The sequence below is a fragment of the Odocoileus virginianus genome, chromosome 12, assembly GCF_023699985.2.
Source record: "Odocoileus virginianus isolate 20LAN1187 ecotype Illinois chromosome 12, Ovbor_1.2, whole genome shotgun sequence".
Lineage (NCBI taxonomy): Eukaryota > Metazoa > Chordata > Mammalia > Artiodactyla > Cervidae > Odocoileus > Odocoileus virginianus.
The window spans coordinates 55,350,669-55,422,757 of record NC_069685.1 but is presented as its reverse complement, the minus strand read 5'-3'; the positions used below and the strand labels follow the sequence as shown (position 1 = coordinate 55,422,757).

Sequence of the window (72,089 nt, the reverse complement as noted above, 5' to 3'; positions counted from 1 at the left end):
GTTGGACAGAACACCTTATGACAAGGTGCCTCTCGTTATGGGTAGAATAATGACCACCACCCCAAATTTCATAGCTTGAAGTCCTAAGCCCCAAAACCTCAGACTGTGAACCTATTTGAAATAGGGGTGCTGCTGATATGGTAAGTTAAGATGAAATCATGCTGCAGTAGCTGGGCTTCTAATCCAGTATGCCTGGTGTCCTTATCAAAAGGGGGAATTTGGACACGGGGCATGCGCCTAAGGACAATACAACATGAAGGTGGAAGTCGTGCTGCCACAAGCTAAGAAACTACTAAATGCTAAGAGAGAGGCCTGAAATATGCCCTTCTCTGGTGCTTTCAGAGGGAGCAAAACCCTGCAGATGCCGTAATCTTCAGCTTCTAGTTCCCAGAACTATGAGAGAACACGTTTCTGCTGTTCAAGCCAACCAGTTGGTAACATCACTATACCCATTTTACAGATGGGGAAACTGAGGCAAGGAGGAAGCTGTCCCAAATCATACAGCTAGAAAGTAGCAGAGCTGGGATTTTGTGAACCCATTCAGTAAGGCTCCCACCCACCACAACAGGCGGTCTGGCTCACTGGGATATTCACAAGGTCCAGGGGATATTTTTTTTCAACTCAACCACGCAAAGACACTCTCTGAATCCGGTCCCTCCTACGCATTTCTAGTGGTTTCCACTGACACACATTTCCCCAAGGCCTTCAGAACAGCTCCTCGGCGCTCCAAAAGCCCCCAGCTGGGGCCTTCCTTCCTGTTTTAAGAAGTGAAAGCACAGAGACACCAGGCCGGGCCCAATATAGTTCCAGATCTAAATTTAACAACAATAACAGGGCTCCAGCCTGACCTGCAGAGAAAAAAGGGGAGAAGGGAAAGAGAAAAAAAACGAAAAGCAACAACTAATTCTTCACAAATTAGGACAATAATAAAAGTTCCTTTCAAGTGTCAGGGCATATTCTTAGCCATAAGGGTAACACCTAAATCAAGTCCAGGCTGTAAAAATGGCATAATAGCAGGAAGCCGGGCTACAGGCCTAACTTCCTCCGGGGAGACAGGGGACCTAGGGGGTGTCGTAGGCTGGGCGGGCAGGGAAGGAGCCAGGCGGGGCCTGACTCACTGGGAGGCACACACCTCTGTCTGGCCTCCCACCAAGTTCCATCTGGGTCGCCCACTCAGCCCCTCCTGCCTGGGCCCTCAGGGCCAGAGTTTTCAGTGGTCATCAGAATGCCTCTCGTCCACCTTCCCAGCTGGGCTCCTCAGCATAGGCCCTGTGCAAGTCTAAAATGCAAGTTGACAGCTTCCCTGGTGGCCCAGTGGTTAAGACGTCACCTTCCAATGCAGGGGGTGCAGGTTTGATCCCTGGCTGGAGAGTTAAGAGCCCACAGGCCTCATGGTCAAAAAGCCAAAACTTAAAACAGAAGCAATATTGTAACAAATTCAAAAAAGACTTTTAAACAATAAAATGTAAGTTGGAAAGGTAAGGTGAGGATACATCTCTAGACCAACAACTGCAAGGAACACAGTGAACCGAGGGCCCCAGCTGCTGGACTCTGAAGCTGCCCTGTATTTCCTGGGTGACCACATCTTCCATGGGCTGTGGTTCCTGGGGACCGCATTTCAGTAGTGTCTGAAACTGACAAGGACCCTGAGGCAGGTCTGTTCCAGGGAGACACGGAGCTCCTCTGACAGCTCCAGGCCTCCCCACGGCTTTCCTGGGTCTTCCTTAGTTTGCATGGCACCCAGGCATCCTGCTATCCGGCCTTCTCTCCCTGTCTCCTCCCTCACTCAGGATTAGACCTGCACTGAAGTTCAACAGCTCTCCCCGCCTGTTCTGGTTCTCTGTCTCTCTACTTGCTCTGAAATAGGCACTTCCCCTAATTAAATTCCTGCACATTTAATCCCATCTTGGTATTTGCTTCTTGAAAAGGCCCAGACGAATACATAGAATCACATCCCTTCCTCGCATAACACGCTTCCAGCAGCTTCTGGTGTCACTGGAAGAAAACCCAAATTCCTTTCTCTGGCCTCCACGGTCCCTGACACCTCTCTGACCTTGACCTCCAGGCTCACCACCTGGCTCAACCATCTTCTTGGAGTTCCTTGAACATCCCAAGTTGGTTTTTGCCTCAGGGTCTTTGCACCTGCTATCCTTGCTGCCTGGGTCCCTCCTCTTCAGGCCTGGAGGCTTCTCACTCCTCCTCGGGTCTCAGCTCAAATGTCACCTCCTCAGAGAGGCCTTCCTTGACCCACTGGATTGAAACAGGCTTCCTGTCTCTGCTCCCCAATCAATACCTACTTCTTAGACTGAGAAGACTCATCACTCTGCTCTTCGCTGACTTGTCTGACAGCCCTTCTTGAAAGTAAGCATCTAGAAATATCACAAGAGCAAGCATTTACTGAGGATTGACCAAGGGCCAGACGTCCTTCTAAGAGCTTCCCACGTTTAACTCATTCAATGCTTCTCACATCCCTGTGAGATATAGGTACTTGTCTATAACTGAGGAGTTAAGCTCCCATATGTATTAAATTATAGACCATATTATAGATGAGAAAACTTAGGTGTAAGGTGTTTAAATGAATTCCCTGGGATCATACAACCAGTAAGTGGAAGAGTGGGATTTGAATCAAAGATGTCTGGCTCCAGAATTGACACTCTCTTCCAGGATGCAATTTTGCCTCCTGTGAACAGAAGACACTTTTGAGTACCAACAAGGATCCCCATGCCTTTATCCTGTAACAAAACCAAATGGATTGGCCGCATGCCTCCTACAGAAGCGGTGTTTACACGAGTCACCTATTCCCTGTTCATGAGGAATGAGGACCAAGGGAGGTGGGGCTCGGTTACTCTCCACTTGCCCTCTCCCCCACTCTGCCCTTCTCTGTCCTCTGTGTCCCAGAAACTGACCCCTAGCCTTATGGACTATGCTTCCCAGAATCCCTTGTGCTCTGATTTCCTGTTGGAATCATCCAGTGGGAGGCAGTGGCCAGAGGTCAGGGGGTGAAAGGAAAGAGGCTGTGTTATCCCTTCCATGTTTTCTCCCGAGCTCAGGATCCCATCGCTGGCAAGGGTTCCGTGCCTCCCCACTGCAGCTCCTGCCAGGCGGCTCCTCCATCACCACTCAGCCTGCCGAGGGCTCCTGAAATCTCATTTCTTGCTCCTACAACCTGTAGAGGGTGAGAGCTCCCCACTGCTGCCAGACTCTGGGGGCTTTGGCATCCCTCATGTGTTCACTGAGCCCTGCCCACCCTTGGATAAGTCGCCCTGATGAAAGTCTCACAGGTTGCACCATCCCAGGTAGATTCTATTTCCTATGGGACTCGGGTACGCAGACATTAGGACTCCCCATCTTACAGATGATGAAAGAGGCACGGCCACTGGAGACTGCCAGCCCGAGGCTGCATGAGTGGCTGAAAGCAGAACGCAAGTATGCTTGCTCTCAATGTCCCTGGATCCATTCTTTCTTACCAAGGCCCACTTGAACCTAGTGGTTAAGAGCACGGACTCTGGAGTCACTTTGACCTGGGTTCAAGGCCCACCTTGGTGACCTTGGGCAAGTTATTTACACCTTCCCCCACCCACCCCAGGAGCCTCCTTTTTCCTCATCTAAAAATACATGTAATAATAATTGTTTTACCTTCTAGGGTTGTTGTTAGAATTAACTGCTACTGTATATGCAATGCTTAGAGTGTCCGGAACACAGTAAGTGAATGATAAATATAGCCAGCATCATCACCATCGTCATCATCTCTGTTACTATTGTTGTTGTTGTTGAAATTCCCTGTTCACCAATATCATTTCCAGACTCGCTACTCCCCAGAAGATAACAAGAGAACAATTCACACAAGACTTGATGAGCTAATAACCCCAAAGCTATTCACAGAGCTTATTCTCACCGACACAGGACGACAGCAGACCCCAGAGTGACTTAACTGGGTCAAAGTTACACCTGACCCCGCCTTTCCTGCCCCCCCCCACCCCCCCAGCTCTGGCACAAGGATTATCACAGCGTCCATCGCCTCTGAAGGCCATCCCTGCTGCGGGGCTTTGATAGGGAAAGTGTGAAGAACAAAGGCCATTGTTCACAGAGGCGGCTGGTGCCTCTCAGGCCCCAGGCCAGCTTCCCAGGGGTGAGGTCTGGCTCCGAAGACACAAAGACCAAAGTCATTAGGACCAGGGACAAACAATGACGGAATCACTTCTATTTACCTGAACCAGAGGGGGCTGCCAAGTGGGGAACAATGAAGTTGGGACATTCTCCCTCTGTTATTCTCTTAGTGCATTTCTTTCAAAATAACGGGAGAGTGTGTGGCCCACGCGGCTCGGGCCCGCTTCAGATTCCATTTCTGGAAAGCTGGCACGGGACAGTGCTTAAAAGACAAGCGCTGTGACATCCAACTGCCTGGATGCAAGCCTCAGTGGCATCATAACTGGCTCTGCAACTTGGGTCAAGTGACTTCATCCTGAAAGCCTCAGTTTCTTCATCTGTAAAATGGAGGTAAGAATCGCTCCACCTGCTCCTACAATGTATGTAACTGTGACCTAGTGAAGGGCTCCCTACAGAGTATCAGTTACCATTACCATTCTCCTCCTCCAACTTCTCTCTGTTGTCTTGGTCAAGTTCCCTGCCCTTTGAAGAACCTTAGTTTCCATATCTGTCCAACAAGAATGAACAACCAGTTCAAAAAATCAGGCGAGGACCAAATGAGACGAAGAAGAAAGCCATTTGGAAACTGTGATGCTGTGCCTATTTGGAAGCAAGATCCCATTAAGACTCTAGTCCTGGCTCACCTCTGCAGAGGAGCCCATGTGACCTTGGCCATGCCCTTCCTTCCCAGGTTAGTTCCGAGAGTGCCCGGAGAATTCAGAGAGGTAATGACAGGGGCAACATGTTTAGCACAATGCATAATATATATCAAGTGCCTAATACCTTAGCTGTTTTCTTACCATTAGGAGATTGAAGGTCAGGAACAGATACAGACAAGTAATTAGTGGAAATGAACATGCCGTTCTACTGGATGGCTACACTGCACATGCATACCCATCTTGTGGAAGGAAAAGCTGAGATCTGGGGAACAACATGAGGGTGGGGAGGGGAGATACACCTTCTAATGTTCAGTGGTATCTGGTGAGTTCAGCTCATTTTTCACCAGTGTCCTGACCAGGCAGTGTCATAAAACCAAAAACGAACCTTTTATCACTCGTTTTCCAGCTTCCTTGTTCCCTGCTCTCACCCAGAGAGATGTTGATGGGGGTGTGGGAGCAGACACATACTGCCTAGTCCAGACACGGAAACCAATGCAGATTAGCTTAAACCAGTCCCTATTCTCCTCCTTGTTCTGCTTGTATTGGCTTCATTTGCAGGGAGATCCATCTCTCAGGGTGGCAAGTTGCCCACCACCAGCTCCCAACAGATGTCTTACCAGTTCAGCAACTCCAATGAAAAAGAGCTCTGCTCTAGCCAGAGCTCAAGGAGTGTTGGCTCCCATTGGATTGTCTTGAGTCACATGACCATCCCTGAGTCTATCACTGGGGCCCAGGGAATGGGATGTGCTGATTGGCCGGATCTGGAACAGGAAGTAGGTCCGTTCTCCTTGGATGATTGGCTGGGGGGCCGGCGAGGGAAAAGTGGGATGTTATTTCCAGAAGAAGGCAGGGTGGGTGCTGAGTGCGCCTGAGAAAAACAGATGTCAGTCCACCCCTACACTCCGTTTCCCCAGCAGCCACTCAGGACAGGCTCCTCCCCTGCCACTGCCCAGGGTCCATCTCCAATGGCTCCCTATTCAGTAAGGTTTCAAAGAAGCAGGCAGATGCCCACGCAGGCTGAGTTGTGACCTGGCTGACTCCCTGAAATTCCAGGACCTCCATTCCTTCCTCTGCCACGTGGGGCAAAAATGTCTCGCCTCAGGGCATCAATGAGCAAAATAATACAAGAGCCCTTTGCAAAGCATAAAGACTCTTTAAGTGCAAAGTCCCACTCAGCATTGGACTGGTACCTTTTTCTTCCAAGCCAAGAATCGCAACTTGAGTTTTATTTGCAGCTCACCTGATCACTCAGTTCTCACTCACCTGGTTCCCCATAAAAACAGCTTTCTCTGATTAATTCACACACAGTGATGCACAGGCTTAGTTATTTCCTCAACCCACACACTAAAACCACAAGGACAGACACTGTTCTCGTGCCAGCGTTACAAAGGAGGAACCTATGTAAGGAGATGTTTAATCACTTACCCAAGACTACAAAGGTGTGAAATAACAGAGCTGAGACACAAGAGCTGGTCTGTGAGGTGACTGCACCCAGCTTTCTGGGCATGGGGACCACACCATACACCATGCATAGACATGCTTTTTTGGTTTGTATTCAGCTGACAAATATTAAGTGGACTTCCTAGGTGGCTCAGTGGTAAAGAATCTGCCTGCCAATGCAGGTTCAATCCCTGGGTTGGGAAGATCCCCTGGAGAAGGGAATGGCAACCCACTCCAGTATTCTTGCTTGTAAGATCCCACGGACAGTGGAGCCTGGTGGGCTACAGGCTCATGGGGTTGCAAAAGAGTCAGACAGGACTTAGCCACTAAACAGCAACAATTGCATGCCAGATACAGAGATGAAGCAAACCTTGTTCAGATCCTCAAAGAGTTCCCACTATCTCAGTCAGCAGCTCCTATCTGGGGGATGATTTTACCCTACACCCCCATCTCATTCAGGGACATTTGGCAATACCTGGAGACATTTTTGTCACGACTGGGGGTGGGGATATGACAGGCATCTAGTGATAAGACACCAGGAATGCTACTAAACACCTCCAGTACCCAGCACAAAGAATTACTGAGCCCCAAATGTGGAATGCAATAAGGTTGATAAACCCTGATTCAGGTGAAAGAAAAATACAAAATCCATTCAGTGATCGAACATCAAGTTCATCCACATATTTCTAAATAATATCTAGATTGTAATGGACAAAATATTCAAATGGGAATTGAAACAAACACCAGGTATAGAGACATCAAAACTGTCGGAACGGCACACCTAGCACTCCTGGCCTCTTATCACTGGATGCCTGTCACACCCCCATCCCCAGTGGTGACAAAAATGTCTTTCAAATGCCCCTGAATGGGCTGGGGGTGTAGGGTAAAATCGCCCCCAGATAGGAGCTGATGACTGAGATGGTGGGAGCTCTTTGAGGGTCTGAACAAGGTTTGATTCATCTCTGTATCTGGCATGCAACTCAACAGCTCTTGCAGTGACCTCTAGGAAAGTGGGCCACAAACCCAAAGCCTCAATTTCCCCATCTGTTAATGAACGTGCCTTTCCCTGTAGCAGTTGAGAAGGAAGCAGAAGCCACATAGACAGCGGTGAGGCAAGATGACAAACCAGAATTTCCTCCTAGCAACCTGGGGGCCAGATCTGTTCCCCAGACGTGTTCTGCTCACCAACATAACACTATTCTTCTTCATACAAGCTCTTAATTACAGTAAATCATACAAACAGTAAAGTGAATGCATTTTAACATCGAAACCCCTCAGTTTTGACAAAGTGGACATCCCCTTGTCACCAACATTAAAATGGAAGCATTGGTGACCTATGACCTATGACCTATGGTGACCTAGAGGGGTAGGGTGGAGGGGTAGGGGGAGAGGTCCAAGAGGGAGGGGATATATGCATACATATAGCTGCTTCGCTTCATTGTACAGCAGAAACTAACACAGCATTGCAAAACAATCATACCCCAATTTTTTTTTTAAAGTGCAAAAGTTAAAAGATGGAAGCAATAGGACAATGAAGGTGCCCCCACTGCTTCTCTCAGCCCCGCCCTCCTTGTCCTTATCCCTTCCCAAAGGTGGGCCCTACTCTGACTACCTTCCTATAGTTTTAACTTGTACCTTTGAACTTTCAATAAATGAAATCATAGAGCTTTATTCTTTTGTGTCCAGATACTTTTCCTCTATATGATGTGTGTGTGTGTGTGATCCAAGTTGATGTGGCTGCATTTCTTTTTCACTGCTACCTAGTACTTCACTAGATAGACATGATACCACTATTAATCTATTCATCATCATGCTGTTGGTGGGCATTTAAGTTGTTGCAAGTCATTTGCTGCTAAGAACATCCTAGGGTGCATCCCATGGTGCATATATGATCCCGTTTCTGTTGAGCAGAGTTGTGAGCTGGTCATGGACTCACAGTTCCTTTTTAAAATTCCACACACTTTCTACTACATTGTACTAAATTCTGAATCAAAACTGTAGCATTAAGTCCTGCCTAAGAGTTTCCAGCCTGTGGGCCTGCCCTACAGATTATACACTTCCTAGCACCCATGACTGTATGAGCCAATGCCTTAACATAAATATTTTAAAACATACACATACATATACTCTATTGGTTTATTTCACTAGAGAAATTTGGCTGAGACAGACTGAAAAGGTTCCCACTGAACCAACAGAAGAACGGAAGAACATACATTGGCCTCATTTACAACTTACTTGAGAGTGAGATTTGACAAGGAATTTAAAAAAAAAAAGATGATGGTGACATTAGAAAACTGAGGGGTGGAATGAAGAGAAACTCAAAGAAAAGCCAAAACGACACATTGTTTCCCAAGACTGTGCATATCTAATCCCTGCAGGAACTATTAGATGAGCCCTTACTCCATGCCACATTTATGCCCATTACACAGATGAAGAAAACTGAGCTCAGAAAGAGGAAGAGGACTCCCTCAAAGTTGTACAACTATTAAAAGACAAGGGTTGGATCTGTTTGTCATCAAGACTTACGCTTGTAACCAATCAGCTATGCTTCCACCTCCTTTGGATGTTTCAATTTGTAAGATCCCTCCTCACCGCCAGCTCACTGCCCCAAGGTTACTTTCACCTTTGAAGTCAGTCTTTCCTCCATGTGCCTCTAGGCAGAAATGCCCAGGCTTACACCCCCATATGCATGCAAATCATATCACTCACTGGAGGAATTGAATGATATATTTTTTCTTGAACCCAGTCTAATCCCAGACCACTGGTAAACCATCCAGCAACCACCTGACTCATGGTTACTTATTTTTATATGCAATAGCAAGAATAGACACTCAGTTACCCCAAGCCTCAGCCACACACCTGTTCCCTGGAGTTGTCTGGGATGCCATCTCGACTCATCTCTCTAGTCTTCTCCTTCCAAGCTGTCCTTTACTCAGGGTGCAGAGTGTGTTTGCCAAAACTCAAATCTGATCACATCACTTCCCTGCTCACAGTTCTTCAATGGCTCCTTATTGCCTTCAGAACAAACCTCACCATTTTGTCTAAAAGACCCTTCTTGATCTGACCCTGTTTATTGTGCTGGACACGTCTCCTGTCGTTTCCTGAACTTCCTTCCCCAGCAGTCCTGAGTTACTGGTAGTTGCCACCAACTGCACTCTTTCAAAACTCAGTGGCTTCGCATCACTGTTCCCTCTGCCTGGAACGCCCTTCCCTCCTCCCATTCTACTGGCAGCTCCTCTTGATTATTCAAAACCAAGCTTAAGCACCATTCCCTCCTCTGTCTTTGGAATCTGATTTTCTCTCTGGGGTTAATCCTATCTTCTGCTTGTCTCTCTAAAATTTCATTTTATTTATTTATTTTTAAATTTTGGCTGCTCTCAGTCTTCACTGCTGTGTGCGGGCTTCTCCAGCTGTGGCTCATGGACTTAGTTGCTCTGCAGCAGGTGGGCTCTCAGTTCCCCAACCAAGGACTGGACCCACGTCTCCTGCATTGGAAGGTGGATTCTTAACCACTGGACCACTAGGGAAGTCCCCTCTGCCTACTTGATTATTATCCAACTTTCACTGCCTCCACCTCCCACCCGGTGCTTCTACTGTGAGCACCACACCCTCTGTGCTTTTCCCATCATAGCCCTTAACACACTTCATCATGTGGCTCATTTAGTGCTCTGCCTTCCCAGCTAAGCATCAACCTCCTCAAAAACAGACCCATCCTGCCATATTCACCATCATATGCCACTGCCCAGCCCTGAGCCTTGAACATCAATAAACACTGTTGGGAAAAAAGGAAAAAAGGATAAAGGAATTAAGTGTCCTACTATTTCATGAGATTGCGAACTTTCTTATTGACCTCCATATTTTTTTTCAGCACTGCAAACATTTATTGCACATTTCCTATGTCCAGGGAGCTCTAATTCCCACGGTCCCTCATAGTCTCATCTGTATTGAGTTGTTCAGACGTTCTAGTATTGACCTCCATATTGACAGACTCAGATCTAGGTCCAGAAACACAGGAGGCCACCCATGGAGACTAAACTAAACAGCAGCTACGGAGACATCACTACAAAATCTACCATGAGCCCCCTACTTTGGCCCAGTAGTCCAGCATCTTCATGCCCCATTAGTCACAGCTCGAGAACACCCCTAAGTCTTCCTCCTCAAGGCCTCCCAACTCAAAGAGCCTTTGTTTTCCCACTCAAGGCCCCTTCAGTGGTTTTGTTTTTCATGGAAAAGCAGGGTGAGTTCATTACATTGTGTTCCTGCCTTGGAGATCATTGTCATTCATCTGACATCAAAGTCAGACACTGTGATCGGCTCACTTAAGGCTCGCCCCACCCATATTTTCTTACAACCAGGAAATGGGGAATTTCCTTCATTTTGTTAAACCATCCCAGCGAGCCTCTGCCACAGGGCTTCCTTTTACAAACTTTTCTTGAAACACAAAGATGGAATGAGGCCTCCCCCTCAGACTGCAGGGGCTATTAGGGGTCCTGGCCTTCCTCTGATCTTTATCAAACACTTACCCTGCATCTTGGAATGACAATATTTTTTGTTTATACAACACCTTTCTGTGGGGGCCAGGGTTGGGCTGAGCGTGGGTGGGAGGCAGACTAAAGCCTTATACAGGTGTTGCTCCATGTATCCTGCAGATCTGGAAAGAATAGTCTTTAATGGGGTAACCTACAAAGCTTAGAGAGGGAGGTGGTTTACCACCAGAATGAAGGAAGGTGTCAAGACTGGGACCAGATACCTGACCTTTTGACAGCTTAGTTCCACGTTGATTGTTCCTTATTTTCCCTGATTCTTAAGTCTGTAGATTTAATATTCACCGAATAGCCAGCAACCCCAGCCAACTTTTGTTATCCGCCTTCCCCGCTGGGCTCCCAGTCTTCCCTCCATCAGGATCCATGGAACCACCCTCTCCTGGATGTCCTCCAACCTCCTGCCATCAGCCTCTTTGGGGGAATCTCTTCTCCTCCTTTGGCCATATCCTCAAATTTCCTAATCCTCAGCACTCAGGCCCTTCCTCAGCTCATTATCCTGGTGACCTCAGGCCTTCTCACAACCTTGGTTGATGATAACTCCTAAGAATGTAACTCTAGCCCAGACCTATTTGAACTCCAGGTGTGAGGGGTGTATTAGGGTAGGTTAAGCTGTTATAACAAATAACCCCCAAATCTGTGTGGCTTAACACAGTAAAGGTTTATTTTGCATCCACACCCCAGTCCAGTGAGACTCAGTGGGGTGAGCTCTGCTCCACACAGTCATTCAGGGAACCAGGGAGCTTCTGTCTTCTCTTCTGGACAGTGGTTCTCAAATGGGGACACTGGGTAACATACAAATGTGGTTGTGGTTGTTGAAATAGGAGGCGGGGAAACCTGACATCTCATTGGTAGAGGCCAGGGATGCTAGTCAATACCCTACAGTATACAGGGTAGTCCATGTCAAAGAATTGTCTGGTTCACAAATCAATGGTTCAGAAAACCTGTTCCAGGGCATCCGACCCTCTACTGGGTCTTAAGCATCTGCCTCTCAGGTGAGTGAAGGAAATGCGTGGGAGATTATGTGGGAGGGTTTAGGGCTTCCCTGGCGGCTCAGTGGTAAAGAATCTGTCTGCCAATGCAAGAAACACAGTTTCGATCCTTGGTCAGGGAAGATTCCACATGCTATAGAGCAACTAAGCCCATGTGCCACAACTACTGAGCCTGTGCTCTAGAGACAGGAGCGGCAATTACTGAGCCCACATGCTAAAAATACTGAAGCCTGAGAGCCCTAGAGCCTGCGCTCCACAACAAGAGAAGCCACCGAAATGAGAAGCCCGGGCACTGCAACAAGAGTAGCCCCTGCTCCCTGCAACTAGAGAAAAGCCCATGCAGTAATGAAGACCCATCAATGACAAAAATAAAGACACAATTATTTTTTTTTAAATGCATAATTTATGTTTGAGGTTTTAGATGCCGGGCCTGGAAGGGACCCATGTCACTCTTGCCCAATTCGTACTCCCACGTAACTACAAAGAGAGGTGGTGAATATAGTCTAGCTATATGTCCAGGAGAAAAACAAATCAGGGCCAGGTGGACACACCGTGTGTCCCTGTGACAGGTGGCATCAACTAGCTCTGTCCAGCCCTGAGTGCGTCACCTGCTGTCTCCTGAACCTGCCACCCTCACGTAACTCACCTCAGCTCCCGTTAATTCCACCCTGTCCCCCATTCAGTCCCATCTCCTGTCACAGATATTCAGTTAACCGCAAAGGGACTTGTTCCCGGAATACCAAGCCTGTCCCCAGATCACCCTACACCCGCTGCTGCTGCTGCTAAGTCGCTTCGGTCGTGTCCGACTCTGTGCGACCCCATAGACGGCAGCCCACCAGGCTCCGCCGTCCCTGGGATTCTCCAGGCAAGAACACTGGAGTGGGTTGCCATTTCCTTCTCCAATGCATAAAGTGAAAAGTGAAAGTGAAGTCGCTCAGTCGTGTCCGACTCTTTGCGACCCCGTGGACTGCAGCCTACCAGGCTCCTCCATCCATGGGATTTTCCAGGCAAGAGTACTGGAGTGGGTTGCCATTGCCTTCTCCGCTAAACCCACTACTGACTCTCTAGCCATCAGCAGTCACTACTATGTTGCTTTTTATATTTCTTCTTAGCACTGAGCACTATATATATACACATATATATACATATATACATATATATACATATATACATGTGCACACACATACACATATGTACATATATACATGTACACACATGTGTATATACATACACATGTATGTACATACATGTGTGCATATACACACATATATACATATACTGAGCACTACATATATATATGCATATACATGTGTATATATATATATATATATGCACACACATACTTTCTAATTATCTGTCTTCTACACTAGATTGAGGGGCTTTCACTAGTGTCTCAGTGGTAAAGAATTCACCTGCCAATGCAGGAGATGCAGGAGAAGCAGGTTCAATTACGGGGTCAGGAGGATCCCCTGGATGAGGAAATGGCATCCAGTATTCTTCCCTGGGAAATCCCACAGACAGAGGAGCCTGGCGGGCTAGAGTCCATGGGGTCGCAAAAGAGTCAGACACGACTGAGCGCGCACACACATGCTAGATCAAACTCGACAAGGACAGGGTGTTTTTCTTGTTCACTGCTACTGCTAACACCTGAAAAGAACTACTGACTCATGGTAGCACTCAATATATACTGGTTGAATAAATAAGTAGATCTTATCCATACTAAACAGCCATACTAGTCTTTGCAAAATGCAGATCTGAGTATAGCCTCTTCCTATTCTAATCTTCTAATATAATTTGATCCAAACTGTTTAGCTTGCTATTCAAGGTCATTCATGATCTGACCTATCCTACCCTCTTACTCTCTTCTCATACACTCCCAGCCATGAACCCTACGCTTTGAGCACCCTACACTTTAGATCACAGATCACTGAATGCAATATGTTTAACATTTTTTTTATTCTCAGCTTTATACTTTTGTATGTACCCAGAGGAATTGGGTGGAGAGGGAGGTGGGTTGTATGTACTATTTCCATCACTTAGAATATCCTTATTGCTTATCTTCCTCTACCTAGCAAACTCCTACTCATCCTTCAATACCCAGTTCCATGTTACTTCCTCTGAGAAAGCTTTTCTGATAACTTAGGCTGTCACTTGCTCCCTCCGTTTCATTCCTTATGTGCTTTTGAAAAATGTACTGTAATAATTTTCTCTGTTGTTGCTTCCTCCCGTATTGGACTATGTGTTCCTCAGGAAAAAAAGGAAGACTGTCTTACTTGATGGTGTGGCTGCCTTCCACCCCAGTGCCTGGAAGAGGGCCAGGCCCTGAGCAGGTGCTCAGAACACATATGAAGAAATAGAAGATGGATAGATGGAGGCTCTCTAGCCAATCTCCCCAGATTCTCCAAGCATTTTCTTAAATAAGCCAAACAATCAACATGATGATGACATCCCTCTTGGAGTCAGAGCCACTTTATCAGCAGAGCCAATGGGTGCTCAGAAATGCTTGTGGCTGGATCCAGATCACCCAGATTGTTGTAACTGGCAATCAATTGCTGGAAGCAAAATGAGCACCAGTGTCAGGAAACAGAGAAGGCAGGGGGCAGTCCAACCCCACCCTCTCAACTGATGCTACTAATGGTAATGAGCAAAGGGGCTGGCCCCTGCCTTGCAGCTTGGGAATACCAGAAACTTCCCTGATGTCTAATTCCTGTTTATCCTTCAGATCTCAGTCTTTCCAGACCTCCAAGACTGTATTAGAGCCCCCCGGGCTCTGAACTGCCCATGCTGGGCGTAATCGTCCTATGAGTCTGCCTTCCCCATCAGAGTGTGGATCCTCATGGGGCAGGCCCATCAAATCTGGATCACTCTTCACTGCATTTCCTTTCTTTCTATAGGTCCCAGCACAGAGTCCAGGTATCAGTCAGGGAACAATGGTGGGAACAGAAGCCACTCTGAGTATTTGGAACCAAGAGATTTTAATGCAGGGAATCAGTTTCCCAAAAGATGGAAAATCTGAGAAACCAAAAGATACAGTGAGGAAAGCAGAGATTACAGACAGCAGGGGGTTACCAACACCCCTCAGCTGGAGGACAGAAAGAAGAGGTGATATTACTGCAGCCCAAGCTTGGGGTCTCCTGCTGATGGAAGCTGGAACCACAGCCAGACTTGTGGAAGGAGCTAAAGAAAAGAGAAGATGCAGCTTCTACTAGAGCTGTGACCTGAGTGAAGAATGGAGGGAAAGAAATACCTTGACCTCTCCCTTCATCCCACCCTCCAATAGGTCATAATTTCCACCAGTGGAATAGGAAAGCTGTGAACTACAGCTTGCAGACCCAGCCTCTGAGACACAGAGCAGAGCAAGGCAAGAGGAAGGAAGGGATCTGACAGCAGATGGTCCTGGTCCAACCTTGAAGGAGACCTGAATCACCTTCTGTCTTAGACTCTGTATTAGTCAGGGTGAGCTACGTTATGCCGCAACAACAAAAATGCCCCTCATGTCAGTGGCCTAAAACAACAAAAATTGAGCATAGGTAATTAAATGCTGTCACTTGAAGTCATATCTGTCACTTCCATTTCACTGGCCAAGCAAGTCATAGGCTCATAATTAATTCAGGTGAGTGGGAAAGTATAACCCCTTCATATGCTCTAAAGAGACCTGGAGGACTTCCCTGGTGGTTCAGTGGTTGGGAGTATGCCTACCAATGAACAGGACACAAGTTCAATCCCTGGTCCAGGAAGATCCCACATGCCTCGGGGCAACTGAACCCATGCGCACAACTACCAAGCCCATGCACCCTAGAGACCATGCTCTACAACAAGAGAAGCCACTGTAATGAGAAGCCCACACATTGCAACAGAGTGGCCCCCACTCACCGCAAATGGGGAAAGCCCATGCATAGTGCAGCCAGAAATAAATAAATAAATAATTTTTAAAAGAGAGAGAGACCTGAGAGCATAGGTGGGCAACATTGACCACAGCTATCTTACCAGGTCCCTACCCAATTCTGGATACTTGCCAGTTTAGGTAACAACCTAAATCACCCTCCACACATGCATACACATTAACACACATTTCCAGCTGCCCCCCCCCAAGAAGATGCTATAAAATTATATTTATTTATAGTTCAAAGATGATTATAATACACTGATTCAGAAAATGGCAAGTCACACTTAGTAACTTAACACAGTGACTGTTTTTTATCTCACAGTTTTGGGAGTCAGGAATTTGAGTGTTTCAGCTAGTCATTTTTGGCTCAGAATTTCTCATGAAGTCACTGTCAGATTTTGGAGGATTGCATTGTTATCAGAGTTTTCACTGGGGCTGGAGAATCTGCTCCAAGGTGACTCAGTCACATGGTTAGTAAGTTGCTATGTAGACTATAATGCCATCTTTCTTTTTTTTCCAGAAATAAAAAAGATATGGGTATTATACGATGATAGACAACCAGCAACATGACCCCTAGTATCCTCGCCTCATCACTTTTGTGTCGTTTTCTGCCACAGTGAATCAGGGCAGGTCTGTACGACTCTAAGAATATGGCGTAAGTGATAAAATATAACTTTGAGACTATGTCAAAAATATCATTCCCACTTTTGCTTTGTTTTTTCTTGGATCACTCACTCTGAGGAGAAACCAGCTGCCATATTGTGAGGATGGACGATCAAACAGCCTACTAAAAGAGAGTTCCATCTGGACCCCTGCCAACAGCCAGCATCAAGTAGCCAGCTAAGTGAATTCACCGTCTCAGTAGCAGGCTGTCCAGCCCCAGGCAAGCCTTCAGATGAGACCTGAAGCCCCAGCCAACATCTGGCTGCAAATTCACAAGAGATAATGACACACCTGCCCACACAAGCTGTTCTCGAATTCTTGACCCACAGAAACTGTGAGAAAATAGATTTGTGTTGCTTAAGCTGTAAAGTTTTGGGAATAATTTTTAGGATCCTTATTTAATCATATCTAGGAATATATGTGGGTTTCTCTGATGGCTCAGTGGGTAAAGAATCTGCCTGCAATGCAGGAGACACAGAAGACACAGTTTCAATCCTTGGATCGGAAAGATCCTCTGGAGGAGGAAATGGCAACCCACTCCAGTATTCTAACCTGAAAATTCCCATGGACAGAGGAGCCTAGCAGGCCATAGTCCACAAGGTCTCAGGAAATTATACATGACTGAGTGACTAAGCAGGAATGCACTTAGGTATGTATGTATATATATTTAGAGAAAATTTTTATAAGAATAAGATCATGGGATCGGGTATTTATTCTTTTCCTAGTGCTTATCCAGTTTGTAATTTTTCTACAGTGAGCACATGCTTGAAATAGAAGACAAGAAGGAAGAAGAAGGGGAGAGGAGAAACAGCAGCAGCTGTTGGGTGATGGGGGCTTTCCTGGTGGCTCAGCAGTAAAGAATCTGCCTATATGCAGGAGCTGCAGGAGATTTGCAGGCTCAATCTCTGGATGGGGAAGATCCCCTGGAGGAGGGCATGGCAACCCACTCTGGTATTCTTGCCTGGGGAATCCCCATGGACAGAGGCGCATGATGGGCTACAGTCTGTAGGGTTACAAAGAGTCGGCCACGACTGAAGCAACTGAGCAAGCACACACACAGGCTGGGTGATGAGGAACCTGTTCAAATACTGCAATAAAGCTAGACTGTGCCGGAGAGTTAGCATAGCAGCTGCCAGCATGACAACTTGTTAAGGAAGATGGCTGAGCCAAAGGAAGAACCGCCAATGTCCATCTTGGGCTTTTCCACCCAGTTAGCTCTGCTCTGAGCTGCTCAGAGGTTGTGTTTGGAAGAAACATGGCCAGAGACCGGCCGCCAGGAAGGGGCGGGGGTGTTGCCTTTGGAAAACCTCAAGGTTTCTGAGCTGGCAAGGCATGTCAGCAAAAAGCCCTTGCCTGTCTAGACAAAAGTTTGATTTTGAATCAAAAAAGGGAAGGTTTGCAAGTAGGAAAGCAGTTTAAGCATTTTTCCTCCTTTGAAAATAACCATGAATTTTTAACTATCAACCCTTAAAGAGAGACAGTGAGACTCCAGCCGTGACACCAGGGATTTTAGCATTGCCCGCTCCCCTGGATGGATTGTGAGATGGGGCCATTTCTGAGACTGGACATTGACTCCTGGAGCTGAAGAGAGAGCTTTAACAAGGCCCCAGGGCATCCACTGGGAGAGACAGGTTTCCACTGTGAATATCTGAGGCTCGGGAATTGGCATTTCTCAGGCAGCCTGAGAAAATGATCAATTTGGCTGCTGACAGAGGGAAATCACTGTGCTAGGTTTCGCTGACCTTGGGGGGAAAGAAATCCACATTGGTTCACCGGGCCCCGATGGTAAGGGCTCCTGTTGGCTGCTGTCTGAAACCACAGTTCCAGCCAAGTCTGAGAGTTAGAGAGAAGGTCTGCTCAGAAGGGATTCCCCTGGAATCGCCCCATAGACTTGACCCAGCTCTGGGCAGAGAAGTTGGGCATTTGAGACCAAGCTGAGTTATTGTAAGTGACAGAAACTGGATAGAGGTATTTTAGACAGCATATATTATAAAGGACTAAGGGAGTCACAGTGGTAAAGAACGAACCTGCCAATGCAGGTAGACATAAGAGATGCAGGTTTGATCCCTGGGTTGAGAAATTCCCCTGGAGGAGGGCATGGCAACCCACTCCAGTATTCTTGCCTGGAGAATCCCATGGACAGAGGAGCCTGGCGGGCTACAGTCCACGGGGTCACAAAAGAGTCGGACACGACTGAAGTGACTTAGCACGCACACAAGGGAGTCACAGGGGCTTCCCGGATGGCTAAGCACTGAAGAACCCGCCTGCCAAGGCAGCAGAGAGACACAGGTTCAGTCCTTGGGTGGGGAAGATCCCCTGCAGGAGGGCTTAGCAACCTACTCCAGTACCCTTGCCTGAGAAATCCCATGGACAGAGGAGCCTGGCAGGTTTTAGTCCATAGCATCACAAAAGAGTTGGATATGCCTTACTGACTGAATAACAAGTGAGTCTTAGGGAACCTTAAGAATGGAATGCAGCTGAATTTGTGGAAGGTGTAGACCTGGAAAAGAGGCCCTCAGGAGCCCAGCGCTCCCTTTTCTTCACTCCCTCTGTCTCTCTCTACAGGCTGCCTTTATCCCTCTGCTTTAACTGGAAACAGACCCCAGATTCTTCTACTGCATTGTGGCCCATCCCACAGCACCTGGCGGGGGCGGGGATGTCATTGGTTCAACCACAAAAAGAGAATGAAGCAACATGCCTGTGAGTGTGTGTGTGTGAATCTTTTTTTTTAATCTCAAATAATCTTTATTTTATATCAGGGTATAGTTGATTAGCAATATTGTGTTAGTTTCAAGTGTACAACAAAGTGATTCAGTTATACATATACATGCATTTATTCTTTTTTAATGAATTAATTTGGCTGCACCAGGTCTTAGCTGCAGCATGCAGGATTTTTTATCTTTGTTGCAGGATCTTTAGTTGCAGCATGAAAACTCTTAGTTGAGGCATGTTGGGTCTGGTTCCCTGACCAGGGATCGAACCCAGGCCCCCTGCATTGGGAGTACAAATCTTAGCCACTGGACCACCAGGGAAGTCCCTTTCAAATTTTTTTCCCATTTAGGTTGTCACATAATACTGAGCAGAGTTCCTTGTGCTGTACAGTGTATGTGTTATCTTTTCATTCCTCTCTCTCAACTCCAAATTATCAGGGAAAAAACTCCTATTGGCACATCTTGGGTAAGGTAACCACCTTGGTCTAAACAGGATGACCAATCAGTATGGACTTCCAGTAAATACACTGCAGGCTTTAAAAAGGCACCCGGGCCCTTAGCTGGGAGTGAGGGAATCATGGTGAGCTGGGAATACTTTCCACAAGGACTTGGCTACTCTACAGCAGGGACTCATGCCCTGGCATGGGTGGCTCTGAATGATCATGTCCAATCCACATATATGTGAATCTGAATCTATGTGCCAATCCTTGATAGCTCTCCCCAGCACTCAACAAGCCCCAGCACTGAAATTTATTTTTATTTTTCTGGTAATCTCTTTATTTCTTAAACCCAGCCTTATTCTAAGCAATAATACCAGTGAAACCACAAACTTTATATGGTAAGAGGCAATATTAGCCAGAGGTCTAGAGTCAAACAGACTGGGTTTCAGTTTCTGTTCTGCTATGTTCTAGCTGTGTGACCTTGGGCAAGTTGCTTAACCTCTCTGCTCCTTCATTTCTTTAATTGCTTAATACTTTCAATGGCGTAATAGCCATGTTATAGAGATGTTTCAAGAATTAAACATAGTACCTGGGACAAGATAACTCTTAGCTAATTGTAGTAGCATTGTCACCATTATCAAATATATCATATGACAAACCATTACAATGTGTTTATCATTATGTCTTATCATATAAATAAAATAAATGCAAAGGATCAGAAATTTTACAAATGATCATCTATGTGGTATACCTGGTAAGAAAAGGATTCCTAACATTAATTCTCCCTCGTAGTGTTCTCCACTGTCTAACAACAATAAAACTTTATATAAAGCAAAGGATCAAGAGCTATAAATGAGGACATGATGAAACGAAACAGTGAGAATTATATACATAACAAAGGGCATGGCAGAGTCAGATGGGAAGGCATGTCAAGGGTCATGCCTTGGGCACAGGCTTAGGAATAAGGCCAACCTAAAATCAGCAAATGTTGGCGAGGATGGGGGGAAAAGGGAACCTATGTACACCACAGGTGGGAATGTAAATTGGTGCAGCCACTGTGGAAAACAGTATGGAGGTTCCTCAAAAAGCTAAAAATATAATTATTTTATGAACCAGCAATTCCACTCCTGAGTATATATCCAAAAAGAACAAAAACACTACTTCAAAAAGACACATGCACCCCAATGTTTATAGTGGCATTATTTATGATTGACAAGATAAAGAAGCAACCTAAGTGTTACTCAATAGATAAATGGACAAAAAGATGTGGTGTGCATGCTCAGTTGTTTTAGTCATAGCCGACTCTTTGTGACCCTATGGACTGTTGCCTGCCAGGCTCCTCTGTCCATGGGGTTCCCCAGGCAAAAATTCAAGCCCTCCTACAGGGGATCTTCCCCACCCAAGGATCAAACCTGCATCTCCTTTCTCCTGTACTGGCAGGTGGGATCTTTACCACAGAGCCACCAAGGAAGCCCCATATACATACATACATATATATATATAAACACACACACACACATATATGTATAGCTATACACACACACACCTAGCATCAGCCAGGCCCTAAGGACAACAAGTGGGTGCTGGATCCTGTTATTCCTGAAGCTGGTTACTCCAAGATCGTCCAATTCCAGAAGCCAATAATAGTAGACAAGTATATAATTTGCAACTATGCCTTTTTGGCACAAGGCAACCATAACTGGGTTCTTCAGCCTTGCAACCAGAACAGTCCTAACTGCAGCTCTGATCCTCAGGAGTAAATGAGATGGTAAAACTCAGAAAATACTTAACACAGAGTAAGACTCCTCCACGCAGAGTTGTTCTATTTTCAAGGTGATTAGGAAGAAATTTTTCATTGAGTGCCATACAAAATGGCATGCTAGCCAGATCCTAAAGCCTTCCCCTCCCTTCTAAAACCAGCATTCTGCAGCCTAAGAGTCACACAGACATCAGCACACCAGCTCGGTGACCTGCTAAGCTAATTAGCCCAGCGTTACAGGCGTTATGTGGACTTGCCGGAGATGATGTTTTGCAAATTCGGGGTGAAATATTTAATTAATCAAAGCTGCTCAGCCAGTTGTCACACCGAGTCAGTGTGCGCTCGGGCGAGGGCCGGGGGTCCATGGAAGGAGGCCAGGGCAGACCTCTCCTGAGCTTTCTTCTACAGCCTTCACCACGAAAACCGATCGAACAGCATCAGCCACGCTGGTGGATTTCAAGCACTTGCTCCTGGCACCTGACATTTCACAGCTCCAGGGTGTCTGGGGTGTCCAGTGGCAGGTCATCATGTGTCCCGGGGGTTCTACAGCACCGTGCCAGAGGAGTTGCGATTACATGCTTTGGGAAGTAGACATTCCCACTGTGGGACCAGGTCAGGGAGAGAAGACCAATGTTTTATGAATGTGAGTGTGCATGCATGCGTGCGCATGTGTGTTTGGTAGTACATCCATAAAATATTTCAAGATAGACACGCATTGCCTCCAAGGAGAAAACTAGTGGCAGAGAATCCTGAAATACCTTTTTTATATTTCTAACATATTAAGTGACAAAGCCAGTTACAAAAACGTATGTCAAACATTTTTATATGATGTGTATCAGAAATAACAATGATAATATTTTACATAAAATTACATGCACTCCACGCCTATGTTTAACCATGATAATGTATATTTTAAAATGTAGCTTATTTTTTATTTTATATATTTTAAGTAGGTAACATACTTGCATGTTCCAATATTTTCAAATAAAACAATTTTAATAATAATTTTTAAGATAATAATTTTAAAAAATAATAAAAATAAAAACAAATAGAGCTATATAACTTATTGTGTCATTATAGACATATACATTTGTTAAGTCTTCACAATACCCTGTGAGTTACAGACTATTATCATATCCATTTTATTAATGAAGAAACAAAGGCACAGAGAGGTTAAGTTATATGCCCAAAGTCACACAGCCAGTGAGCAGCAAACCAGGACTGAAACTGGAGCAATGTGCCTTGGAATCTGAGCACTTAAGATCTAGGCTGGGCTGCCTATCACTGCCTCTGTGTCTTGTTTCATTTTTCAGGTTACAAAAGTAACATGTTCATTGGAGGAAAAAACTCAGAAAGTACAAAACAAGAAGTGAGGGGCTTCCCTAGTGGTTCAACGTTAAGAATCCGCCTGCAATACAGGAGCCGCAGGAGCCATGGGTTCGAAGACCCCCTGGCGGAGGGCATGGCAACCCACTCCAGAATCCCACGGACAGAGCAGCCTGGCAGGCTACATACAGTTCACAGGGTCGCAAAGAGTCAAACAGGACTAAAGCGACTTAGCACAGAACAGGGAAAAGTGATCACTTGAAATTGCAACACCTTCAGATATTAAGTTACAAATCTCTCCAGCCCCACTGTGTATGTATTTATGATTTAATGTAAAAAATAGGATAATATCTGACATACCTTTTTGTAACATGCTTTGTCACTTACTGGAAATATACTGGAAATAGAAAATAAATATTCTGGTATACTACCAGACACACACACACAGAGACACACACACATATCCCATATATATTTTTTCTGGATTTGTTAATACATAAATGGTAACCTACTATACATAATATTCCATGTTTTGCTTTTCTTTTCCTTTCTTTCCTCTCTGTTTCACTCCCCCTTTCTCTCTCTCTGTTTTACTTATTTTTTTCTTACAGCAGACTCCTTATTCATATGGACACAGCTTCTCATTCTTTTATAAAACAGTATTGTGTTCCATCATGTGCTTATACCCTAATTTATTTCACTAGTCCATGCGTGTTAGATGCTCACTCGTGTCTGACTCTTTGCGACCCCATAGACTATAGCCCACCAGGTTCCTCTGTGCATGGACTTCTCCAGGCAAGAGTACTGGACTGAAAAGGAAAGCCGTTCCTTTCTCCAGGGGATCTTCCTGACCCAGGGATCAAACCTGGGTCTCCTGCATTGCAGGTAGATTCTTTACTATCTGAGTCACCAGGGGAGCCCTCACTAGTACATACTGGTAAGTATTAAGGTTGTTTCCAATCTTTACAAAGAAGGTGACATTTGAACTGAGACCTGAAATAAGGCAGACAGGCAAAGATCAGGAGAGGAGGTAAAGAAAACAAAGTCAAGATGTAGGAAATAACACATGCAAAGGTCCTGAGGCCTATGAAGTGGAGAGGAGATATGCATGGCAGTGGCCCAGAGCAAAGCAGAGGCGCCAGATGGTATCTGAGGTGAGCAACAGAGAACAGACCCTGTTGGACCTGGCTAGTTCTGTGAAAAGTCCCATCTCCATCCTAAGAACAATGGAAGCCACCAGGCTTGTGTTTCTGGGAATTAAATAGAAAAGTCCCACTTCCCCTTCTCTAAGAAGCCCCACCTAGGCCTGAGCTCCCCATCGCCCCGATGGTGTAGATTGAATCAGAGATTCTTGACCCCACGCTCTGTCCTGGGTGGTCTGTCCACTTTCTTCCAGTTAGTTAGACAGAGTCAGAACTCAAGGAACTTCCTCCATCCTGCCCAGCCCCCTCCTTCTGCCCCAGGGCCAGAGTTCTCCGCAGTGTGTTGGGAATTTTTGTCATCTCCCACCCAGGAGTGGGTATATAAAGATACAGGAGAGGTGTTAAGCCTTCGGTAATTATCACCTCTGGGGTGGGAGGAGGGAGTCCAGATGGGGTCAAGTGGAGAGTAGGTTTATTTTCTCACTGAATTCCATGTTCTCAGTAAGTCCCAAGGCCTGGGCTCAGGGGTGTGTGCATGCATCCCTCCATCAGAAGTGAGGAGAGTTAGTGTCATCGCCACCTGGTTTCTTAAACAGAAGGGTCCACCTGGAACCCATGGAAGCAAGTCCGCTTGGGCTGGAATTACGCTGACTATATTGGAGCAACTTCACACTCTAACACGTATTTTCATTTGACTGGATAGGAATGCACCCCCCCCCCCCCCACACACACACACACACACTTTTCTGTACATCAAGAATGCTGACACTGCCCTGGTGGTCCAGAGGTTAAGAGTTCCCCTTGCACTGCAAGGGACACAGGTTCAATCCCTGGTCAGGAAACTAAGGTCCCAGAGGCCATGGGGTGGCTAAGCCTGTGCGCCACAACTAGACAGTCTGTGCACCACAGTGGAAGAAGACCCCGCCTGACACAATGAAGGTCCCGGTGTGAGACAGCCAAGAGCCAACACAGCCAAAGAAATAAATCATTTTTTTTTAAAGAATGCTTCCTCCCTAACCTAACTTCCGGGATGAGAAATGTTTACGTTTGATTACAATTTTCTCATTTTATAAGCTTCAGAGTCCCCTCGAAATCCCAGAAAAAGGACTGAAACAGAGACAGAAATGGATCCCAGATTTCAGAAGTTTTCTAAGACCTCATGAACCCTATGGGGTTCAGAGGGATTAATATTCTGGGACTAAAGCCACAGCTTTGAAAAGTCATCTCTTCTGGTCCTTGAATCTCTTTTGCTAAAATGGCCTCAACAAATGTCTAACTGGTCTACCTACCATCACTCCTGGCATTGCCCATTGATTCCATACCTTTGCCAGGTTGATGTTTTGTTTTGTTTTTTCACATAGTTATGACAATCATTGTTACTGTATGCTTTGGGCTCTTTAAGTGTATCAAATATTCAGATCTCTCAATAGTTTTATTATGTAAGCCCTATGGTTATTTCCACTTTACAAATGAGAAAATAAGCTGATGCAAAAACTTAAGCAGATTCAACAGCTAATTAGTGGTACTGCTGGAATTTGAACCTAGGTAGTCTCTCCCTAATGCTACTCTGTCTAATATGGGAAGTAGCCATGTGGAATTATACATTTGAAATATAGCAAGTCCTCATGGAGATGCTTCCCTGGTAGCTCAACTGGTAAAGAATCCGCCTGCAATGCAAGAGACCCTGGTATAATTCCTGGGTTGGGAAGATCCCCTGGAGAATGGATAGGCTACCCACTCCAGTATTCTTGCCTGTAGAATCCCATGGACAGAGGAGCCTGGCAGATTACAGTCCATGTTGTCACAAAGAGCTGGACATGACTGAGTGACTTTCACTTTCACTTGTCACATTGAGATGTGCCCTGAGTAAAATACACACTGGATTTTGAAGGCTAAGTATGAAAAAGAAAATGCAACATTTCTCATTCATTGTTTTATACTGATTGTATGTTAACATGAGAATATTTTGGACATACTGGGTTCCATACAATATGGATATATTTAATGATATATGTTAATATCATTAAAATCAACTCATCCTGTTTCTTACTTTTTTAGGTAGTTGGTAGGTTTTATTGCTAAGTTGTGTCCAACTCTTACAACCCCATGGACTGTAGCCCACCAGACTCCTCTGTCCAAGGGATTTCCCAGGCAAGAATATTGGAGAGGGTTGCCATTTCCTTCTCCAGGGGATCTTCCTGACTCAGGTATCAAACTCAGGTTTCCTGCATTGCAGGCAGACTCTTTACTGACTGAGCAACCAGGGACACCCCTACTTTTTTTTAACGTAGCTATTAGAAATTTTACAATCACATGCACAACTCACTCTAGCACTGGGCTAGAGTCTTAACCATCATGCTACATTGTCTCTCACTGCAAAACAGATTATGTCTCTATCCCTTAGGACTCAATCATTTCTTTTCCCCTAATACCAGATGACGTCTTGGCCTCACACCATCTCATTCTCTGGTTCCTGCCTCTATCCACCTACATTTCCCACTGCTCTTCTCACTGGAGAGGTGTCCCCAGCCCCTCACCAACCTTGTGCTCACCATCTGAGCCACTGACCAGTGAGGCCAGTGCCTCATTCTCTTTCTGCTCTTGTCCATGCTGTTCCTTGAGCCAGAATACTGTTCCCTGCTTTCCTCAATTAACTCCCATTTGTTCTACTTCTTCAGGGATGCTTCCCTTGAACCCTCAGCTTCCCCCAAAATGCTCTCATGGCATCCTGAGCCTTTTCTTAACGGCACAACCACTGTTTATGATGACATGTATGTGGAATTTTTTGATCACTGGATTTATCTGACAGAATTCAATTGGGAGTCTAAAATCACACCAGTTACTTTAACAGACAGAATTTAATATAAAGAACTGCTGGGCTTCCATGGTGGCTCAATGGGGAAGAATCTGCCTGCAATGCAGGAGATGTGGGTTCTATCCCTGGATCAGGAAGATCCCCTGGAGGAGGAAATGGCAACCCACTCCATTATTCTTGCCTAGGAAATTCCATGGACAGAAGAGCCTGGCAGACTACAGTCCCTGGAGGCACAAAGAGTCAAACTACAACCGAGCATGCACACACACAATTGAAATCAAGATTTGATCAGAAATGTGGAGAAGCGTGGGTGCCAGGCCTCATGGTCCTCCATTTTACCCAGTGACATGCACCTCCTGTTGTTGTTCAGTCACTAAGTTGTGTCCAATTCTTTGAGACCCCATGGACTGCAGCACATCAGGCTTCACTGTACTTCACTATCTCCTGGAATTTGCGAAAACTCATGTGCATTGAGTCAGTGATGCCATCCAACCACCTCATCCTCTGCTGCCCTCTTCTCCTCCTGCCCTCAATCTTTCTCAGCATCAGGGCCTTTTCCAATGAGTCAGCTCTTGGCATCAAGTGGCCAGACTACTGGAGTTTTGGCTTCGAAAATAGTCCTTCCAATGAGTATTCAGGATTGATTTCCTTTAGGACTGACTGGTTTGAACTCCCTGCAGTCCAAGGGACTCTCAAGAGTCTTCTCCAGCACAATTCAAAAGCATCATCCTAAGTGGCCAATAAATATTTGCTGAATAATAAATAGATTTGAGGAATGAGTGAATGGATTCATCTAGAGACACTCCAGCCTACCCACAAAATAACAGGGCTCCACGTGCAGAGAAAATCTTGGTCTGGGTTGAAAGGAATAATGGGGCTCAGCTTCAATGACTCATGGTAACAGTTTATAGACTGGGAAACTGATCCTCAAATTCCTGGGATTTGTTGGGAAATTCAGCAGGCGTGAGCTCTCATCTTTAGTATCAATATTATTATTTTTCAAATAAACTCTTCATGCCTATTACAGACTATAAAATGAGACTTTTAATAATGTAAATATTTAATTCACTGTTGCCCAGTTCAATAAATAATGTAACAGTCATTTATTTTTAACCTCAAATGTTAAAAAATTATGCTCATTGATTTTTTAACTCACTCTTTGCTTGTTTTTCAAAATAAATTATGTGTCAGAGATGCTAAGATAGATATATAAGTACACACACATACACATACATACATACAGATAGATAGATATAGATATATACATTTTCCCATCAGCTATTCACAGTAAGTGACAGTTAAGAAACTAAGAATAATCAAGGCTGGGCCTGAGCTGTTCATGTTAATGCCAGGAATTCGGGGATGAGTTTTACTTCTCTTCTCAGTGACTTTCTCCTATGGGTGAACCACAGACTTATCCTGGCCGCTCAGAATGTTTGTTATGTGTCCCTAGCATTTTTATGACCTTGGATGTGGACAAGCCATATATCCTCTCAGGGACTCAGTTGCTCAGTTTGTAAACTTCTAATCATCTCTGATGTTTCTTCCAGCCATAAAGAACCACGTAAAGAATTAGAATCCTCAGTCCCTGATTTATATTAATTCCTGGAATCTCACTGTATTCCATAGGTCTTTCTTGCTCCTAATGGTGGGGACAAAGTGATTTCAGAGGAGAAGAAATAAGATGTGGGCAGCCTACGCACACTAATAACAAAAGAATTGGACTCACACACAAAGGAAATGAGATTCCCGAGCAATGCCCCCATTTATGAAAGGGCAGAAGGAAAAGGGAGAGACTTTTCATATGACTCGAGGTTTAAACACTCGAGAACATTACCCAGGCATCGGATATCTCAGGAACCAAGGGAGCTGGCGTCCCACTAAGTTAAAACACATATGGAAAATGTTAAACAGGGAGGCGAGGCAGTGAGAGTCTACATGAGTTCAAGAGACACCTCGATTTGTTTCTGGGAAAGGAGGAAATTGTCGTACACGGCAAACAAGTCGAAAGGTTGAATTAAGCTAAATCCCAATAGAGGAAAGAGTGGATGGGCCAGAGTTTTTTTTTTTTTTTTTCTTTCTTTCTGTGTGTGTGTGTGTGTGTGTGTGTGTGTGTGTGTGTGTGTTGGAGGAGGGGGAGTATTGTTCTCATTCCTTTCCTTCATAGTCTTCTCATAGTAAAACTTCTCTGCTTAAGATATTTAACCAACACACCAAAGAAGTGGGACAAATTGGTCGATTGGGATTGACATATATACACTGCCAAGTGTAAAATAGATAGCTAGTGGGAAGTTGCTGTGTAACACAGGAAGCTCAGGTGGGACCCCACGATGGCCTGGTTGGGGGGAAGGCAGGGGGAGAAAGGTTCAAGAGGGTGCAGATGCATGTATGTGTACGGCCGATTTACTACACTGTGCAGCAGAAACTAACACAACACTGCAAAGCAACTATACTCCAATAAGAAATTAGAATAAAGTGCTCTGAGTTCTAATCCTAACCACCAACTTCTGTGACCTTCAGCAAATTTCTTAACCCAACATGGACCTCAATTTCCCCTAATGGCATCTGGTGGTGAATTTGCTTAAGTAGACTTCCTTGGGTGGAGAACAGGAAGACAGGATTCAAGACCCAAGGTATTCACTGGAGGAGACCTGAGTTATCCAAAGTTTCCATCTGCACATCCCAAAGTCTTCCTGAAATTGACTCAGTCCCTTGACGAGAAAGATGCTAGTGGAGCAGCTCTTACCCCCCACCGTCCACGGGTACAGATGGCTCCGGATTTTGGATAAAGACAAAGTTGTAGGAGTCTTTAGGATGTGTAACTAAATCTTTTTTTTTTTTTTTTCATTAGAAGGTACAGAGTACATTTTATCACAGCATTGTCCATTATAGCCAAAGAAATGGAAACAATCTCATTGCAAACCAAAAGGAATCCTGAACATGTATAAAGGAGAACAACTAACAGCCAATAAAATCCAGGTTTTCATAGATTTGGTCTCATGGGAAAATTCCTACATACACAAGTGTAGCAAGCATGATTAGAACTGTACATACATGTAGAGTCTAAATTTATCTTATGTATTATGCTCATGCATGCAAATATTAGGCACAGATTCTGGGACTGGTAAACTACCCTGGAGGCAATAGGCAATATCCAGCTCATGGTCTCCCCTCCTTTTTTTTTTCAGCCTGTGAGCTAAGAATGTTGGGTTTCTTTTTTAAGATTTTTAAGTGATTGAAAAAAAGTCAAGAGAAAAGTAATATTTCAGAACACATGAAAAGTTGTAAAATGCAAATGTCAGTGTTCAAAGATCGTGTTACCAATGGCCTTCATACTATTATGGCACCACTGAGATCATGGCATCTGGTCCCATCGCTTCATGGGAAATAGATGGGGAAACACTGGAAATAGTGTCAGACTTTATTTTTTGGGGCTCCAAAATCACTGCAGATGGTGACTGCAGCCATGAAATTAAAAGATACTTACTCCTTGGAAGGAAAGTTATGACCAACCCAGACAGCATATTAAAAAGCAGAGACATTACTTTGCCAACAAAGGTCCATCTAGTCAAGGCTATGATTTTTCCAGTGGTCATGTATGGATGTGAGAGTTGGACTATAAAGAAAGCTGAGCACCAAAGAATTGATGTTTTTGAACTGTGGTGTTGGAGAAGACTCTTGAGAGTCCCTTAGACTGCAAGGAGATCCTAGCAATCCATCCTAAAGGAGATCAGTCCTGGGTGTTCATTGGAAAGACCGATGCTGAAGCTGAAACTCCAATACTTCGGCCACCTCATGCGAAGAGCTGACTCATTGGGAAAGACCCTGATGCTGGGAGGGATTGGAGGCAGGAGGAGAAGGGGATGACAGAGGATGAGATGGCTGGATGGCATCACCAACTCGATGGACATGAGTTTGAGTAAACTCCGGGAGTTTGTGATGGACAGGGAGGCCTGGCGTGCTGAGATTCATGGGGTCACAAAGAGTCGGACACGACTGAGTGACTGAACTGAACTGAGCAATGCAACAGAGTGGAAGGTTGTAAAGCAGAAAGCATTGCTATCTGGCCCTTTACAGAAAATGTTTGCTGACCAATGCACTTAAGGACAGTGAGAAAAGATACATACCTAAGAGATCATCATGGGATGGCTGGATGGTATAGGCTTTTCATTTTAGTCTTAAAAGTTTCTCACAATTTCTACTTTTTCCAAACAATGTCTATTTGATGACTTTGATACTAAATAAAACATATCCATTTATTTAAAATCTTGCAAACAGTGAAGACCTGAATAGACATTTCTCCAAGGAAGACAGAGAGATGACCAAGAAACATATGAAAAAATGCTCAACATCACTAACTATTAAAGAAAGGCAAATCAAAACTACATTGAGGTATCACCTCACACCAGTCAAAATGGTCATCATTATAAAATATGCAAACAATAAAAGCTGAATAGGGTGTGGAGAAAAGGAAACCAACCCTCTTACACTGTTGGTGGAGAATGTAAATTTGTTGTTCACTCAGTAAGGAGGTTCCTCATAAAATGAAATATAGAGCTACCACATGATCCTGCAATCCCACTCCTGGGCATATATCTGGACAAAGTATAATTTTAAAAGATGCCTGCCCCTCAATGTTCATAGCAACACTATTCACAATAGGCAAGACAAGGAAATAACCTAAAAGTCCATCAACAGAGGAATGGATAAAAAAGATGTGGTGCATATATACAATCACTGTGGATGGAGACTGTGGCCATAAAATTAAAAGATGCTTGGTCCTTGGAAGGAAAGCTATGGCAAACCCAGACAGCATATTAAAAAGCAGAGACATCACTTTGCCAACAAAGGTCCATCTAGTCAGAGCTATGATTTTTCCAGTAGTCATGTACAGATGTGAGAGTTAGACCATAAAGAAGGTTTTTGAATTGTGGTGCTGGAGGAGACTCTTGAGAGTCCCTTTGACTGAAAGATCAAACCAGTCAACCCTAAAAGAAATCAAACTTGAAATTCATTGGAAGGATTGAGGCCAAAGCTGAATTTCCAATACTTTGGCCACCTGATGTGAACAGCCTACTCTTTGGAAAAGAACCTGATGCTAGGAAATATTGAGGGTGGGAAGAGAAGGGGGTGATAGAGGATGAGATGGTTGGATAGCATCACTAACTCAATGGACATGAATCTGAGCAAATTCCAGGAGATAGTGAAGGACAGGGAAGCCTGGCATGCTGCAGTTCATGGGGTCGCAAAGAGTCAGACACAACTTAGTGATGAAATACCAACAACATATATACAGTGGAATATCACTCAGCCATAACAAAGAGGGAAATTCCAGTTGCAGCAACATGGATGGGAAAAGAAGAGCATGGAGGCTGCATGTTAGACAAGACCCTTCTCTCCCTGGAGAAGGAAATGGCAACCTACTCCAGTATTCTTGCCCGGAGAATGCCATGGACAGATGACCCTGGCAGGCTACAGTCCATGAAGTCACAAAGAGTCAGACACAACTGGGAAACTAACACACACACACCCCCACCCCCCAGACAGCAGGATGGACTGCATTCTGCATAAGTGGAGGACAAGTTAAAGATCCTTCTGGCTGCCCTTGCCAGGGTGTCCAAGAAGGTCATGCTTCCATTTGTCACAGCTGTGTGTGCTGTTCTGTCATTTGCCTTTTAAAAATTTAACCATCAGATCACTTTTCCATGTAAGAGGGGGAAAATCCCAGCCAGAAACTGCAAACCAGGAGCTGCTGACCAGATGTGCCCGTCTTACAGTGCATGAGCTGCTGGCTTATAACAGTTAACACAGGATCCCCTAGAAAAGCCTGTAGTTAATAATATCCCCATCTCCACTCCCCAGGGACCTTTGGCTTCCTCCACTCCTGTCTTCAACACCCACAAGGTATGCTAAGCACAGAGAACCCGGAAAACAGAATGGGCAAATCCCCACAGGGACGCATGCCCATTTGGCATCGACGCTGAGGTCAGAGGAAGTCGACGTGCAGAGAGCAGCAGCAGCAGGAGCAGTTTGGGACAGAGGAGATAGCACATTGCCAAAAAGGGGCTCAGGACTCTATGGAGAGATGGAGACCAAGGAGAAACATTCTTCAGGGAGGCGGCATCCGGTGGAGTTGACGTGCTCAAGACGAAGCATCAGACACACCTGGAGCTATTCCCAGCCCGGCCATTTACAAGTCCTGAGACCCGGGTAAGTCCCTTATTCTCTCAAAACCTCAGTTTCCTCATTTAAAATAATAATGTTAATTGCCAATTCTTGGGCTGTTACAAGAATCAAATCAGAGAATGCAAGGAAAGAGCTTGGCATGAACTTTGGAACCTACTGAGCACTCAATAAATAATAGCCCTGTTATGACTGTCATTCAGATTTTTGTCATTACTATTATTATTACTATTGTAGCATTAGGCTTATTGGTTTGGAGGTAGTTTCAGTATTTAAGGTTCCTGTGATTCCAGCAACTGGATGAAAGAAATACTGGAAGTTTCTGAAATTGGAGGAGGACAGTGGTGGACTAAGTGTGGGCTTTCAGATCATAAACCCTGGTGATCAGAGCCCCAGTTCTGTCCAAAGCTAGTTAGTCTCAGCTTTCTGAATCTCAGTCACCTGCAAAATGGTGATCATGGCATTGTCTTCATTGTAGAGGTTGCAAAACAAACAAGAAAATTAAAACATCTAGGAACTTCCCTGGTGGTCCAGTAGTTAGGACTCTGTGCTTTCCCTGCAGGGGGCATTGATTCAATCCCGATCGGGGAACTAAGATCCCACATGCTGCCAAAAGACAAAAGAAAAGATAAAACAATTTCTATACATCAGTTACTTTCTCGTGACTCTGAGTGATGTGGTCTATTAAAAAGGGGAGTGAGACAGCTGTGTTGCCTGTTGCCCCACCAGCCCCCAGAACTTACCACTTCTCTTATCCAATTCCACCCTCACCACCACCCCCATGCCCAGCTGCCAAGGTCTCTAGGATCTAAAACCATCTTTCACATTCCATCCTGTCTCGTCTCTGAAAGGCCTCCATTGTACTAGAAGGGACTTAAGCTGAGTAGGTTTCTTTACAAAAGTTGCCTGGCCCCGTGAGCTGCCTGCCAGCAGCAAGGGAAGGTGTCAAGGTGCAAATGGGAACCAGATTTCTTTCCTTTAGAAGCTTCCCAAGGTTGCAGACTACTGGGTTGGTCTGCCTTTATATCCTGAATAATTGGGCCACACTTTGACCAACAAAACAATATTCTTAAAGATTATAATGAGAACATGGACAGAAAATAACTTGACTGGCTGTTGGGATTAGATGGTGTGTTTCTCTCCTGGAAGACAGCATCGCTGAGTACTCTTTGAGGTACAAGGGAAAGACTGTTAAGGTGGCTTATATGGGAGATTACTCTTCTCATGTGGCAAGAAGCCTGACCAAGGATGTTCTAGGATTGTTATAGTAGCCAATGATGGTAGGGATCAGGGGCAAAATCCATGACACTCTTGTTCATCCCCTCATGGTCACAAAATGGCTGCAGCCACTGTTGACATCAAGCCCTCACAAGATGATCCCAATGTAGAGAGTAAAGGGGCTGATTAAAAAAATGACCTTCTCCTGCCAAATCTCTCTCTCTCTCTTTTTTTTTCTTTAGGAAAGAATTTTCCTAGAGGCCTTTGTCAGAGCACCCCCTTACATCTTATTGGCTAAATTTGAGTCACTTGTCCACTCTAGATAATCATGGACCCAGGGAAACTCAGTTGTATTAACACAACTGATATGGATACAACTCAGTTGTATTAACTGGGGCTTGCTCATTGTCACCCTGATAAAACTGGGATTTGGTTAGCAAAAAAAAAAGAAAAAAGATGGTGAGTAGGTCAACTATCTTGTAGAGCTTATCTTTGAGGACAAGTTGTGATCATTGTCTTTGTTGTTCCTGCCTCATCTGGCACAAAGTCAGGGCTCCATAAATCTTTGTTAGAAGAATGAATAAACATATCCAACCTGACATTTACCATGATACCTAGTAGGTGCTCAGTAAATATTTATTGAACAAATGAATTTGTCCCAATGCTGAATAGCACTGGGGGTGTATTAAGTTGCCAATTCAACTTTAATATCCAGTTATCAGATTCCTTATTAAAAAAACTGAAGGACCTCAAGGGCAGGGAGGGCTTCCCAGGAGGCTTAGTAGTAGAGAATCCACCTGCCAATGCAGGAGACACAGATGACTCGGGTTCGATCCTTCAGTTGGGAAGACCCCGTGAAGGAGGAAATGGCAACCCACTCCTGTGTTCTTCCCTGGCAAATTCCCATGGACGGAGGAGCCTGGCAAGCTACAGTCCACGTGCTTGCAAAGAATCAGACATGATTCAGCAACTAAAGAACAACAACAAAGGGCAGAAAACATGCTATTTATCCAAACACTATCCAAACAGCCAGATATGCTGTTCTAGACCATCCACCGGCAAACTTCCTATGAAGGGCCAGATAGTAAATATTCTAGGCTTTGTGGGCCATATGGTCTCTGCGAAGGCCATTCCACTCCACTGCTGAAGCGTGGAAACAGTAATAAGCAATGCATCCATGAAAGGTTCTGGTTGTGTGTAAATAAAATATTATTTGTAAAAAGAAGCAACAAGCCGGATCTGGCCTGAGGGCGGGAGCTGCCCACCTCCTGCTCTTGACCACAAAAGCAGGATCCCAACCTGGATCAGAGCCATCAAGCTCTGGGGTGGCAGCATAGGCCAAGGATGTTTTGGCTGCTGTGTTAGATTCTCTGAGAAGTAGATTCCAAAACAGGTTTTGATGTGCAAATGATTAATGTAGGGGAAGTGCCTATGAAAGACTTCCCTGGTGGCCCAGTGGTAAAGAATCCACCTGCCAGTACAGGAGATGCAGGTTTGATCCCTCGGGTGAGAAGATCCCCCGAAAAAGGGAATAGCAACCCACTCCAGTACTCTTGCTTGGGAAATCCCATGGACAAAGGAGCCTGGCAGGCTACAGTCTGTGGGATCACAAAGAGTCCAACACGACTTAGCAACTAAGCATCAACAACAATGCCTATGAAGGATTAAGGGGAGGAGGCAGGAGAGAGAGGGCAGAGCCTTCATACCTGGATGCAACTCTGAGATGTCTGAAGGAGGGTGTGGGGAGGGAGAAGGGCTGAGAAGGAAGAAACTTACATCACAGTGCGGGTCAGAGGAAGTCTCAACCAGGCTAATAGGGAGGCATCAGGTCAACATCACCTGTTGGAGGAATCCTGTAGCCTGCAGATGTGGGCCTGAGGGACTGAACCCATTAGGTACGGTTACTGTCCGGAAGCAGCCTCGGAGAACACATCCTTACCATCAGTGCAGTAAAAGATCCAGGAAGGCGGCCAGTGAGGCTTTCAGTCAACCATGCTCCCCAGAGCAGAGATCTCATTTCCATGCCAAACTTTCCAAAGGCTACTGCTCAGGGGACTCATCAGGAATTATACCCACAGACAGCAGTGTGTGTGTGTGTGTGTGTGTGTGAGTCACTCAGTTGTGTCTGACTCTGTGGCCCCATGGACTGGAGCCCGAGAGGCTCCTCTGTCCACGGGAATTCTCCAGGCAAGAATACTGGAGTGGGTTGCCATTCCCTTCTGCAGGGGATCTTCCTGACCCAGGCATCAAACCCAGGTCTCCTGCATTGCAGATTCTTTACTATCTGAGCCACCAGGGAAAGAGGACGCATGGCAAATACTGGCTGGTATCTTCCTTTTCCGCTTGGGACCAGGGGATCAAATGCTTAAAGTCTTAGGTATACTTCTTGACACTTAGAAAGTGTTCCATATGTGGTTGCTGTTACTATTACAGCTGTTTTAAGAACACAGTTTGGAGGTGTCATATTATGGATGAAATCCATCTTCATTCTACAAGACGCTGGAAGAGCGAGAGTCCAATGCTTTCCCTGGAAGGCTTGATGTCCTTAATATTCAGATGGAGCCTTGTTTCCCAGACTGTGTTCTGTGGAACCCTGGTCCTCGGGAGGATAAGGCAATAGACAGGATGCTAAGCCAAAATGTTCGGTGCTCAGCTAAGTTTGAGAAATACTTCTTTAACTAAATTCAAAAAGTTCCCTTCCTGCAAATCTCCTCAGGATTTTGGTCCCAGATTCTGAGAACTGCCCAAACCCTGACTTACCATGGAGCTCTTTTTATCATTAGGCTCAAAAGAGTGGGCAATCCAGAGTGAAAATTGCAGGCCCACTGTGAGTCTGTGGATATAAGCCTGGTTCTCTCATCTTTAATGAATTTCTCACACTCTTGAGGAATATCCAGATAATAAGAACGACTGTGGATGCTTGAGAGTCTTCTACAGAAGCAGCATCGCATCATGCTTTAGAGCATGGGTTGGGGGACCAGGCCTACCTGCCTCAGTTTCCTCATCTGTAAAATGGGGATAACAATCGTTGCTGCTTCCTAAGGTGACTGTAAACCTCAAAGGGATGGTTACTGCATAAAGACATTGAACACAGGCATTTAGAAAGTAGCACTGGAGTGTTACGTGTGGCTGCATACTAGGCATTTTATAAACGTCACCTGTATTCCCCCAGGAGCTCTTATAAATGGGCTCAAAACGCTAAACAAAACCAAATTTAACGTGTGTGACTTTGAAAGGGTTTCAGTGAAATCTGGTACCCAAGTTGCGGCAAGATGATTTCCTGGCGGAATGATTACAGGTCACAAAACCACCAGAGTACGTGTTTGCGGCGGGTCTCCAGGTGGCGGTTTGACAATTCTCTCCCCCGGGCCAGATGCATTGGAAATTCTGCAGGGAAACATGGAGAGGCCAGACCCAAGCCACACTTGGTGACATTCCCCAGAATCTTTTCCAAGTGTCAAAGGATATTGGAACCATGCTGGGGAGTACCGCATTGTTTTAAACATTGTGAAAATTGGCCACTTTGGAGACAATTTAGTTCTACTCTGCGTATTAAATCATTTCTCTATTTCATGAGTTTTATAGAAAAATAATAATAAACTATTTCTCCCCAAGGCCCTAGGAGAAATTGTGTTGCAGTATTAGGTTATGATCTCTTATACAATTTAATAGATATTCAAGACTGTTTTGTTTTAATACACAAATATAGAGACTTAGTGAAAGGTGTGATGGGAAATACATGTTCTTGGATCATCGAGGATTTAGCATTGGGGTCCCTTCCAACTAACTCCATAAGCAAAATTATATTTCAATTATAGGCTTCGTTGGGGGATCACTGTGCCAGGTGAGTAAATTGCTCTGTGGGCATGAGCTGGCTATATAGGGAAGTTCATTGCTTGTGGCAGGGGGTATTTTAGTGAATTATAGTCCCAGGAACCTGACAGTTAGGGAAAGACCTTTTTTATAATCAACTCTTGCTTTACTCTTTTTTTAAAAAAATTTTGTCTTTTTCCTTTATGTGTTTATTTGACTTCTTCAGGGCTTTGTTGTGGCATGCTGGCCTAGCACCCTGTGTCATGTGGGATCTTAGTTCCTGGACCAGGGATCGAAACTGCATCCCCTGCAATGGAAGGTGGATTCTTAATCACTGGACCACCAGGGAAGTCCCTTGCTTGACTCTTGTAATTGAAGGAGCAACAGCAATGGGAATCCCACAGAACCCTGAGTGATCCCAAAGTTGATTCTAATGGAATCAGCAAAGTAAGTTTTATAAAAAGATTTTTGTTTCTACACTGAATTGGCCACGTAAAATGGAACGGGAAAATGAGATAAGACAGAGCAATGGCATGGAGGCAACATTGGGGATATCTACTATGTGCCAGGTGTCAAGGACTAAAAACACAGCAGTAGGGACTCTCCCAGAAGCCCAGGAGTAGTTAAGGCTTCACCTCCCAATGCAGGGGCCATGGGTTCAATCCCTGTTCGGGGAACTAAGGTCCCACATGCTGTGGGGTGCAGCCAAAAATTATAAATAAATACAGGAATGAATAAATAAATGCAGCTGTACCATCTTAAAAAAAAAAAGAAGACACAGTAGTAGACAAAACCTAGTGTCTGCCTTAATAGAAGCTCACAGGTGAAATGTAGGCGTGACCTTCAACAGATCTGACATCTATGGTTGATAGACTTCTGAGACGGCCCCCCCGAGCCCCACTTCCTGGTATCCACAACCTTGTGCAGTCCTCTCCCTTTGAATAAAATATTTCTAACAGAACAGAGCATCACCGGATCCTAAAATAGTGTGAACTTCTGAATATTTATACACACTCGGGATTCAGAGAGAAGGATGCTGGTTCTGAGATGTAAAACTGCAGATAAATAATTGTAGGTGAAATAGCTCTCATGAAGAAACAACTTTCCTCAAAGATTCTCACTTCTTAAACTCACATGCTTCATTCACATACACACAGGATCTTGGCTCCAAGGACCCAGCAAGAGAAGGAGTTCATTACAGTTCCTCTCTCTCAAATCCCTTTACTGCCTGATGTGAAATCTTACTTGATCCCGAGTATGTCACATTTTAGTGAAATCAAACTCAGCCATGACTTGGCCAATTTAAAAACTCTTTCTCTCCTCAAAGCCTGCGTCTCCTTCCAAGAGAAGTTGATCTGGACACGGACTGCCTGCCTTTAAACCCCCTCGCAACGTGTGACTTGCTTCCAGGCACCAGTACCAATAACTTAGTACCCAGGGCATCTGAGAGACACCAGTCATCCCAGCACAATGACTTCCAATTTAATCAACTGGTGGGAGATGAAGGGAAAAGTCAGAAGGAAAAGGAGGAAGGATTTGACCTGGGGAAGAGGAGGGCAGAGCCAGAATTTGGATCAAGAGAAAAAGCAGAGCTAGATGGAAAGAAACTTTCCTCGCTGGCCTCAAAACATCCTTACTGGTGTGGCTTTAGTGTGTGGACAACTAGAAGAATACTTAACACACTATTCTGGAGGCTTCCTAGAGCACAGGAGACAGTGAGAATGTATAGTCAAGTGACTGCGAGCATGAGTCCTGAGCTGGAGAAACTGGGATACAATTCTGGACGACTACCTACTGGCTATGGAATCTTGGAAGTGTTCTCTGAACTTTGGAAACCTGAGTTTCCTTATTTGTAGAATTTGTAAAACTCCCCCCACCCTGGAGAGGTTGTGTGGATCAAAGGAGGTGGTGTGTTTAAACAGCACAAGGTGGGTGTTGAGTTGGTGTTGTTAGTTGTCTTGGGGGAGGGGGAGAAGTGAAAGTGAAAGGATCAAACAGATCCTTCACTTTCGCCCCACAATTTCTGAACTTGGTTTGGAAAGTACCGTATCCACTGGTGGGGCCTCTTTGGAAGTCCTGAGATGCTCTGGGCTGGACTGAAGGTGTCTGAAGCACTTGTGACCACACTTGGAAAGGCAACACGGTGTAAGCAGCACGGAGAGCTGCAGAGTAGAAAGTGTTTCGCTCCCTCTGGCCTCTCCCGGGCTGGAGTTCAGAGAGACACAGTTGCTTTCCTTACCCAAGGCCAGGGAAATCAGAAGGCTGAGGGAGGACCTTAAGGCAAAAACTGTGCAGAAAAATCCAGGTCAAAACAGGGAAGATCCCATTGGGGTTGGAACTCAGGTTCAAATTCAGGGATTGAAACCAAGAGGAAGTAGAGGTTAAGAGAGACTGAGGAAGAAGGGGAGCAGGCTGATCACATAAGCAGGGACCCAGGTTCTTTCTGTCTTTCTGCTCTGCCTTTCTCCCAGGCTTGGCTTGTCCTCTTAGGCTGCCCAACATGGCTCAGAAAGGATGCTCAGATCCAGACATCACGGAGGATAATTTCCGGACGTAGAAAACATGCATCTGTTTCTTGTATCTCTTTGCAAGGGTGATATTAAAGACATTTCAGGAACTGCTTAGCAGATTTCCTCTAATTTTTATTGGCCACAAGCATGTCACATGACCTCATGTAAATCTATCAGTGGAAAAGCAGGAAGGAGCAACCATGACTGACATAAACCAGACATGATTCAAGGACCCAGTTTCTCCTGGGATAGGAGCTGGGGAGCCGTATAATTTCTTGCAGTGTGCATGGCTGACCAAGTGATTCATGAAAAACATTAAAGCTCTACTTCTAAGCCAGAATGGACAACGTGGCTGTTGGGTAGACAACCAAGAGCATCTTATAACTCCACCCTCTGGGTCGCCTCCCGCCTTGAATTTTGTCTTCTAACATTTATGAAGGCTTGGGTTCCAGGCACCAAAGCTAAGCATTCCAAGACATCACCTTGCTTAGTCTTCACATCAGCATTACAAGGTAGGTACCATTTTTATCCTCATTTACTGATGAGAAAATTGTGGCTCAAAACAGTGAAGTGATCTTCCTAAGTTGTGCTTAGTCACTCAGTCGTGTCTGACTCTTTGTGACCCCATGGGCTATAGCCCGCCAGGCCCCTCTGTCCATAGGGATTCTCCAGGCAAGAATACTGGAGTGTGTTGCCATGCCCTCCTCCAGGGGATCTTCCCAACCCAGGGATCAAACCCAGGTCTTCCACATTGCAGGTGGATTCTTTACCATCTGAGCCACCAGGAAAGCCTGTAATAACCTTAATTTTACTAAATCTTCCTAAGATCACACAGTTATACAGTAGTAGACTCAGGGCTCTTAAAACTGACAGATGCTATGGTAATGCTGCCCAATACAGCAGCCACTAGCCACACGTGACTTTTTAATTCTGAAGCACTTTGAATTAAAAATCCAGTCCCTGGAACTTCCCTGGTGGTCCAGTTGCTAAGACTCCAAGTGCCCAATGCAGGGCACCTGGGTTTGATCCCTGGTTAAGGGGACAAGCTCCCACATGTCACAGCTGACAATTGCATGCCACAACTAAAGATCCCATGTATCAAAGCTAAAACCCAGAGCAGGGCTTCTCTGGTGGCTCAGGGGTGAGGAATCCGTCTGCCAATGCAGGAGACACGGGCTCAATCCCTGATTTGGGAAGATCCCACATGCCATGGAGCAACTAAGCTCATGCACCACAACTCATGAGTCTGTGCTCTAGAGCCTGGGAACTGCAATTACTGAAGCCCACGTGCCCTAGGGCCCCTGCTCCACAACAAGAGAAAACATTGCAATGAGAAGCCCACGCACCACAACTAGAGAACATTCCACTCAGTAATGATGATCCAGCACAGCCAAAAATTACAAAACAAACAAACCAAAAGACCTGGTGCAGCCAGATAAATAAATATTTTTTTTTAATTTAAATAAAAAGCCAGTCTCTCAGTTGCACTATCCACAGACCAAGTTCTCACCCAGTAGTGACATGCGGGCTGGTGGCTGCCATAATATGGTAGCCATAAAACCTTTTCTTCATTACAGAAACTTCTGTTGGACAGCATTGTTCCAGAACCCAAGATCTTAACCCCTTCACCAAAACGGTTCCATGAGACTCACGCTGTCAGCTGACAGTCTCTGTGGAGGTTTCCCAGGAAACAACATTCAAGACAGGAAGATTCCTATCTCTTCCCACCACCACCCACCTTCAAGGAAAAAAAAACAAAACAAAACTCTACCACCATGTAAGATTTTTAACTGTTTTCTGAGAAACTTCTAAACCACCAACTTAATGGCGGAAGGGAGGGAGACACGGAAAGGCAGTCCTCATACCCTGGGAGTGTTTCAGCGGAGGAAGAACTAGACAAAGCAACAACTCAGTAGTACTCTTTGAACTTGGAGGCTCTTAGAATTACACTGTGGTTACCTGGTTCCTCCACACCCGGATCTAGCAAAACCCCTGCCAGCTCCACGTTCCCAAGTTCATCCCAGCTCTCACCCAAACTGCCAATCCACAGCAAACGTGTTTCCCAATTCACCACAAGAAATCATTGTGTCAATGCCGGGTGACCATGCGGTGTGAGGCAAGGCCCCGGATGGAAAACCCCAATACTCACATTGTTCCACCCTCGCAAAAATTCCTCAAGGGCCATGGCTCATGAGTCAGTTTGTGGCCTGGTTTTCCTTTGATTTTGAAACACTGATGAATTAGGGGACGAGGCATAGCTCTTTCTCCAAAGGTGTTGTAACAGCTGTGGAGATACCTAAGATAGCACAGGTGTATCTGCCTTTGCTCATCTTCCTGCATGCTCAGCTGGGTGCCAGCTTGGGGCTGCCAGGACTAAACTGTCTTCCAGAAGATGGATGGTATCCAGGAAGGAATATGTCTTTAGGAGACCCAGACCTCTACCTACCCTCCAAAAAAGAAAGGTCACTGATCTTTTAGCTCCCATCTCTATTAAAAGGGACCAATCTTTTAGGATTATCGTGAAAGTCAGAGAAAGTGATAGTTATAAAGTATCTGGCACACAGTAAGACTTCAGATAAATGCTGCTTCCTTCTTCCCTCCAACAACTGGATATTTGCTTTAAAAACTTGGGTAGAGCTGGGGGGTGCATAGTATTCTGGACAGGAAACCAGAACTATCAAACCCTGAGAGTTACCCTTTTCTAAAGGGATAATCATCAAAGAACAATACCAAACAAATGGAAGGCAAAACAGTATTGTGTTATTAACTGGGGCTTCGATGCCAAGTCCCAAGGCAGGGCAAGAGAGTCACCGGGCTGTGTCATACCACATGAAAGGCTTCTCTTCTGAGGCCAGTGCAGTCTAAATAGCCTGTGGCCAGAGACAACCTTGACTCCAGCTCTCCTTCATCCCATATCGCCTCACCTGCAAACTACACAGGACAGTTAAGGGTGGGGAACAGTCTTAAAGAGAAGAGGCTGAAGCTCTGTGTTACCCAGTCAGAGAACCAGAAAAGAGAGGAGAGGAAAAGGCAGGCAGACAGACATAGAGCTACACTGCCCTGCCCTGGAAACTCCAATCTTAGGAAATGGAACCTAATCTGTATTTCCTAATATCATCAAATCCTATGAACGGAGGAGCCTGGAAGGCTACAGTCCATGGGGTCACAAGAGTCAGAAACCACTGAGCGACTAGACCAGCAATGAGGTCAGAAGGAACCTTATTAATACTTAGAAGACTCTAACTGGACAATCCTCCTGGCATGCAGATCCTTAAAGACTGCTCTGGTAATGATTCCAGGCTGGCTTTACAAAGTCACTGGGAAGGGAGGTGGTGAAAGTTCTGATTCTGGTCCGGTCCTGAAGACAGTGGTCAGTAGGTCCAGAGCAGACCCTAAGAATCTACGTTTTGCAGGTTGATGTATCACTAGGAGGGAAAGACTCTTGTGACTGTGGTTTTATTTTCATCTAGTGTTGAATCAATCTCCTGGTGACTGGTCTACTTCTCAGGCTGTTTTCATTTCCATCCCCTTTCTGGGTCTTGCCATCGACATTTTCCTTAGTGAATTCTGCTTCTTCCTCAGATCCAAAGCCCCAACCTCCTCTGAAGAAATCTTTCCCCTCCAATCCCTTTGACCTTCAAAGCCACTGCTGTGGTCAAAGTGGGTGTTAGTCAGGAATGTGTTTTTCCAACTGACTTTTTATTTCTGCCTATATGTCTTTGAGAAGGCCCTGCATCTTAGGCAACCTGTGTTCATCTGACAATAGGAATGTTGAAAAAGTCTGGGAAGAATTTATCATGGAAAAATCTGCTATCTTCAGAGCTCGAAACTAAGTTGTAGGATCAAAGAATGACAGGTCAAATATGTGAATTCACACACGCACACACAGAAAAAAATGCCACCAAAATGTGGAATGTTCCAGGCACACATACGACCCCCACAGGGGCCATAGAAAAGTCAATACATATATTGGCCCACTTGTCTCAGGACAGCTATGCACCCCTACCCCAAATGCATCTAGTTCCCTTCCTGGGGACAGGATAAAGCAACAGACAATCAACATGCAAAGGCCACCCATATAATTGGCCTTAATCCCCATACATTACTCTCACCCAATCTTGATCCATCAGCCAATGCTGACCTTCCATTCTAAGTTCCATCTTATATCCACTCTATCCCTGACGACTTCCTCATTCTATTCCCCAACTTCTGAGCCACCCCTGATCACCTTTCAGAGTACAAGGCCAATTATGAAGTGAATCTGAGGGATGGCATGAGAATTTCTATACATCATTCAACTGATGTCATCTTCAAGGATAGATCTAGGTATAGAAACAGATCATAGGAAACACACACACACTACAGAAACTTCAAACCACAGAGGGGGACACCATTAGTTCCAGACAGGCTAAAGTCTCTTTGAAAAAGAAATCTGATTGGCCCAACTTGTTTCTTGAGCTGATGTCTGATCCAATCAGCTGCAGCCAGGGAAGGTCACATGATATCAACATGGCTGCTAAGCATCATCCAGTGAATGAGAGGGACCTTCTCAGAAATAAAGATTGATGGGATGAGCAGTCACTCTACAAGATAACCATCACTGTACTTGGGCTGCTTTTGTTTCTAAAACACTTCCATAGCACTTTTTATGTGCCAAGTACTGGTCCAAGTGTTCCCTCCATTCCTATCAACCCTTTGAGACAGACTATGTTATCAGCCTATTCTAGCGATGAGGAACCTGGGGGACAAAAATACGAAGTCATTTGTCCAAGGTCATACACCTGGTCATTAGCACAGTTGGGATTTGAAGCCACACAGTGTGACTCAAGGATACATGCCTTTAAGCACTATGTTCTACTATCTCTCAAGTTTAACTAGAAAGAAACATGGTCTCCATCGTCTGACTCCTTAAAGCCTCCAGAGATCAAAGTGCAGGAGTGCTTCACACAGCCTTAAAAAGTTGTGTGGTGAGCCCAGAGTAAATCACAAGCCTGCAAATGACAAAGGAACCTGTCCACTTCACCCCAACCCATCCCATCTCTTCCCATTCTCCTGACTTCTAGCAACAGGTTTGGAGAACAAAAATGAAAGTGAGACCAAGAAAGACAGAATTCTCAGGCTTCATCTGCAAATCATCAGTAATGGTATCATTCAGAAAACAAAGCACTGCAACAAATTAAAAAGGTAAAATAATGCCCAAGAGTCATAGAGCTTAACGCTTGACTTCTAACAGGTGATATGGTAGCCAGTCTATACAGCCTGCCAGCACTATGTCCCACTTGCTGCTCTTCCAGAGCCCCAAGCACACACAGAGCATCTTAGGCCTGTTACCTTTGAGGCAAACCAGCCTTCTCCTTGGGAGACCTCATTCAATCCCATGGGTTCAGTTACTTACCAGATGTTGGTGACTCTCCAATCTAAGCATCCTAGATCTCCCTCCTTCCCTGAAGACCAGTGAGTCAACTTCCCACTGGCCATCTCCACTTGGCCATGACATGGGTTCTTCAAATATGGCATGCCCAAAACCAAATCCAACATTTCCTTGCCCAGATCCACTCCTTTTCAGTTGGTCCTGACTTCATGGGAAGTGGTATCACCATGTATCCAACAACACAAGTTTCAGAATCCTAGAAATAGCCCTTGACCCTTTCTTCACCCTCATTTATTCTACACACATCCATTCATCAAGTCTTACTTATCTGGCTTCCTAAATACCCCTGGAATCCTTCCACTCTTCTTTATCCTCTCCACCACTTCCCCTCTTCAGGTTGCCATTTTGCTTGCTTGGATAACCAACATGGCCTTCTTGCAACAACAAATGCCTCCCTCCAATCTATTTCCCAAGTTGCATCCATCTAAAATTAAAAGTCTGGTCTTATTTCAGCTTTCCTTAAATCTCATCAAAATTTCTCCATTACTCTTGGAAAAGAAATCTCAAATCCCTTTAGAAAAAAAAAAAAGAAATTTCAAATCCTTAACATGACTGATAAAGCCTATAAAGTGCCCATCTACCTTTCCAGACTTATCTTACACTACCCTTCCATTTACTACCCTTTCTTGTGAAACTGAGAACTGAATAAATATGCCCCTGGTATATTTTAGAGGTCTCTCTAAAATGACCTCAATGACCCCTCCTGTAGTATTCAAGCACATGTATAATCCCTCTCCCTTGAGTATAACCTGGACCCAGTGACTCACTTCTAATGAAAATAATATGATAAAAGTGAAAAGATGTCCCCTCCAAGATTAGGTTACAAAAATATTCTGACATTCATTATATTCTCTCTCTTCTCTTCCTCTCCCCACTCTTGCTCTGCTCCAAGCTGTCGCAAGTAGCTCTACGGAGAGCATCAATTGGCAAGAAATAGATATATCCACCCAATAGTCATTGGGAACCTCAGGCAAAGCCATACCAGATTCCTAACCCAGAGACACTGACATAATAAATGTTTGTTGTTTTGAGCCATTATATTTTTAAGTAATTTGTTATGCAGCAGTGGATGACTAATGAAACTCTAGAGACTTTCTTATTTCTGAAAAACTGCACATGCTGTTCCCAGCTCCTGGGTTATTCCTCCTACTCCTCCTCATGCAGATCCATTTCACCTAACTCCAATATGTTCTCAAGTCTCAGGTGAGATAAGACCTCCTCCAGGAAGCCTTCCCTGACTTCCTTCACTATCACATTGATCATACCAGACAGAAAGCTCCATGAGGACGGGCACCATGGCTGTCACAATTCACTTTGGACCCTCTATATCCAAAAAAAGAACTGGCAATAGAATATGGGTTGTAAATACCTCCTGCAGAATAAAAGGCATAGAAAGGCTTCTCCTCTTCATGCCGATCTGAGTCTTCTCCTTATGCCCAGCGCATGACTCTGTATCATATACACATTAACTACATCCTGAGTTTCTAGAAGCCATGCTTTTAATTTACATGGTTATAATATTGAACTCAAATCTGATATTTCCACAGAGCTTTAACATTTCCTTTTCTCATTCGTTCTTTTTTCACTTTCACAATAACCATCGGGGACATCACTATCCTCATTTTACACATAGGAAAAATGAGACAGGAAGACCTGAGTTAAGTTTCTTTGACAACCAAGTGCAAACTGCAAGTCTCGAAATGAGTCTCCAATCTCTCAGCCTAGGACTGCTCTCAGAAGGAAGTCAGATGAACAAACACTCTAATTACTAAAAATTTTGCTTTAAAAATGCAGATTGCCTTTTATAGATGACTGATGCTTTCACTTCATCACCCAGGCATCTTGGTAAGCAAATAAACGACAATATGAAATGCTTGGTCTCTAAGGGGAAAAGATTGCAGAATCAAGGAAATAAAGTAAAATCTAATTAAATCAGATCTGGAAAAAAAAGGAAGTTATGAAAAAAAATCAGTAACAAGCGAAGCATAAAATGGAAAGAAATGAGTTTCAATGCTTTCAGATACATATTGGTAAGCTTAAAAATTGTCAGAAAAAAATACAGGAGGCAGAAGCAAAACAGGCTAATGAAGAAAGGAACCATTCACAACAGACTACTTTACAGACTATCAAATATGAGATTCCAGGCTGGGCTTTATGTCTCTAAGTAATCACAAAGCACTCATTTTTTGTTTTGTTTTGTTTTTCTAACTCCATAAGGATCTTATTTACCATGTGTGAGTAACATTTCTAAAACTATGAAGTTCTGAATTTAAAACAATACAGTGGAATAAAAATCACAATAATACCAGTTGCAGTCTGTACAGTGAGGAAAATGCTTTGTAACTGATGACTTTTGCTTCTTCGGTAATTAAATGCCTATGGGTAGCCCACAGACACACCCACCATAGGCTGAACTCTACTCAACTGTAAAGAAGATTCTAGAAAAGTTTGCACAGTGAGCTCCATGTGTGCTGGGTTGGCCTTTACTGTAGCTTTCAATTAGTTATCAAATTTTAATTGCATGCCATGTGCTCAGTTATGTCTGACTCCTCGCGATTTCTCTGTCCATGGAATTTTCCAGGCAGGAATACTGGAATGGGTTGCCATTTCCTCCTCCAGGGGATCTTCCCTGGCCCAGGGATCAAACCTACATCTCCTGTGTCTCCTGTATTGCAGGTGGATTCTTCACCCACTGAGCCATTTTAATTATTAGAGGGTTGACAAAAAGTCCAGATTTCCAGCATTTGGGTTCACATCATTAAATGACAAATATGAGTCAGAACTCAGGAAGTGTTCCCCCTTATCCAGGGCATGTGGTCTCTGTGTCTCTAGTCATCACCCCCTATTTCTTCTATTATCAGCCTGGTTCTGGCATTTACAATTTTTCTGGGCCTCTAGAAGCATGGGGTTGAGGTCCATATGCTAAAAAAAATGATGGCTGCTCTTAAAATTCCATTGGTTAAATCAGATTTACACAAGTGACCTTTGGGAAAAGGGAATTTGGGGGGAAGAAAGAAGTGTCACTAGGAATCCCTCAGGCAACTTTTCTCCTTTTGCTCTCTTTCTAGCCTCAGTCATGGCATCTCTGCTTCTCTCTGTGTCTCTCTGCCATGTTTCTCCCGTACTGAGGCCAATTTCTTCATAACATCAGTTGGTAGTAATCTAACATAGCCAGGCTGTTGTATGACAGCCTGGATGGGAGGGGAGTTTGGAGGAGAACAGACACATGTACGTGTAAGGCTGAGTCCCTTTGTCGTCCACCTGAAACCAGCACAACATTGTTAACTGGCTACTTGTTGCTGTTGTTGATCGGTCGCTCAGTCGTGTCTGACACTTTGTGACCCCATGGACTGCAGCCAGCCAGACTCTTCTGTCCATGGGATTTCCCAGGCAAGAGTACTGGAGCAGGTTGTCATTTCCTTCTCCAGGGGATGCTCCCGACCCAGGGATCAAACCCATGTCGCCTGCATTAGCAAGTGGATTCTTAACCGCTGAGCCACCAGAGAAGCCCTATTCTCTAATATAAAGTTTTCAAAAATGAAAAAAGAAACTAGTTTTATTCAGAATGTGAAGACAAACTTACTGAGCTTTTTTTCAGTGATGATTATAGTCACATGATAATTTATTACATTTCTGTTATTAATAACTTAATGATACATTTTTAGAAGTTTCTTTGGAAATTCTTACTTTAGGAGTAAAAGACCAAAAAAGCCATGAACTTTTATTTTTCCTATTTTGGTAAAACTGGTTGAAATGGTACATAGACAAATGAACAATTTTAGTTGGGTGACAAGCTGAAAAATCCATCCTTTGTTAGCAATTACTGTCAGAATGAATACTCTTCTAGGCACTGTTGAGGATTTGAAGCAATAAATATTATTAATATACCAAACTGAAAAAATAAAGAAAAATAAAACAGCCAGCCTGGTCTGGCATCCATTTCCTAGTCTCTCAACTCAGTTTTCCCAGCTCCCGGGGCCCAGCGTCTCATTTCCCCAAATCCAATTTGCCCAAACAGGAGTCAAATTGGTGGAGTTATCTATTCAAGTCAGACCCACCAATTACTGGTCACGGTTGTCGGTCATCCTATGAATCAGAGCGTCTGAGACAATACCCTGATAACAAGCAGAAAATATGGCTTCCTAGAGCATGGAAGAGTCTAGGCAAGACACACTCCCTTCCAGGGCAGGCAGGCTGTGACCTGCCACCACCTCCCCAGACACAACCCTAAGTCTAAAGCAATTTGCTTCTGTGCTCCCATGAGCTATGGCCCAGCCAGGGCCTGGCTTCCAGAGGGCAGAGCTCTGTACAAAGGGATAATGTGCTTCACTTGGAGACCGAGCCCTCAGCCACAGGCACAAATGGAAGCAGTTAGTTGCTATAATGAATTTGTAATGCTCCTTCGCTTGTTTCCTCTCTACGCCTGTTGGCCGTTCAAAACAGTGTGAATCCACTGGAGAACAGTAATTGGGCTTCTTCTAGCCAGTGTGGGGGTTCACGCCCGCTGCGTCCCCCACCCCAGACAAACCGCTGCACCTCCTCTGAAGTGGCCATAACAAATTTGCCTTTATTGGCCCGAAATTGGGAACTCCACGTTACTTGCCTTTGAGATAGAACAAAGAGAGTCTCTATTCTCTCTGGCTCCTCCCAGCCCTGAGATAGCCAAGAACAGAGTATGATTCTCAGGCTTCAGTTCACCCTGCAGAAACAAGGAAATCTTAGCAGCCCGAGAGGCACAAGGGCAGGGTGGTTAAGTACACAGGACCTGGCTCTCATCCCAGCTCTGCCAGGAAAGTGCTGTGTGATTTCCCGCAAGTTGCTTCACCTCTCTGAACCTCGTGTTCTCCATTCGTTAAATGCGGATAGTCACACCTCCCTGGTTTGTGGAGAAGACAAAGTGATAAATGAAAGCAACCCCCGGGGCTTGGGCCAATAAACAACAAATAGCGTTTCCCTTTCTCTCCTCTCAAATCCTCTCTCTCTAAATATTTGAAAGTCGCTGTCAGGATTTGAACTCACACTCAGGTGTATTCTCCTGCAAAGGTGTGCTGAGAGTTGAATCCTTCCCCTCTTGCTGGCCCATTAGGTTGTGTCCAGTCTCCACTGTAACACATGATGCTTCAAGCACATCTCGTATATATAACTTTACCTCCATGGGTGTTTTCATTGGATAAATTTCTAGTAGTGCCACCGCTGGGCCACAGGATTTTCACTCCTGCCTGCCAGGTGTCACCAGGCTTATCTTAACCCTTTTGACAGGAGGAGGCCTAGTCTTGGTTCCACCAATCACCCCATCCTCAGCCTCCTCAGCCTTAGAGGAGGCAGAGGGAAGTCCTGGCTGGCCTCAAGCAGCTTTAACACTTCCTGTCTTTCTACAGCTGGCAGAAGGCACTAAATGCTTCCACCAGAGACTGGGCTCAAATAGAGTTCCTATTTCCAAAAGAGAACCAGATATAAAGCAGGACAACCTCAGTTCACATCCTTGCCATGCTTCCTGTTGGCTGTGTTACCCTGTGTGAGTTGCTCAACATCTCTGAGCTTTTGTTTTCCCCTGTAGGTAAAAAGAGCACCAAAATGTATACATGTGAACCTGTTGAAAGGCTTAGAAACAATGAATATAAAGCCCTGAATGCAGTGCCCGATTCCCAGGCGACTATCATTTTATTCCTGGTGCCCAGTACTTACTTAAGAATGCTACAATTTCCCCTGCAGGCTTTTCTGCTTCTTTCTTTGACATTTGACCAAGAATGCTGGAACAGAGCAACGTGTTGTGGAAGGCCTGGTCCTGCCTTCCAAGGGCAAGCCTCAGGGGTCCATTCAAAACCCTTTCAAATAAGACCTTCCACTTGAGATTCAATAGCTGAGAAGGTCAACTCATGGAGAGTCAGAGACAAAGGGGACATTTGTCTGGTTTGGCCTCAGCACGGTTGTCAGGACTCTTTTTCTAACAGCAAGCCTGTTACTGTTATTGTTATCACTGTGCTGTCATCGTCATTGTTTTGACAGTTGGGCACGGAGGCAACCATTCTCACTCACGCAGATAAGGGCACAGGGGACCCAGGCTCAACTGAGAAGGCCACTGGCCCCTCTGAGACACAACCATCTGATTGGAACCCGCTGCAGAAGTCTGCACATATAAGTTCCTCCACAAAATCAGTGGCTATTTAGTGAGCACCTACTATGTGCCAGGACTTGTACAAGGTTCTAGGCCTGCGGTGAGCCACACAGCAAGATGCTTCCCTAAGGTGGCACTTAGAGTCTGGTCGGGGAGACAGACACTACAACAGGGGTGGAGTCTGGTTTTGGTTTTAAGCACATAATGGCAAACTGTGATTCCCACTATAAAGAGAACAGAGTGTAACATCTGAGGCCAACAAGGGAGGGAAATAGAAAGATTTGGGGATGCCCAAGGGATTGGACTTTCCTGATGGCTCAGAGTAAAGAATCTGCCTGCAATGCAGGAGACCCAGAGTTGGGAAGATTCCCTGTAGAAGGGAGTGGCAACCTACTCTAGTATTCTTGCCTGGGAAATCCCATGGACAGAGGAGCCTGGCAGGCTACAGTCCAAGGAGTCCCAAAGAGTCGGACACGACTGAGCGACTAACATTAAGGGATTGACGGAGGTCTTAGAAAGCTGTGTGGCACTGGGCTAAGCCCTCACCTGTCAGAACCTGTTCCCTGCAAATCAAACAAGGGGTTACATTACCTATTCCTGAGTTGCTGAGGCACAAAATATGACCTCCCACGGAAGGTACCCAGCACAAGTCCTGCCCCGCAGTAGCCTCTAAGTGGGGTTAGTTCCTCTGCATTGATTGAACCTAGGGCTAAGCCTCCAAACCATTTAGCCTTTGGAACATTCCAATTCATGCTAAATACCTGAGGAGACCAAAAAGAGCCCCAGTTGCCTGCAAGCTCAGGCAGAGGCCTTGGGAATTTAGGAACTTTCCAAGGAGCCTGTCCAGGGCACACCCTGGTTTTGAGAAGAGATCCTACCTGCCTCCTCTTCCTAAAACATTACACCCTAGTGACATGAACAAAACAGTCCTGTCTTCATTACTGTATTGTCATTGTCAAGTTTACTGTTGCTATTACTACTAGTAATGATAATAGTGATGGCAGTGTTTTTATTGCCTGTTTGCCTACTCAGTCTTTTAAGGGCTTCCATGATTTTCTCTACACGCCCAAAATCCACCCAATTATCTCTCAGAAACAAAGGGGCTGTCTAATAGTCTAACACAAGACTCAGCAAGCACCTTATAGAAAGGGCCACAGCATAAACATTTGAGGGTTTGTGGGTCTCTGTAGTGACTGTGTGAAAGCAGTTATCAGAAAAGATGAAAACAAATGGATAGGGCCATGTCCCAATAAAACTTTATTTATAAAGACAGTCAATGGGGCTGGAGTGAGTTGATGTGCAGGCCATAGTTTACATCCTCTAGGCTTTAAACGGCTTCTCACATGACATGGAGTATGTATACAGGGTGATGTGCTCACAGTTACCTTATTTTGAACAACATATGAGAGTATTGTTGTGGAAATTTATATATCACTTGATGGAATCATTTAACAATCTTTGTAGTTGGTGGGCTTAATTCTTTTTTTACTACATTTTTCCAAGTGATCCTGAGATGTTTATACATTTAACTACTTAACTAAAGATTTGTCTGTCTTGGTGAAAGACTGGTTGGAAGACAGTAACAAACCCTACAAGGGACTATGGTGCAACCTATAATGAAAATGGATATTTACTAAATCTACAGAGATTTAGTAGATATTCATAAGAATGTGATCTCTCAATTACAAGTGTTAGAAATTTGAAATGAACCTTTGTAGATCAGACCTAGTAAAGCTAACCTATAGGATAAATGAAAATGGACTGTAATGAGAAGTGAATAAATGAGTGGGCATGTATTGCTTAGAATAAAATTTTCAGTGAAGACATAATGTTGACATTTGGAAAAGGGCTATGTTTTGAACAACACAGGTGAAAATGAAAGTGATTTGCTCTGAGCCTTCCACGTGATGCCTGAAAAAGTATCTCAAGTGATGAGAAAGACATAGGTGGGAAGCTTAGGAAGGTTTGAAGAAAACAGTTTTTTTAATGGGAAGGTTAGGGAGAGAAAGCATCGATTTCTAAATTAATGTACTATTTTAACATAGGAAGTGATTTAAAATGCTGTTTCTATAACGAAATTAATACCTCAAGTGGTGGGAGACATCTGATTATTTCATCTCCATGTCCTTAAAAGCTGGTACATTTGAGCTGTTTAAAAAATGGCAATTTCTCCTTGGGAAAATAGGAGGGTACATGATGGAAAGGCAGGGCTGGTATCATCTGCTTTGTTCCCAGAGCCTCTGCAGGTCTTGGCACACAGTAGGTAGTAATGAATAAAAATGAATGAATGATATAGTGAGTGAATGAATGAATGAACAAATAGTAATGAATGAAATGAATGAATGAGAGATGGGTGAATGAATGAATGAACAAATAGTAGTGATGAATAAAATAAATGAGTGAAAGAGTGAGTGAATGAATGAATGAACAAATCATTTGAGCACTTGCTGTAATGCTCACCACCTCAAAACTCAAATTCTAGCCATGAAGGAGATCCACAGCTGTTTGGCCAGCTATAGAAATTCACTTAAACTTCACCTACAAGTGTTGCCTCTCCCAGAATTTAGCATCTTCATGTCTTTCTCAAACAGGAAAGGTCAGAGAAAGCCAGAGCGTTCCCTCAGCCTCTGAGCTCCTGGACCTTAACTCCTACTAAGCAGCACAAACCAAGCCAGAAGCAATCCTGCCCCAAAAGAGAAAGGGTAGGGAGCGGTGGGGCATGGACTGGGCAAGAGGAGAAAAGGTAAAGGATGGGATTCTGGAAACCCTTTCTCCCTGGGAGAAAGAAATCAACACAACTCAGGCCTTGGACTGTCCTTTCGGCTGCCCACGGTGACTCAGCATGGGGGCCTGAGAGTCTTGTTGAGAAGAGATGATGGGGCAAAGAGAGAGATGGATGGGAGAAAAGGGCAGCCTTTCACAGGAAGGCAGCTGGCCCCAGTCAAGGCTGCCACTATTGACCGAAGGCAGAGCCAAGCTAGGGGCAGCACTGCTCAGACCACAGGGCCAGCAGCCAAGGGAGGAGCCGACATGTGCCTTCGCAGTCTGTCTGCAAAGACTGAGCTTCTAAGCACCAAGTTCAAGCTTCCCCTACATTCTTGAACTGGTAACCACGATAGCAGTAGCAAAACCAATAAGAACAGCTAACACAGGGACTTCCCTGGTGGTCCAGAAGTTAAGACTCCATGCTTCCAATGTAGGGGATGAGGGTTCGATCCCTTGTCAGAGAACTAAAATCCTACATGTCGTGTGGCTAAAAAAGATCTCTGTGCCTATGGTGACAGTTACACAGCTCTGTAAACATAGCAAAAATCACTGAATTGTGCAAGTAAAGCAAGTGAATTATATGGTATGTAAATTATAACTCAATAAAACATTTTTTTTAAAAGTAATGCTTAGACTTCCTATAAGCCAAGCTTTATACACACTCAAGCCACCATCATTAACCCCATTTTATAGGCAAGGAAACTGAGGCATAGAGAGGTTAAGTAGCTTGCCCAAGTTAGTGTGGGAGTGGCAGAGCCAAGGCCTGGGTGACCAGCAGTCCTGGTTTGCTCAGGACTGTCCCCATTTTAGTGCTGAAAGCTGTGTGCCCTAGCAAATCCTTCAGACCAGGTCAAATCAGGTCAGCTGGGTCACCCTAACCAAGGGCAGGCAGCAAAGGACATGTTTTTAACCACTTCCTGACCCTGCTCTGGGGAGAAGCATGGTGTAACTGTTGAGAACATGAGCTTTGAAGCCAGGATTAAGATCCAGGTTCAAGTCCAGGCTTTGCTTAGTATTAACCACCGGGTCTATACGGCTCAGTTTTCCTTCTCTGTAAAATGGGAATCATAGAATCTACTTCATTTTCTGGTTTCAAAACCTGGGGCTGGACACAGGATGAATGCCTAACTTTGGTTAGACTGTATGGTCAACCCCATCATTGTAAGTGAGATAATAATACATTAATCTGGAGGGAATGAGGTGGGAACTGCTCAGGCAGGAAGGTGTGTTAAGGCCAGGAACTCTGCTCACTGCTCTGTGGTGACCTCAATGGGAAGTCCAATAGGGAGGAGACCTACGCATATGTATGGCTGATCACTCTGCCGTACAGCAGAATCTAACACAACGTTGTAAAGCAACTACACGCCAATGAAAATTAACTTTAAAAAACCATTTAAAAAAATTTTAAAACAATGTTACTGTTACTGATTCTCAGGTTAACAAGGAAATCAAAAGAACTCTGAGTTGCATTCATCTAATGACAAATTCAATATAAAGCCCTGAAAAGTATATCCGAATTCATGACACACTTCTAAGAAGATAGTAAGTATAAAAATAAATGTGAATGTTAAAAAAAAAAAAGGATTAAAACAGCCATCTGCTGAGGGCAGAGGGCGGAGGGCGGGGGGAGGGGAGCCCGCGTCACCCTCAGGTCACACCAGCTGCTGTCAGCTCCTGTCCCAGGCATCCAGATATCCTGGCGGGATGAGGAGGCGTCTGGGCTGCCCACTCAATCCTGTCTTGGCTCCAGAGCCCAGGCAAGCTACGCTGCTTCCTCTCCGCTCCTCGGCTATTTGTGGCCCTCCTTATAGGGCCAGGGGCCAGGGAGGTGTCGGCCCCTTCCGTCCCATGTTCTCTTTCAAACAATGGGAACCAGGATGTTCCATCCATCAAGCCCCCTAACTGTCTCACCATCCTCTTCGAATCCCAGACCCACAGCCCCGCCTGGCCTCGGGCACCCCATGAATACCTAGGCCAGGGCTGATGGTGTAGGAGGTGGTCCCCGCCGCTTATGCTAATTCGGATTCCAGCCCTGATGAGTGTCATCATTCAGTCACTCAACAAACACCAGGGGAGGCCCAGAATCCCGGTGAGCCTGTGCTCTGGACTCAGATGGCTCCAGGTTCAATCACAGCTCACTGCTAACCAGCACCCCCACATCAACCTGAGTAACAAGTTGATTAACCTCTCTGTAGCCCTGTGTCCACAGATCAATTAAAAACAATCCTTACGACACAGTGTTGTGTAAAACCCTTAGAAGGATGTCTGGAAAATAATAGGTGGTCAATAAATGTTACTTATCATTAATCGCAGTATTATTAATGTTAACATTAATATGTCTTGCACTTTCATTATATCCTTATTTCTGGGCCACTTTGAAAGCACAGTTGACCCTTAAAACAGCGGAGGGGTTAGGGACACCAAACCCCTGGCCCACTTGTAAGCTGGTTCTTCTGCTCACTGGGGATTCAGACTCTTCCTTATCTTTCTCTCATACCTGTTTTGTTGTTATTCTGTGTCACTTCCTCTCCTGGGCAGTGGGTCCTGACCCAGAGCTTCCTGCCCTGGTCAGTCTAGGCACTTCCATCCCAAGCTACCCCACACTGGTGGCGCTAGTAGTAAGGAAGCCACCGGCCAGTGCAATGGACCTAAGAGATGCAGGTTCAATCCCTGGGTCGGGAAGACTCTCTGGAGAAGGGAACCGCAACCCACTCCAGTACTCTCGCCTGGGAAGTCCCACGGACAGAGGAGCCTGGCAGGTGGGCTACAGTCCATTAGGTTGCCTAAGAGTCTAACACGACCGAGCGATGAGTACACATTACAACACAGACATTCACCAACCTACATTTGCATCAAATGCCCAGACTGGCTGGTGGCTGTGTTTTACATCAGTTTTTATTACTGCTACATGCAAAAAAAGATATAATGAAAATATACCTGAACATACAAATTAAGGCAGGAGAGAGGCACCCGGGTCAGGCATTGATCTTTTGTTTGTGTAAGAGATTGACTCAGCAAATCCTTTTTATGGTTGTAGTGAAAAGGGAGGCTCTGCATCAGCTTCAGCGACAGTAAATTCTCAACGGGGAATAAATTCTTCTGGTCAGCTGACACTTGTCTGGTCTAAGGACCAAAGACCTTTCTACACCTCTGATTCTTCTTCTTCCCTCCACGACTCAGAATGAGCTGTGCTGTGCTGTGCTGAGTCTCTGTCATGGCCAACTCTTTGCAACCCCATGGACTGCAGCCCACCAGGCTCCTCTGTCCATGGGGATTCTCCAGGCAAGAATACTGGAGTGGGTTGCCATTTCCTTCTCCAGGGGATCTTCCTGACCCAGGGATTGAACCCAGGTCTCCCACATTGCAGACAGATTCTTTACCATCTGAGCCACCAGGGAAGCCCAGGAATACTGGAGTGGGTAGCCTATCCCTTCTCCAGGGGATCTTCTCAATCCAGGAATCTAATTGGGATCTCCTGCACTGCAGGTGGATTATCTACTAGCTGAGCTACCAGGGAAACCCAGAATGAACTACACTCACATAATTAATTAAAAAAAAAAATCACTTCTCACTGGAATGTAAATTGGTTCAACTTTTGGAGAGAGGAATTTGGCAGAGTCATTCTCATGAGCACCAACAATGTCTAAACATCTCGATCCAATAAATCTGCTTATAGAGACCTCACCCAAGCAAATTATCTAAAACAGGGGCAAAAGTGACCAATTTCACAACCACATTTGTTGTAGTTTTCAGTCTAAAATTTAAAAACAGGAAACAATTGGATCACAACCAACACGGTCTTGCTAAGTCAATGTTCTGATTATCTCTTTTGACATAAAAAAAAATCCCAAAGCTAAGTGACAACCACAGTTCTTTATTTAGTTGACAAATCTGCCACATAGGCAAGGCTGACTGGAGATGCACCTTTTCTGTTCTATTTGTCTAAGTGCGGTTGACTCAAAAAGTGAAGGGCTGGACAGTGTCTCTCGACACAGTATTTCCAATATGGTAGCCTCAGGATGTCTTAAATGATGGCTCAGGACTCCACAGGACAGAAAATAGAACCTGCAAGCTTCTTAAAGTGTGGGCCAGCACAGCACCACTTCTGCTTTTTTCTACTGGTGGAAGTCACAGAGCACCATGGTGTCTATACAGGGCAGGGGCCACAGACCCACCTCTTTCATGGGGGATGCATCTAAGAATTTGCAGACATGGAGATACAGAGGTAGAAAACAGACTTGTGGACACAGTTGGGGGAAGGAGGGGGTGAGACAAATTGAGAAAGTAGCGCTGAAACATACACACTGCCACATGTAAAATAGATCGCCAGTAAGAACTCATTGTAGGACTCAGGGAGCTCAACTCCGTGCTCTCTGACAACCTAGAGGAATCGGAAGGGGTCGGGGTGGGGGTGGGAGGGAAGCTCAAGAGGAGAGGACACATGTATGCTCATGGCTGATTCATCTTGATGTTTGGCAGAAACCAACCCAACGTTGTAAAGCAATTATCCTCCAATTAAAAATATAAAAATTTTTAAAAAGGAAATTTGTGTTCAAATCAGCATTTTTCAGCTCCAATGAGGAATTCTGGCTCTGTGCAGCCCCAGCTGGCTGGTGGGTTCCTGATGTACCCTCAGGCCGGATGTTAGATTCCCTGGTTTGCCATGGCTCCTCACTGGCCTGCTTTCTGCGTTAATGATTCCTGTCGGCCCCCCTGGGCGTGTGTGTTTGCAATCTCATGAACCATATTTATAACTGAAAATCAACAACAACAGATTCATAAAGCAAATCTAAGGCAAAGCACGTTGAGATGATTTGTCTGGAGAGAGGAGAATGGTGCCTGAGATGCAAAGCACTCGTGATTTCCCTATACCTTGTACAAACTGGTCATTATTCCAGTCCTCTTGGATGGGAGCCACCCTCTCGACTTCCATCTCATGCTTCCTCCCCAGGGAATGGTGTCAGGAAGGTGTGGTGACCCTCCAGCCACTGATGCCCTCAGTGAAAGTGAAAGTCACCCAGTCGTATTCGATTCTTTGCGACCCCATGGGCTATACAGTCCATGGAATTCTCCAGGCCTCAGTACTGGAATGGGTAGCCTTTCCCTTCTCCAGGGGATCCTCCCAATCCAGGGATCAAACTCAGGTCTCCCACATTGCAGGTGGATTCTTTACCAGCTGAGCCACAAGGGACGCCCAAGAATACTGGAGTGGGTAGCCTATCCCTTCTCCAGGGGATCTTCCCAACCCAGGAATCAAACCAGGGTCTCCTGCACTGCAGGTGGATTCTTTACCAACTGAGCTATCAGGGAAGCCGTCAGTAATGCAGTCAAATCTCTGAAAAGGAGTGGGTGGGAGAGGCTGGAAAGTGAGGAAAGGGCTAGAAACAGGAGTTCAAGAGCAATATAGACAATGTTTGTTTCTCTTTTTTCTGACTTACTTCACTCTGTATGACAGACTCTAGGTTCATCCACATCACCACAAATGACTCAGTTTCATTCTTTTTTATGGCTGGGTAATATGCCATTGTATATATGTACCACATCTTCTTTATCCATTCATCTGTCAATGGACGTCTAGGTTGCTTCCAGGTCCTGGCTATTGTAAATAATGCTGCAATGAACATTATGATACATGTTGTCTTTTTGAGTCGTGGTTTTCTCAGGGCACATTATCTGTGGTTGACGTGCTGGGTCATATGGTAGTTCTGGGCTCCCCTGGTGGCTCAGGCAGTAAAGAATCTGCCTGCAATGCAGGAGACCTGGGTTCGATCCCTGGGTTGGGAAGATACTCTGGAGAAGAGAATGGCAACCCACTCCAGTATTCTTACCTAGAGAATTCCATGGACAGAGGAGCCTGGCAGGCTACAGTCCATGGGGTTAGCCCATGGACTGAGCGACTAACACTTTCACTTTCATGGTAGTTCTATGAAATCTAGAAGAATGGGACTGATGGACCTATTTGCAGGGCAGGAATAGAGACTCTGTGGCAGAGAACAGACATGTGGACCCACAGAGGGAAGAAAAGGGGGAGACAAATTAAGAGAGCAGCATTGATGTATATACACCATTGTGTTGTATATATACGTGTAAACATATTTACACATATATATTGACCATGTATTAAATAGATAGCTAGTGGGAAGCTGCTGTATGACAGAGGGAACTCAGCTCAGTGCTCTGTGATGATTTAGGGGGGTGGGAGGGAGGTTCAAGAGGGGGGGGCTGTATCTATACACATGACTGATTCATGCTGCTTACAGCAGAAACTAACACAACATTGCAAATAAATTACGCTCCAATTAAAACAAAAGGAAGAGCAGTATAAAGACCAGCATCGGAGTGGGTGCCTTGGGTTTGGGAAGTTGGTGGTAAAAGGAAAGAGCATGACATGGCCATTTCATGCCTCCTAGCAAACAAGATAGAGGGAAGCAAACCCTGGCTGCCCAAACTGCTCAAGAAATCGATAGCAAATTGCCCCATGGACAGCTAGAAGGAAACCACCCCTCTCTCTGAATTACAATCACATGGGTACCAACTTCGTGACCTTTACTATCTGTGCAAATCACCTGGGCCATTAATCATTTAACATTTTATTCTAAGTTGATTTATAAAGAATCTTAAAAAAAAAAACAAACTCAGCTTTATCCTATGAAATTCCCTCTGAGAAATCATGAGAAGCACAGGTGATATGCTACACACACACGTGCAGTGTTCACTTGTCGAGGGTTTTGCAAGCCTGCCGTGAAACACGGCCATTGTGAAAAATTAAATTATATAAGCTTGCAATTACATTTTTTGAAAGATAAGGGGAACAAGTACACAGAACTCATGCCTTCCTAGTTATTTTACTATATTTTCCTATGACCTCTGTCCTTCAGGTTACTTTCACCTATTGCTTCTGGAGGATGAGAATTCTGTATTCATTATCTAATCCTGTGCATCTTTTCCCAACGCTGTGTTCAGTGACACAACAGCAGCTTGATGGTAAGTGTATTGACACCATTTCTGTTGCTGTTGTTTAGTCGCTAAGTCATGTCTGACTCTTTTGGGACCTCATAGACTGTAGCCCACCAGGCTCCTCTGTCCATGGGATTTCCCGGTCAAGAACACTGGTGTGGGGTGCCATTTCCATCTCCAAGGGATCTTCCCAACCCAGGGATTGAATCTGCGTTTCCCGCATCAGCAGATGGATTCTTTACCACTGAGCCACCAGGGAAGCACATGGAAACTGGAAAATGTTCCAGATCAGGGCTTTCTTCCCCTGCAGGGCTGATGGCTAAATATTCACCAGCACACTGCATCTTTGTGTCATTATTAAATCCATATAATATGTCTAGTATAATATGTAACATAAATATATTTCCCCTGCATGCATGTTGCTTCAGTCGTGTCTGACCCTGTGCACCCCTATGGACTGTAGCCCGCCAGGCTCCTCTGTCCATGGATTCTCCAGGCAAGAATACTAGAGTGGGTTGCCATGCCCTTCTTCCCAACCTAGGGACTGAACCCTCATCTCTATGTCTCCTGCCTTGGTAGGCAAGTCCTTTACCACTAGCACCACCCAGGAAGCCCCTTTGTTTCCCCTAATGCTCCCTAAAACAAATCAGCTGCAAAATTAAAATACATATATTTCCATATTCTCGCAAAGGTCTTGCTGTCTGTCAGCAAGGAAGTGCTGTGGTTTGACACTCACTAGCCCCACCCAACAGTCATTCATTAGGGACCCTGAGGCCTGGAGGAGGTGAGTGAGTTTGCTGAGACTACAGTGAGTTCAAGGCCAACTGCAGCTTCTCCCCCACCCTACCCCTGGTTCCCAGCCCCCTGCACTGCTTTCTGTTCAACGCTGCCTCCCTGTGCAGATGACAAGTCATGTCACTAAAACACACATCTCAGAAACAACCAGAATAAGAGGGAGCAGCCCGAATGAGGGCAGAAGGGAGGGGACTGGGAGGGGGGGACGGTAAAAGGGTCATTAGAAATTCACACAATTAATTAGACAATGCTGGGGACACAGTCATCTCTAATCCATTGATAAAGATGGCAGGGGGGGCCTATTCCCACCTGGGACCCCTTGCGGGTTACCGCAAGCTAAGCTCAATGATCCACCTCCCCCTCAATCCACCCCCTCCCCAAACCCGCTTAAATATTTGATGCAAAATTAAAGCCCGTTCCAACTTTTATGAGCAGTGTAGCAGTGTCTGCTGCCGCTGGGCGCCCACTGCCCCCCACCATTTCCCAAGGAGCCCCCCCACCCCCCACCCTGGGCGGCCTCGGCCTCCATCAAGCCGAGTGCATTAGGACAATTAGCACCAGCCCACTGGCGCCAATTAGCAACCAACAGTGTCTATATTATGGAGAGGGAGCGGCAGGGGCGCCTGTGTCTCCAGCCGGCCTTCACACTCAATTACATTAAGTGGAGGCTCCGAGCTGCGGTCGGTAGGATGGACAGTTGCTGGAGTAATTGTGTCTTCTCTGCTCTGTAGGTGATCTTCTCCTGGCTCCCCGATCCAGGACTGACTCCTCTTCCTGTCCACTTCCATCAATACACATGCCTTCAAAAGGCAGGAGGAAGGGAGGCACAGGGTGGAGGCTGCAATGGCCAGAGAAGCAGGTCGGGCATGGAGCTAAATCATAATAAGGATCATTCATTCATTCATTCATTCACTCCACAAATGCTCTCCCAGGGCCCACTGTGCGCCTGGCAGGCTTCTACAGCCAGCACCAGCTAGAAAACAGGCCTTGATCAATGCAAGTGACCATAGGAGATTCATTGTCCAAAAGCTGTTAGGAGCTTCACAATGGTGGCACAGAGCATTAAACCAACTGCGGGATCCTTCTGAGCAGGAACCCCTTCTCAGCCCTTCTGAGCCCAGCCCAATAGCACGGTTATGGGGTTTGGGGATATGGTCGTGAACACATCTGAACAAACATGCCTGCCTTCAGGGGACCTCACAGTTTGATGGAGAGAGTTGTTGTTGTTCAGTCACTAAGTCGTGTCCAACTCTTTGCGACCCCATGAACTGCGGCACGCCAGGCTTCCCTGTCCTTCACTATCTCTCAGAGTTTGCTCAAACTCATATCCATCTAGTCGGTGATGGCATCCAACCATCTCATCCGCTGTTGCCCTCTTCTCCTTTTGTCTTCAATCTTTCCCAGCATCAGGGTCTTTTCCAATGAGTCGGCTCTTAGCATCAGGTGGACAAAGTATTGGAGCTTCAGCTTCAGCATCAGTCCTTGCAATGAATATTCAGAGTTGGTTTCCTTTAGGATTGACTGGTTGGATCTCCTGGCAGTCCAAGGGCCTCTCAAGAGTCTTCTCCAGCACCACAATTCAAAGCATCCATTCTTAGGCACTCAGCCTTCTTTATGGTCCAGCTCTCACATTCATACATGACTACTGGAAAAACCATAGCTTTGACTATATACATCTTTGTCGACAAAGTGATGTCTCTGCTCTTTAATATGCTGAGCACCGAAGAACTGATGCCTTAGAACTGTGGTGCTAGAGAAGACTCTTGAGGGGCCTTTGGACAGCAAGGAGATCAAAGCAGTCAATCCTAAAGGAAATCAACCCTGAATATTCTTCGGAAGGACTGATGCTGAAGTTGAAGTTCCAATACTTTGGCCACCTAATGCAAAGAGCGGACTCATTAGAAAAGACTTTGATGCTAGGAAAGATTGAAGCCAGGAGAAGAGGATGACAGAGGATGGGATGGTCGGATGGCATCACCAACTCAATGGACATGAGTTTGAGTAAACTCTGGGAGACAGTGAAGGCAGGGAAACCTGATGTGCTACAGTCCATGGGGTTGCAAAGAGTCAGACACAACTGAGCAACTGGTCAACCACAACAACACGCTGTCTAGGTTTGTCACTGCTTTCCTTCCAAGGAGCAAGCACCCTTTAATCTCGTGGCTATAGTCACCATCTGCAGTGATTTTGGAGCCCAGGAATATAAAATCCGTCACTGTTTCCAATTTTTTCCCTTATATTTGCCATAAAGTGATGGGATGGAGAAAGACAGATGATAAATGGTAAACAAAATGGATTAGCAAATTGGCTAGTTCATAAGAGGAGAACAAGTGTAATAACAAAAAGAAAAAAAAATAGAGGATGGTAAGAGGATTGAGAAGGGTCAAGAGGATTAGATGGACACTGGAAGAGGTCTTGGGATGGTGAGATTCAGGCAAAGAGCTGAGGGAGGTGAGGAAGTGAGGCTTCTAGGTGAGGAAACAGCCAGTGCAAAGGCCCTGTGGCAGAGGTGTATCCAACCTGTTCAAACAGAGGTGGAGGTTAGAGTGGTAGAGTGAAGCAAAGAGGGAGAGGAGGAGATGGAGGCCCAAGAACTAAGTGGGATGGAGAGGTGCTGGGTGAATCAGGTAGGGTCTTCTTGGCCATTATGGAGACCATGACTTTTGCTCAGGGAGTGGCACTGAAGAACGTGACTCAGGGAGCCACAGTGAAGGGCTGTGAGCAGAGGCGGGAATGCATTAAGAGAGTCACTCAGAAAGCTGTATTGGGACTAGACAGTAGACAGGAAAACATGGATGCAAGGAGGCCCATGAAGAGTCTACCCCTAGGCTCTGTGGGCCCCATGGTCTCTGTTGTATCTACCTACCTTTGTGACTACAGCACAAAATCAGCCATGCCGAAACAAATGGGCCTGGCTGTGCTCCAATAAAACTTTCTGGACACTAGATTCTGAGTCTCCTACAATCATTACATGTTATGAAATATGCTTTCTTTAGCTTTCTCCCACAACCACTGCAAAAGGTAAAAACCAACCTTAGTTCATAGAGTCAAAAAAAAAAAAAAAAAAAAAGGCATCAAGCTAGCTTTGACCCAGAGGCTATAGTTTATCAAACTCAGATTTCTAAAGTCATCCAGAGTGGGAACATGACACTAGGGAAGTGGGAGATTCTAGATATATTTTATGGTACAGACAATAGGACCTCTGAGAAGTTGGCTGCAAAGTGTAAGAGAGAGAGGAAAATCAGAGATGACACCAAAGCTTGGGGCCTGAGGAACCAGAAGTGAAAGTTGCTCAGTCATGTCTGACTCTTTGTGACTCCATGGACTATACAGCCCATGGAATTCTCCAGGCCAGAATATTAGAGTGGGTAGCCGTTCCCTTCTCCAGGGGATCTTCCCAATCCAGGGATCAAACCCAGGTCTCCCGCATTGCAGGTGGATTCTTTACCAGCTGGGCCACAAGGGAAGCCCTTAGGAGGCACCTAAGTGGAGAAAACCCTGGGAGGTGAGGGATTGAGGGAGGGGCAAGAGAGGATGGTAATTATCATAATAGCTATGTATTAGTTATTTAATGGGCGTTTAATACACACACAGCTCTTTAAGATCACCACTTCACTTATCTTTACATTATTCAGTGAATTTGACTCCATTCATGTATCAACCCATTTCACAGATGTGGAGACTAAGTCTCAAAGGAGTGAAATGCCTTTCTCCAAGATCACCAGCAGTTAAGTTGCAGACATAATTCTTTCCCATTCAGGAGCCTGTGTTCTGCAGTATAACATGACTCTGCCCACACTGCTTTGGAGATCTTACTTGAAGCAAGAGACTTTAAAACAGAAAGGAGAAGCCTTCCCAAGCCTACATGTTGATTTATGCTTTAACTTTAGAGTTGGCTTAGGGGTATGTGCTTCAACAAGCCTCTTCCCATCTCTGAGCCTCAGTCTCCCCATCTTTTCATGTGGCTCCATGACTAGAGGCTTTCCCAGGTTCCTTTCTGACTTAACATCTGCTGACACCCTGATTACTCAGCTTCTGACCAAAGGCAACCGGGGCAGGGATGGTCCAACAGCCTAAGGAAAGAGTTAATTCCCTGTGAAATTACTGGGGATTATTTATGTCTTTACATGGTGTTTTATATGTTTAAGTGCTTTCTGATCTTTTAGAAGCTAATCCCAGGTGGAGGCTAAAGGCCTATAAGAAAGTTCCTGTCAGTAGAAGCTGGAATTTGAAGAAGCTAGCAGATCTGACGCAGCAGATGGTGTCTGCAAGAAAGTCAGTCCTCCCGCTCCCATCTCCACCAGGCTCTTACCCCAAGAACTGCCCCTGGTCACCTTGATGTGGGCCTCCAGCCTCCATAGGAACTGGGTACCTGATCAGGAGGGAAGATGGGTGAATATGAACAAAACAGCCCCTGATCTTGAGAGGCAAGCAGTCAGACTATGTGTGTGTATGTGTTCAGTCTTATCTAACTCTTTGTGACCCCATGGACTGTAGCCCCCCAGGCTCCTCTGCCCACGGAATTCTCCAGGCAAGAATACAGGCAAGGGGTTGGATGCCATTTCCTCCTCCAGAGGGATCTTTCCAATCCAGGGATCAAACCCGCGTCCCTTGTGTTTCCTGCTTCAGCAGGTGGATTCTTTACCACTGAGCCACCTGGGAAGCCCAGGAGAGACGTAATTTATGCATAAGCCTGGAACCAGCCTCTGGATGCTCACTGACAGTCTAGTGCAAAAGGCAGCCACTGAATCACACATGTGTACACTCACTCTGTGCTAGGCACTGGAGATGAATGAAGTGGTGGCCAGACCCAAGGTTCCTGCTGGCATCCAACTTTCCACCTAGTAAAGTCTGTGTGGTAAGCCAGAGAAGGATGCTGGCCTTTTGACCTCTGGCTCCAGCCTGGTAGACTGGGTTGCCCCAGACATCTTTTTCGGGGGGGGGGGGGGGGGGGACTGTATCTCGTCTGCTGACAGTGAATTATTTGTGCAATTATTAAAGAACCAAGTGGTAAAGATCTGGGCCTCTGGTCTCCCTGCCTGAGTGGGTATGCCAGCGGTGTCGCTTCATTGCTCTGTGCCTCAGTATCTTCATCTGTCAAAGGAGGATAATACTAGCCTCTGCCTCACAGGGCTGCAGTGAGGGTTGTCTGCGACCATGGGACACGCAGAGAACTGAGGCATTGTAATATGCTATGTAAATTACCAGGAGCTGTGAGCTTTTAAAGGGTTTCCCTGGTGGCTCAGGGCTAAAGAATCCTGTTTGCCAATGCAGGAGACACAGGAGTCAAGGGTCCGATCCCTGGGTCAGGAATAATCCCCCGGAGGAGGGCATGGCAATATCCACTCCAGTATTCTTGCCTGGAGAATCCCACAGACGGAGGAGCCTGGCGGGCTATGGCCCACAGGGTCACAAAGAGTTGGACACGACTTAGCGACTGCTGTACCACACTAAGAGATGGGGATGCTGGAAGTTCAGAGAGACTAAGTGAACACGGTCAGGTCAACAAGACAGTGAAGAAGGAAGCCTGGATAGGAATGTCAGGCCGGAGCCCATGAATGTTTGAGCTTCTCAGACTGTGACTCCAGACGGATCCCGGGGTGTGCGTGTGCTACTCCGCTGATTCCCACTGTACTCTCTCCGGCCCGCGGCCTCTGCATTCTCCAACTACGGAATCTGACCTCAGAGTCCAGGACCAACCACAGAAAGGGCAGGCCGAACGGACACCTCCTCTTCTTCCCTGGAAAACAGCCCTAAATGCCCCCGCTTCTGGCCCAACCCAGGGCGGACACTTTTCAGCACCTGCCCCAACCAGAGCCCCAGAGGCTCGGGGCTCATCCCAGCTCCCATCTTCCTATTAAGACTTCATCAAATGTATCTCCTCTGCCCTACATTTTAATTATTCAAAATCCAGGCTTTTCCTCTGCCTTGCCCTCCTTCCCTTAATACTCAGCCTGACCTCTCTCCTCCAGTCTTCTTCCTCAGCGGAGCTCCCCGTCCCAAGGCAGACCTTTCACTTGGTTTAAGTTGATCTCTCCCATTCATTCAGCACAAAACAGGCACACACATTCATCCCACGTGGCTGCCTTTTCTGCACCCTTGGGTTTTGCTTGGTCACATTTCTTTTATTTTTTTTTAAGATTTTTTTTTGGATATGGACCATTTTTAAAGTCTTTACTGAATTTGTTACAATATTGCTTCTGTTTCATGTTGTGATTTTTTTGGCCATGAAGGATGTGGGATCTTAGCTTCCCAACTAGGAAAGCACCCTAGTGCTTGAACCTGCACTCCCCGCACTGGAAGATGAAGTCTTAACCACTGGACCGCCAGGGAAGTCCCACTTGGACACATTTCTAACTCCCCACAACCCTGGGAAGCTCTATCATCACCCATGTTACACAAGAGAAAACTGTCTCTATAGAATAACAAACTGAACATATAAGTCAAACCCGGGTCTTTCCAGTTAATCATGTTGTAATAATTATAAGAAGGAAGTAGAACAGCCCTGTTTTTATTCACGTCCATTAGGTGCCAGGCACGGTTGCATAGAGATGTTTTAAAAGCGTGTCTCAGTTGAATTTCAGAGCAAGCCAATGCGGAGGGGAAAACTGAGGCTCAGAGAAGTTAAGTAACTTGGCCAAGGTCACATTTCTGTTTCCACTTCTGGACAAATGGTCAGGCACTTATCTCCAAGGGCCTCCCACAAAAGGCTGTTGGGCCAAGATGCCCCAGTTGGACAAGGTCTTGGCTAAATATCCATCCCAAGGGCCCCGGAGAAGGAGCTGAGGGGCAGAGGTGTCCCAATTCAATCCAGTTGAACTTCCATCCTGCCTTTGCAAGGACTCAAGGCTCTAGGGCGAAATGCTGGCCAGCTCCTAAAGCTGGGCAAGGACAAAAGAGAACTAATTAAGATTGAAAGCAAGACAGGAACCCCGAGCACTGCCCGATAGCCCTACACTTCACTTGTTTCTTTGAAGACAACCCCAGTGGCATCTTCAAGAGACCTGGAAGCATCAAAGTAAGACCTTCTTGTCCACTTGAAAGAGGGATCCACCCCAAGGAGGAGCTTATTCAATATGAATGAGCAAATGTACATATTAAATCAAACATCACCCAACCCTCATCTTCTCAATTACTAAGGCCCAGTGATCTTAAGTGCCCTGGGATCCACATAATCTTTGTGGGCATCAGGAAGACACATTATTGTGGCAAACTGCTGGACTGAGAAGATGGACTGTGGGCTCATTCATTCATCCTCAAGATAACTGCCAATTCCTTCCTTCTTTCATTCATTCTCAAGAGTCTTCAAGCAGCCTGCATCCCATTGGGGTTTCCATACAAGCATAATTTAAAAAATAAATGATATTTTATTTCCCAGTCTTCTCTGTTGGCTCCACTGTAGCCAGTTAGTGAGTGTGGCTAGTTGAGGCTTTTCTGTCCCTTCACTCTCCTGCCAGCTTGGAAAGCAGATGTGATTTCTGGAGGCACAGCAGCTACTTTGTAATCAGCTACTTTTTAGGCAGTAAGCAGGAAGAGAATCAAGCTAAGAATATCATAGAGGGACCCTGGAGCTGTTAAGCTAATTTCAAGATCTACCTCCCTCTGGACTTCATGTTATGTAAGGAAAATAAGTTATTAAGTCACATAAGAGTTGAGTTTTCTCATAACTGTAGCCAATTGTACGCCTGATTTAAGTGCCAACTTACGAGAAAGATGAGTACACTCCTCAGGGAGCTTCTAATCTAGTAAGATGGGGTAAGAGAAAAATAATGATTAAAGAAGTTGCCATGTGCCTACAGTTCTGCTGTCACCATCCAGAGAAATGGAAGCAAGGACATTCCCTGCCCAAGCCCTGCTCCTCAAATTCTTCTCCTTTCCTCTCCCAGTAGTCCCTGCCTCTCATGGAGCTCCCTGCAGCCAAAGCCACACATGGCCTCTGCTCCCGTGTGCATGGCCTCTCTGGTCTGTAAAAGCTCTAGAGTTCAGATCACATGCCAGGAATGAATTTCTAGACTATCACCCATCTTAGATAGGCCCACACTTTTGAACCATAAATCCACTTTTCCTATCACCAGCCCCAACCTAGTCACTTTTTTCCTCCTCTAATTTAACGCCAGAGCAGTTTCTCCCATCCATACTGGCCAGGAAGGATAAGACTTCTTTCTGTCTGAACCCCAGGTCCATTGCTCAGTTCCAAGGCGCAGTGACCCCTCCTTAAAGCCACAGAAAGGAAAAATAATCCCAGTTGCAGATTTGGTGCCCAATAATGAGAAGGAAATGGTGATGACTTTTTCTATTCATGGTAACAGCAACCACAAACATTCATGGATCACGTGACCCAGTCCAGAGTCCAGAGGAGCCTTCACACTCCTGATACTCCTGGGAGCCTGGATGCTCCCGACACGTAGGAACTGTGTGTCTTCTCTTCACACTGTGGACCCAGTGCCCATCACAGACTAAGTACTTAGCAAGGTCGTAAATCCTCACCACAATCTAATGAAGTAAGATATGATGATCAATCCCATGTGACAGGTGAAAAAAACTGAGGCTCAAAGAGGGAAAGGAACTTGCCTACAGCCACACAGCTGACAGGGGCAGGGCTAAGATTTGAACCGAGGTGCTCAGTTCTCTAAACACCACCTCCAGGACTCAGGGCTGTGTTTTGGACTATTTGGCTGCTCTTGGCTCAGATGGTAAAGAATCTGCCTGCAGTTTGGGAGACCCAAATTTGACCCTTGGGTTGGGAAAATCGCCTGGAGAAGGAAATGGCAACCCACCTCAGTTTTCTTGCCTGGGAAATGCCACAGTCAGAGGAGTCTGGCAGGTAATAGTCCATGGGGTTGCAAAGAGTCAGACATGATTGAGTGATACATCCAGTGAAATTTAGAGATGAAAAAGTACAGGGACAATGACATTAGTTAAGAGCTTTTCTTTTCACTCCATGGAAACAAAAAGGTTCCTTGCTGATTCTCTGCCACTTTTCGTAAGAACAACATCCCAAGCTGCATAGGGAGGAAGCGTGCCATGAAAAAACAGTGATGTTGAAAAAAATCACTTTTTCAGAGCATGAATTGAAGGCAATTACTCAGATTATCAAACCACTCTTCACAACAGATTCTAAGCCGGTTTCTTTAAACAGCAACCCCCTATCTCTCTGACTTAAAAATGCAATCACTGATTGATTCATTCAAAAAACATTTATTGGGACTTCCCTAGTAGTCCAGTGGTTAAGACTCTGTGCTCCCACTGCAGGGGGCCGGGGGTCGATCCCTGTTCAGGGAACTCTTAACAGATCCCACATGCTGCAACTAAGACCCAGGACAGACAAATACATAAATATTGTTTTAAAAAATTTATCATCGAAACATGTAAATTATCATATGTGAAACAAATCGCCAGTCCAGGTTCGATGTATGATACAGGGTGCTCGGGGCTGGTGCACTGGGATGACCCAGAGGGATGGGATGAGGAGGGAGGTGGGAGGGGGGTTCAGGATGGGGAACACATGTACACCCGTGACGGATTCATGTCAATGTATGGCAAAACCAATACAATATTGTAAAGTAAAATAAATAAACAAATAAATTAAATAATAAAATTTATCAAGCCTCTACGGTATGCCAGGAACTCTTGTAGGTGCTGAAGCCATACCTTTGAATAAAACAGACAAAACCCCTGCCTTCACAGGGCTTATAGCCTTCAAGCAGGGAGACTGATAATGTGTTTGAAATAACCCCCACCAAAGAGATCCATGTCTTAATCCCTGAAACCTGCAACCTTA

At 45.3% G+C, this 72,089-nt stretch overlaps 1 long non-coding RNA gene across 3 annotated transcripts; it reads left to right on the top strand.

Annotated features, from left to right (window-relative positions):
• The first annotated feature begins 32,506 nt into the window (after positions 1–32,506).
• On the top strand, positions 32,507–65,253 carry LOC110137876 (uncharacterized). 3 transcript variants are annotated; one of them, XR_011490695.1, is made up of 4 exons: positions 32,507–32,730; positions 41,822–42,021; positions 61,435–61,540; positions 63,040–65,253. It is a non-coding gene; the product is annotated as an uncharacterized lncRNA (long non-coding RNA). The 3 variants fall into 3 exon arrangements; XR_011490697.1 differs by lacking the exon at positions 41,822–42,021; XR_011490696.1 differs by lacking the exons at positions 32,507–32,730; positions 41,822–42,021 and adding an exon at positions 55,665–56,098.
• Positions 65,254–72,089: the final 6,836 nt, after the last annotated feature.